The sequence below is a fragment of the Oncorhynchus keta genome, chromosome 2 (genome assembly GCF_023373465.1).
Source record: "Oncorhynchus keta strain PuntledgeMale-10-30-2019 chromosome 2, Oket_V2, whole genome shotgun sequence".
NCBI classification, from domain to species: domain Eukaryota; kingdom Metazoa; phylum Chordata; class Actinopteri; order Salmoniformes; family Salmonidae; genus Oncorhynchus; species Oncorhynchus keta.
This window is the reverse complement of record NC_068422.1, coordinates 77448798-77506107: the sequence shown is the minus strand read 5'-3', so window position 1 is coordinate 77506107 and position 57310 is coordinate 77448798. Positions and strand designations below refer to the sequence as shown.

General features: G+C 42.0%; 4 protein-coding genes across 5 annotated transcripts; 2 read left to right on the top strand and 2 right to left on the bottom strand.

Annotated features, from left to right (window-relative positions):
* The first annotated feature begins 15844 nt into the window (after positions 1-15844).
* LOC118360652 (la-related protein 6) lies at positions 15845-21490 on the top strand. The gene is made up of 3 exons (XM_035739922.2): positions 15845-16620; positions 18435-18633; positions 19254-21490. Exons 1-3 carry the CDS (start codon positions 15890-15892, stop codon positions 20367-20369), a joined length of 2046 nt encoding a protein of 681 aa, XP_035595815.1. The 5' UTR covers positions 15845-15889; the 3' UTR covers positions 20370-21490.
* A 3097-nt stretch (positions 21491-24587) lies between these two features.
* Positions 24588-29812, bottom strand: LOC118360646 (TM2 domain-containing protein 3). Its single transcript, XM_035739907.2, has 6 exons — positions 29652-29812; positions 29250-29345; positions 28964-29124; positions 28647-28821; positions 27066-27141; positions 24588-26083 (listed from the first exon to the last, which is right to left on the bottom strand). Exons 1-6 carry the CDS (start codon positions 29755-29757, stop codon positions 25918-25920), a joined length of 780 nt encoding a protein of 259 aa, XP_035595800.1. The 5' UTR covers positions 29758-29812; the 3' UTR covers positions 24588-25917.
* Positions 29813-29970: 158 nt separating this feature from the next.
* Positions 29971-45800, bottom strand: LOC118360621 (threonine--tRNA ligase 1, cytoplasmic). The gene is made up of 19 exons (XM_035739875.2): positions 45434-45800; positions 45023-45112; positions 44657-44844; positions 44286-44409; positions 44073-44197; positions 40611-40728; positions 40377-40441; positions 38012-38090; positions 37770-37916; positions 36282-36380; positions 35899-36065; positions 35101-35263; positions 34745-34882; positions 34541-34618; positions 34221-34321; positions 33778-33882; positions 33523-33595; positions 30969-31083; positions 29971-30724 (listed from the first exon to the last, which is right to left on the bottom strand). The coding sequence occupies exons 1-19, from the start codon at positions 45770-45772 to the stop codon at positions 30576-30578; spliced, it is 2463 nt and encodes an 820-aa protein (XP_035595768.1). The 5' UTR covers positions 45773-45800; the 3' UTR covers positions 29971-30575.
* A 139-nt stretch (positions 45801-45939) lies between these two features.
* Positions 45940-56924, top strand: LOC118360631 (serine/threonine-protein kinase ULK3-like). 2 transcript variants are annotated; one of them, XM_035739888.2, is made up of 17 exons: positions 45996-46287; positions 46508-46649; positions 46852-46992; positions 47178-47298; positions 47517-47612; positions 47958-48101; positions 48323-48405; positions 48802-48957; positions 49045-49150; positions 49344-49384; positions 49542-49644; positions 49884-49948; positions 50201-50279; positions 51296-51336; positions 54361-54408; positions 54542-54605; positions 55638-56924. In XM_035739888.2, exons 2-17 carry the CDS (start codon positions 46551-46553, stop codon positions 55652-55654), a joined length of 1404 nt encoding a protein of 467 aa, XP_035595781.1. In that variant the 5' UTR covers positions 45996-46287; positions 46508-46550; the 3' UTR covers positions 55655-56924. The 2 variants fall into 2 exon arrangements, with proteins under 2 accessions (XP_035595789.1, XP_035595781.1); XM_035739896.2 differs by lacking the exon at positions 47517-47612 and having other exon boundaries at positions 45940-46287.
* Positions 56925-57310: the final 386 nt, after the last annotated feature.

The window sequence follows — 57310 nt, the reverse complement described above, 5'->3', positions numbered from 1 at the left end:
ATTTCTATTGTATGTAAAGAATCCAAACAATACATCTCTCCACAATAATGTAAAATCTTCATAAATGTGTTCAATTATAAACCTACTGATGTCTTGCCACAGTTTTCTTACAAGTGTAACGGATGTGAAACGACTAGCTTAGTTAGCGGTGTGCGCTAAATAGTGTTTCAATTGGTTACGTCACTTGCTTTGAGACCTTGATGTAGTAGTTCCCCTTGCTCTGCAAGGGCCGCGGCTCTTGTGGAGCGATCGGTAACGATGCTTCGTGGATGACTGTTGTCGTTATCTTATAGTCAGAAGGTCCCCAGTTCGCGCCCGGGTATGGGCGAGGGGACGGTTTGAAATTATACTGTTACATTGATGCTGTTGACCCGGATTACTGGTTGCTGCGGAAAAATTCTGGAGGAAGGTCAACACCTGGGGGTGAGTTATTGTAACGGATGTGAAACGACTCTTCAACTTTGAGTTAGCGGTGTGCGCTAAATAGTGTTTCAATTGGTTACGTCACTTGCTTTGAGACCTTGATGTAGTAGTTCCCCTTGCTCTGCAAGGGCCGCGGCTCATTTTGGAGCGATCGGTAACGATGCTTCGTGGATGACTGTTGTTGATGTGTGCAGAGGGTCCCTGGTTTAAGAGGGGACGGTTTAAAAGTATACTGTTACACATGCATACAATGCCAAAAAGATGCAACACTGTTTCTGGGTGGTCATTACAAAAGGAGCCATTTGAGTTGATGTTTTCCTTAAACTTATTCACATAGTGGTTGGTAGGATAATATTTATGAATCATTTTAAAGGAAACTTCCTTAATTTTGTTAACAAGTAGGTATGTGTGTGGCAACATCCAAACTTTTTCCAACAGATATGATCAATAAATCCATTCCAATAAGGCATGACATAAGGTATAGATAGATACAACATCTATAAGGTTCGTTGTTTTTTTTTGCTCTGTTGTTGAATGGACCAAAATAGAAACAAATCTTTCCTACTGATGAGTCAACAGGGTCAATAGAAGGTAGGCTCTGAGGGTCAGGTCTTGAGATGTTCCTGAATAATAAAGCAACACCTGAAGGAATGGCATCTAAAACAATTGCAAAATCTTTAGGTGTTACAGGGACCTTGTAAAGTGATAAGAAAATTCTTTAAAACTGAGTAAAAGACCCTTTGCATTTACCAGTTGCATTTCAGTTTTCATATGCACTTAAATTTATTTAAATTATTATTTGTTATTTTATTTCTCAGAATAGTTCCTGATTACACTAAAGAGGGTTTTTAGGCTCTCTTACTACAAGAACCCTTGGTTAAGCCGGATAACGTCTAGCTCAAAGGTTATGGAATAAGCTATTTTGACTTTAAATTAACTTAAATGGTGCAGATCTCGGTTCCTTATCGTTTACGTTCACTGCTCCTACGTCTTTGACTCATCCTACTACAGTTTATACTTTTATATAATCTTTGTTTTGTATTTGTCTAGGATAGTGCTTCTACACCTGCATTGCTTGCTGTTTGGGGTTTTAGGCTGGGTTTCTGTACAGCACTTTGAGATATCAGCTGATGTACGAAGGGCTGTATAAATACATTTGATTTGATATAGTTTCTCTTAATGCTAGGGGGTTACGAAACAATGTGAAGTGCAAGGCCTTATTCTTATTTGCTAAACAATTTCGAACAGATTTTAGCTTTTGTCAAGGGTCTCACTCAATTTCAGCTGATGCCAACTTCTGGAGGTCACAGTGGGGCAACGACATTTGGCTTTCCCATGGATCTGAACGCTTGGTTGGTGTCACTACAATGAAAAATACCTTTGGTGGTAATATTCTACACTCGGAATGTGACCCCTTTGGTCACTTTATTTGTCTTGTGATCAGTTACAATGACATTACACTCATTACTGTAAACCTCTACGGGTACAATACCAAACATGAGAATGATGAGTTGGTTGAATCTATAGAGAAACATATACTTCATTGGCTATCTAAATTTCCCAATTCGTTATTATAGATAGGAGGGGACTTTAACATTACTATAGATAATTCAACTGATAGATGGCCCCCAGGTAGGCCAACCAATCAAAATTTGGGTTTAATACTTTTTATGGAAAAGTTTGATCTTACTGATATATGGAGAGAGAGGTTTCCGGCCGACAGATCATTCACTTGGAGTAACAAAACAGGTTCCAGAGAATCCAGAATAGATTTTTTGCTTATATCCAAATGTATTGATAGTGAGTGTGTTACTACAAATATTTGAACTTATCCCCTCACAGACCATAGGGCTATTTACATTGATATCAAAATATTTACCCCTGATACTAACCTTGGTAGAGCATCATACTGGAAGCTAAATAGCTCATTATTAAATAATGATATAGTTAAATTTGAGATTAAAGATCTGCTCTCACACTTTTGGGAAAGGGCTTGTGAAGAAAAATCGTATTTCAAGAACTGGGAGCTCTTTAAATTTGAGGTGTCCAAATACCTTAGAAAATATGGTAGTAATCTTGCTAAGACCGGAAGAGCTGAGAAGGAAAAGGTGATCATTAAGTTAACTTCCCTTTCTCAGAGGTCCCCAGCCAACCTCTCGGGGGAGGGGAAGATGGAACTAATTGAGTTACAAAATCAACTGGATAATATATATATAAATTAAAAGCAGAAGGAGCCTTTATTAGATCTAGGAAAAAATGGATTGAGGAGGGAGAACATAATTCATCCTATTTCTTTAGACTTGAGAAATTTCACTCTAAAAATAACACTATCCATAAGTTAAACATTGATGGTGTTATTACAGATGACCAAAAAATATTTGTATAGCTCTACGTACTGTCAGGAATCCACAGATATGTTTTTTTATCTCACTGAATAATGTTCACTCTATCAGTGATATATAATCTAAACAGTGTGATGAACCCATCAAAGTTGAAGAGATTATAGAGTCTAATCAAACATCTAAAGAACAATAAACCCAAAAGAACCCAAAAGAAGCTAAATCAATTGCTACAGAGGGACTAATCTTTAAAAGGTAGAGTCCTAATAACCAAGGCTGAAGGTATCTCTAGACTAACATATGGCACTCTATCTTTATATCTTGACAGTAAAATAAGCAAGGAGATAGACCAAATGCTTTTCAACTTTCTTTGGAGAAACCGTAGCCATTACATTAGGAAAACTGTTGTAATGAACACTTGGTGGACTGAATTTTAAATAATACCTTTAAGATAAATTGGATAAAACAATTCCTAAGAAGACCCACTTCTATCTGGAATTTTATTCCTCATCATGTCTTCTCTACTTTTGGTGGCCTTAACTTCATGTTGTTTTGCAATTATAATATTGACAAAGTTCCAGTGAAACTTTCTGCTTTTCATCGGCAGGTTTTCTTGTCATGGTTCTTAATTTATAAACACAATTTTTCTCCACACATATATTATATATAGAATAATCGGGATATATTGTTTAAAAATACTTCTTTGTTTTTAGAATATTGGTTCCGAAATAATATCCTATTGGTGAGCCAACTGGTAAATGCAGAGGGTCTTTTACTCAGTTATAAGTCATTCTTATCACTTTACAAGGTCCCTGTAACACCTAAAGATTTTGCAATTGTTTTAGATGCCATTCCTCAGGTGTTGCTATGTTATTCAGGAACGTGTCAAGACCTGACCCTCGGAGCCTACCTTCTATTGACCCTGTTGACTCATCAGTAGGAAAGATTTGTTTCTCTTTTGGTCCATTCAACAACAGAGCGATACGAACCTTGTTTCAGCAGGATGTTGTATCTATCTATACCTTATGTCATGCCTTATTGGAATGGATTTATTGATCATATCTGTTGGAAAAAAGTTTGGATATTGCCACACACATACCTACTTGTTAATAAATTTAAGGAAGTTTCCTTTAAAATTATTCATAAATATTATCCTGCCAACCACTATGTGAAGAAGTTTAAGGAAAACATCAACTCAAATGGCTCCTTTTGTAATGACCACCCAGAAACAGTGTTGCATCTTTTTTGCCATTGTATGCATGTAAGAAAACTGTGGCAAGACATCAGTAGGTTTATAATTGAACACATTTATGAAGATTTTACACTATTGTGCTATTGTGGAGAGATGTATTGTTTGGGATTCTTTACATACAATAGAAATAAGCTGAAACATTTTTATGTAATTAATTTCATTATTCTTTTGGCCAAATTTCATATACACAAATGTACATTTACAAACAGAAAACCACATTTTCGTACCCTACAAAAATAAATTTAACTGTATTTTAAGACTGTTAAACGCTCTACTAACAAAAAAGCTGTTCGAATTGTAATGTCCCTATATGTATGTCCCTCAAGGTCCTTGTGTAATTGTAATGTGATATTGTACCCCCTAGCTCGATTGTTCATTGTTTGTTATCTATGTATGCTTGTGTTCCCTCATGTGCTTTATGTATTGATTTGTTGTTAATAAAATTAAAATTAAAAAATGTAAAAATCTGGGTCACACCACCAATTTGACAAGAATGTGTTAGCCTGCTGAGCTAAACCATAGGTCTCCGGTTTCAGGCAAGGTTAGGCTATCAAACACCTAACAGCCTCCATTATTCATTTGCATGAGCGATACAAGTAAGGAAGTAATCCAAAAACAGATTTCAGACCGAGGTAAAGACAGTTTCAAGTTCGATATTCGAAGGATATTCGCGCTTTCAAACCACTTGAGCCACAGACTCCAAATAAGTGTCATGATGTTGGAAAAATTGCGCACAACATTGCACAGGTCTTGTTTTCATGATTTGGAGACTAATTTGCTTTCCAAAGCTAATAAACATGTAGAAATGTGAGCAGCTTTTGTATTCCTAGTTTAATTAGTTAGAGCGTGAACAAAGTACAAAACTTTTTTACATTCAAATTTCAATAGCTCCTTGGTCATGTGACACACTTACTTCAAACAAGGTTCAGAATGTCCACTGACTACCCTTCTATATTGCACACCCTTTAGTTTGTCAATTGTCATCTCACAAGATTTTACATGAATTTTTCCGAATGTAAAGTTTCAATAGCTCCTTGGTCGTGTGACCTGGTAATTTCAAACAAGGTTCAGAATGCCCACTCAGTAGGTCTACACATTGCACACTATGATGTTTGTACTTTCATCTCATGCTATTAGACTTAAATCTGTAAGCTTTGCAGGCCTTCATTTTACATGGGTGTTTAAAAAAAAAAAAAAACTTTAAGTCAACAAATGTTCCATCCTCACAATAACTATCTTTGCCATGGACACTGAAAAGATCCGCAAATGGCTGTATGTGGAATGGATCAAGGACAGGAGAGGTGTTTGAACAGAGGTGCTTAAAGGAAGGTGTACAGGCAGGCCTCATGAAAAACTATGTTTCATATGCTATTTTTAATCACAGTAATAGGCAGTGATTTGTCAGTGAAAACGTGAAAGATTCCTTTTTATAGCATCACTTTCATATACTGTACATTAAGACAAATCCTTCTACGTTGAGTATTAGAATGCAGTTTACATAACCTGATAATGACTTGATATTTGAGTGCATTCACAGCAAGCCACCTGCAGACAACTTACAAAATGCAATATTTCATTTGAGGGTTCGTTTTATCTGATGAAAATAGTTATTTGATGCATGGCCTACTGTTTCTAACTGGGAAAATAAATTCCTACATCTTTTGTGAGTAAAATCATTTTTCCAAAATTGATTTAGGTACATTTTTGTGAAGAGGTATGAGGGTTGTAATATGGGTCATTTAAAAGTAAAATCATTTAAGGGATCAATACATTTCTATATTGCTTCCCCAGTATAAGTGCTTTTGGTTGACCCTGCTGGACAGAAAGAGAAGGAGGAATCGGAACACGCTGCATTCAAATTCAGGTATTAGTTATTCAATTGTACTGGATCTAATACATATTAGCATTTTACATACATTCATAAGTGTAATACTTTTTTATTCCATACTGTGAAAAACTCTTGGCTGCTGGCTCTGTCACTTTCAGACATGTGCAGGGCAGACTTGAACCACAGGGGTTCTCTGTAAAGAGAGAGTAATCCAAAAGGCACAGACACACCCCTTGACTCTCATTTGGCACCTTTGACCTGTATGTATTCTCTCCTGATTGGCTCTGTGGTGCACAGTCTGGCAGTCTGACTAAAGTGAGGTATGAGGAGAGACATCCTCCTTTGTATTTATGGGAACAAATATTTCCTAACACTTTGGATCTTATTCTTGGACAGTTAGAAGACAAAATTCATCAATGCAAAAAAAATGTATGACTAATTACTGACCTTGTGGGTCTATGGGTGTTTGGGCCAATAAAGTGCCAACTCAATTCTACCACTGATGAGTCTCTCATGCCCATATATGAACAGGGACACAGGACAATAGTTTTTCATCTAAACCTGCCCTTTTTTACTGGAGTACACTAACCCCTAATTGAGGCTCTTTTCTTGACACAAAGTAGCAGTTTACCAGATAACAAGTCAAGAAGAACAAAAAGGTGATTGTTGTAAGGGTGTATTACATCCTGTGCTGGCCCCATTGTCACATCCATTCTGGATTCTGAGTGGTAAAATCATAGCTGAAAAATGCCTTTATGTATGTGTATACATTTTCCGCCAAGACAGAACTGCCAAAGATGGTGCAATCTACTGCAGAGACAGCCTGCAGAGTTCTGTCATGCTATCCAGGTCTGTGCCCAATCTACTGCAGAGACAGCCTGCAGAGTTCTGTCATGCTATCCAGGTCTGTGCCCAATCTACTGCAGAGACAGCCTGCAGAGTTCTGTCATGCTATCCAGGTCTGTGCCCAATCTACTGTAGAGACAGCCTGCAGAGTTCTGTCATGCTATCCAGGTCTGTGCCCAATCTTCTGCAGAGACAGCCTGCAGAGTTCTGTCATGCTATCCAGGTCTGTGCCCAATCTACTGCAGACAGCCTGCAGAGTTCTGTCATGCTATCCAGGTCTGTGCCCAATCTACTGCAGAGACAGCCTGCAGAGTTCTGTCATGCTATCCAGGTCTGTGCTCAAACAGTTTGAGCTTCTACTTTTAAAAATCCACCTTTCCAGAAATAAGTTGCCGCTTGTTACAGACCCCCCTCAGCCCCCAGCTGCACCCTGGACACCATATGTGAATTAATTGCCCCCCATTTATATTCAGAGTTTGTAATGTTAGGTGACCTAAACTGGGACATACATAACACCTCGGCCGTCCTACAATCTAAGCTAGATGCCCTCAATCTCACCCAAATGATCATGGAACCTATCAGGTACAACCCCAAATCCGTAAACTCGGGCACCCTCATAGATTTCATTCTGACCAACCTGCCCTCTAAATACACCTCTGCTGTCTTCCTCCAGGGTCTCAGCGATCACTGCCTCATTGCCTGCGTCAGTAATTGGTCCGTGGTCAAACGACCACCCCTCATCACAGTCAAACGCTCCCTTAAACACTTCAGCGAGCAGGCCTTTCTAATCGACCTGGCCCGGGTATCCTGGAAAGATATTGACCTAATTCCGTCAGTAGAGGATGCCTGGTTATTCTTTAAAAGTGCTTTCCTCACCATATTAAATAAGCATACCCTGTTCAAAAAATGTAGAACCAGGAACAGATATAGCCCTTGGTTCACTCCAGACCTGACTTCCCTTGACCAGCACAAAAACATCCTGTGGTGTACTGAATTAGCATCGAATGGCCCCCGCGATATGCAAATTTTCAGGGAAGTTAGGAACCAATATATACATGCAGTTAAGAAAGCAAGGCTAGCTTTTTCAAACAGAAATTTGCATCCTGTAGCACAAACTCCAAAAAAAAGGTCCATGGAGAATAAGAGCACCGCCTCCCAGCTGCCCACTGCACTGAGGCTAGGAAACACTGTCACCTTCGATAAATCTATGATTATCGAGAATTTCAATAAGCATTTTTCTAAGGCTGGGCTTGGTTTCCACCTGGCTACCCCTACCCCGGTCAACAGCTCTGCACCCCCCACAGCAACTTGCCCAAACCTCCCCCATTTCTCCTTCACCCAAATCCAGACAGCTGATGTTCTGAAAGAGCTACAAAAACTGGACCCCTACAAATCAGCTGGGCTAGGCAATCTGAACCCTCTCTTTCTAAAATTACCCGCCGCAATTGTTGCAACCCCTATTACTAGCCTGCTCAACCTCTCTACTGTATCGTCTGAGATCCCCAAAGATTGGAAAGCTGCCGCAGTCATCCCCTCTTCAAAGGGGGAGACACTCTACACCCAAACTGTTACAGACCTATATCTATCCTACCCTGCCTTTCTAAGGTCTTCGAAAGCCAAGTTAACAATACAGATCACCATTTCGAATTCCACAGTACCTTCTCCGCTATGCAATCTGGTTTCCAAGCTGGTCATGCGTGCACCTCAGCCACGCTCAAGGTCTTAAACGATATCATAATCGCCATCGACAAAAGACAATACTGTGCAGCCGTATCCATCGATCTGGCCAAGGCGTTCGACTCTGTCAATCACAGCATTCTTATCGGCAGACTGAACAGCCTTGGTTTCTCAAATGACTGTCTCGCCTAGTTCACCAACTACATCTCAGATAGAATTTAGTGTGTCAAATGGGAGGACCTGTTGTCCGGACCTCTGGCAGTCTCTATGGGGATGCCACAGGGTTCAATTCTCGGGCCGACTCTCTTCTCTGTATACATCAATGATGTAGCTCTTGCGGCTGGTGATTCTCTGATCCACCTCTACGCAAACGACACCATTCTGTATACTTCTGGCCCTTCTTTGGACACTGTGTTAACTAACCTCCAAATGAGCTTCAATGCCATAAAACTCTCCTTCCGTGGCCTCCAACTGCTCTTAAATGCAAGTAAAACTAAATGCATGCTCTTCAACCGATCGCTGCCCGCATCTGCCCACCCGCATAGCATCACTACTCTGGACGTTTCTGACTTATAATATGTGGGCAACCTCAAATACCTAGGTGTCTGATTAGACTGTAAACTCTCCTTCCAGACTCATATTAAACATCTCCAATCCAAAATTAAATCTAGTATCGTGGCCAAAAAGTTGTGGCCAAACATTTTGAGAATGACACAAATATTAATTTCCACAAAGTTTGCTGCTTCAGTGCCTTTAGATATTTTTGTCAGATGTTACTATGGAATACTGAAGTATAATTACAAGCATTTCATAAGTGTCAAAGGCTTTTATTGACAATTACATGAAGTTGATGCAAAGAGTCAATATTTGCAGTGTTGACCCTTCTTTTTCAAGACCTCTGCAATCTGCCCTGGCATGCTGTCAATTAACTTCTGGGCCACGTCCTGACTGATGGCAGCCCATTCTTGCATGATCAATGCTTGAAGTTTGTCAGAATTTGTGGGTTTTTGTTTGTCCACCAGCCTCTTGAGGATTGACCACAAATTCTCAATGGGATTAAGGTCTGGGGAGTTTCCTGGTCATGGACCCAAAATATCGATGTTTGGTTTCCCGAGCCACTTAGTTATCACTTTTGCCTTATGGCAAGGTGCTCCATTATGCTGGAAAATATATTGTTCATCACCAAACTGTTCATGGATGGTTGGGAGAAGTTGCTCTTGGAGGATGTGTAGGTTACATTCTTTATTCATGGCTGTGTTCTTAGGCAAAATTGTGAGTGAGCCCACTCCCTTGGCTGAGAAGCAACTCCACACATGAATGGTCTCAGGATGCTTTACTGTTGGCATGACACAGGACTGATGGTAGCACTCACCTTGTCTTCTCTGGATAAGCTTTTTTCCGGATGACCCAAACAATCGGAAAGGGGATTCATCAGAGAAAAGGACAGTCCCCCGGTCCTCAGCAGTCCAATCCCCGTACCTTTTGCAGAATGTTTTTCCTGGAGAGGTGGCTTCTATGCTGCCTTTCTTGACACCAGGCCATCCTCCAAAAGTGTTTGCCTCACTGTGCGTGCAGATGCACTCACATCTGCCTGCTGCCATTCCCGAGCAAGCTCTGTTACTGGTGGTGCCCCGATCCCGCAGCTGAATCAACTTTAGGAGACAGTCCTGGTGCTGCTGGACTTTCTTGGGTGCCCTGAAGTCTTCTTCACAACAATTGAACCGCTCTCCTTGAAGTTCTTGATGATCTGATAAATGGTTGATTTAGGTGCAATCTTACTGGCAGCAATATCCTTGCCTGTGAAGCCCTTTTTGTGCAAAGCAATGATGATGGCACGTGTTTCCTTGCAGGTAACCATGATTGACAGAGGAAGAACAATGATTCCAAGCACCACCCTCCTTTTGAAGCTTCCAGTCTGTTATTCGAACTAAATCAGCATGACAGAGTGATCTCCAGCCTTGTCCTCCTCAACACTCACACCTGTGTTAACGAGAGAATCACAGACATGATGTCAGCTGGTCCTTTTGTGGCAGGGCTGAAATGCAGTGGAAATGTTTTTGGGGGATTCAGTTCATTTGCATGGCAAAGAGGGACTTTGCAATTAATTGGAATTCATCTGATCACTCTTCATAACATTCTGGAGTATATGCATATTGCCATCATACAAACTGAGGCAGCAGACTTTGTGAAAATGAATATTTGTGTCATTCTCAAAAGCTTTGGCCACGACTGTATATTTATTCACTCTGTGATAGGATTGGATCCTATATGCTACTTTTATTGTCCTGTAAATGGTTCAGTGCCTATAATTTAGGCTGTGTGTAGGATGGGGCATAAAGGAAATTACATCTACTAATAAATTACTGCTAGATTATAGTGATAAGGAAAACAGCATACACATTTGGCTTGTGTATTCATTTGCCTATAACTAATCATAATTATATTCTTTTTACATTTAAAAAAGAGAATACTTCAAAATGAGAAGATCCTGCCATGGAAAAGACGACTGGGTGATCAGAAAGTGCAAAGGAGGGGAAATAACTCACACCATGCAGCAGGACACCTTCAGCTGTGGGGTCTTTGTAAAGCAGGTTTGATAGTTATATTTTCAATAATGAATGGTTAGCTGTGACAATTAGGTAAAAAACTCTATTTTATTTTTTTGGTGTAGATGGCTAAGGAAGTTGCACAGAACTTCCCCAACATCCCCTCCCAAATTGATATGGAACCTTCAAAAACACATGGAGCAACTGAGAAAAGAAATGACTGAGGATATATTAAAAATGTCTGTTAATTACATTTAATTCAAAGTAAATGTAAACTCTTTATTTTTTGTGTAGTTGTGTGGGACAGCCATATGTTCAGTTCATGCCTATGATTTCAGAGTTCAGCAAAGCCAACAACTGCTTCATGTGTGTCACTGATAAAGAACCTGGATGTGGCCCAAAGACTGACAGGGTTAGTAACTTTATTTAACATGTTTATAATATTTTGACAACAGTGACGGCATGTAAGACAATTTATAATATAACACAATGGATGGCTAATTTGTCATACTGCATTTATCTTTGATATTATTTATAACGTGTTACACTTTGTTTTGTTTTGATTGAATGTTTGGCATGCCAACTGAGGTTCCATGTGCTGTAACTAGGAATGAAGACAAAAGAGCTCAACAGAGTAAAGAACACAAACTGGAAGTGCAGTCTTTGTTGTTGAAAATGTATGCTATACCCCATCCACACTGAAGAGGCTCTGACATGTACATCAACCAGGGATACAGAGAAAGTTAACACGGTGAAATGTTTCATACTTAATTGAAGTTAAGTGTCTGTTGGCATGTTGGAAAAGATTAAAGGTCTACAATTTGTTTAATTTGTCAATATTATATTTGTATTCATTGATTTACTAGCCAACAATACTTTGGTTACATGTTCAGTAAATGTATTGACCAGCAAACCCACTGCAGTCTACCTCACTAGCTCCCTCTCCATCCCTGCTTTGGACAATTAATAACATGACTCTCGTACTTTGCCCGTTTCCTTCTCTCCTATTGTGTACCACTGTTAAATACTGTGGACAAATAAAAAAACAGGGGAAATAAGTACTTAGAACTACCAAGTATTGTAGATAAATATTAAAGAAATGGGTAAACACAACACTGGACTGAACTCCCTAATTGTCAAACTAATAATTATGTACAACAATATAGAAGATACATGACTAGAGGTTATGCAATATGGGTGTATATCCACTGTATGCTTCTTAGGTGTGTAATTGACATGAACAAGAAGCTATTGCAAATGTGAAACTATGAAAAATGTACGTTACGCCAAGTGATTTTACAGTACACAAACAAGAGTGTGCAATATAGAAGGGTAGTCAGCGGACATTAGGTCACATGACCAAGGAGCTATCGAAATTCTAAATGTTGAAAAATACATGTAAAACCACATGAGATGAAAATGGACAAACTAAAGGGTGTGCAATGTGTAGGCCCACTGAGTGGACATTCTGAACCTTGTTTGAAGTCACTAGGTCACATGACCAAGGAGCTATTGAAATTCTATATTTTGAAAAATTAATGTAAAACCATGTGAGAAAAAAGTGGACAAACTAAAGGGTGTGCAATGTGCATCTATGCCACGGGTTAGCTACAACCAGTTTTGAAAGTGTTAGGAGTAATGGCTAAAGAGCTATTGAATTTTGAACAATTTGATTTATCACTATGATGACGGTCCCTAACTGCTGTTGGTGGAGGTAAGGAAAACTACAGGCGAATATCCAACCTGAAACGGTCTTTACCTCGGTAGATTTCAGAGCCATGTCCTCTTACATCATTATTGATGCATTCATAAACACTTTTTTAAAGAAAAACACTCTCCACCGGTTACCCTCTCATTGTTATAAAGCTTTGGTTATACTGTCTCAGCTGGAAAATATAAGTGCTAGGAAAGGACTCTCTCACTCATCAAAGAGACATCCCACACACATGCTCATCACAAGGATCATCTATTCATAAAACTGATACAATTGTGGGAGATGATGTTGTAATCTTATGTGACAAGCAGATAATGGAATGCTCTATATAAATGAAAGTTCTTCCACAATTGACCTAGCTACTTCTGTTGTGACACAATGTCACTTTTGTAATCATTTATTTACCACATACACAAAAAATAATGGTCAGCATACTTCAGAGATAATTGTCCCACATCAAAGCTCATAATTATGAATCCGCAATCAACCACTTCTGCAGCCATTTTATAAGGGCATGATAAAGTGGATTATATGAATGTGATATATATCTCACAATTGCCAATAAAAAAAATACCACTAAGACACAGGGATCAATGTAAATTGTCTGTCGTTATGTATTATGCATGGGGACTTGGCCAGTCAGAGCTCTCTGGGGTACAGAGGTCTATAAATATCTTGTCTGACTCAGAATGAGGGAGTGATGTGGAGCAGAAGTAAAATGCTGCACTCATCTGTAAATCGAAAAACATAAGACCTAGAATCGTTTAGGGAGTAATAGAATCCTGAATAAAACAAAAGAAAGAAACATTGTATTTTTTTGTTGACTATAGCATTAAGCCAACCCTTCAATATCAGTAGTGAGTTATATACTGTAGGTTACAGCACAGGGCATTTACAGACTGTGAACAATAGAGATTTTCTGTCAAAGAAAGGTGCTGGAGTCTGGACCCACAGTGTCAGTTTGTTCCACATACAGTAATAGCTTACGTACATGTATGCATGGATGAGAAACACACACCTTCTTACAGTCACCTTGGACAGACTCACAAAGGATTCTCTATTATCACCAGGGCATGTATATTTGCAAAGACATACATGCATATTTTCCTTCAACTTTACTCCAAACATCTTTCATTCAAGGCAGGATTGCCCAATCATGTATCAGATGATTTTGTGAAAGATTGCATCACATTCACAAGCTCAAAAAGCAAAACGTTTCACAATGTTCCTAAGAATCTCATGATTAATGATTTATATACTTCCTTTCAGATTCTTCACAACTGGGACTCAGGAATAACACATATCAGATATAACTAATGTGTAGATGGTAAATTAAACCTTGTAAAGCTTTCTCGCCCACAACCGTAAGGCTCTCCAGAGGGTAGTGAGGTCTGCACAACGCATCACCGGGGGCAAACTACCTGCCCTCCAGGACACCTACACCACCCGATGTTACAGGAAGGCCATAAAGATCATCAAGGACAACAACCACCCGAGCCACTGCCTGTTCACCCCGCTATCATCCAGAAGGCGAGGTCAGTACAGGTGCATCAAAGCTGGGACAGAGAGACTGAAAAACAGCTTCTATCTCAAGGCCATCAGACTGTTAAACAGTCACCACTAACATTGAGTGGCTGCTGCCAACACACTGACTCAACTCCAGCCACTTTAATAATAGGAATTGATGGGAAATGATATCAAATATATCACTAGCCACTTTAAACAATGCTACCTAATATAATGTTTACATACCCTACATTATTAATCTCATATGTATACGTATATACTGTACTCTATATCATCTACTGCATCTTTATGTAATACATGTATCACTAGCCACTTTAACTATGCCGCTTTGTTTACATACTCATCTCATATGTATATACTGTACTCGATACCATCTACTGTATCTTGCCTATGCCGCTCTGTACCATCACTCATTCATATATCTTTATGTACATATTCTTTATCCCCTTACACTTGTGTGTATAAGGCAGTAGTTTTGGAATTGTTAGTTAGATTACTTGTTGGTTATTACTGCATTGTCGGAACTAGAAGCACAAGCATTTCGCTACACTCGCATTAACATCTGCTAACCATGTGTATGTGACAAATCAAATTTGATTTGATTTTTCTATCCAGATGTCCAGAATGGACAAAATCATACAGACAAAAACATAAATCAACATATGTAAGATATTTGTAGTAGCGAGAAGGATTACAAAAGTACACCCTTGTTGTTGAATGTTAAGTGCAGGCGAATAGTAGTCACAATTGCATTCAGTCTGAACAAAGTGGAAATACCAGCTCTCTGATCAAGAGAGGGGTGCTCATTTTAACTCAGCTCAGTTTACAGCAAATCAGCTTACTCCTGCCAAAGGTGTCCCAAATAGCAGCTTATTCCCTATGGGCCCTGGTCAATTGTAGTGCCCTTTAAAGGAAATATGGTGCCATTTGGGGTGCAACCCATGTCTCTATTGGGGTTGTTTCCTGCTGCAGACACCTGACAGATAAGCTGTTGAAGGGTTGGTTGGAACATCTTCCTGCAGGGCCATTATCTGATTGATGTCTGCTCCTGGCTTGTGGCACTGGGAGGTATGACACTGCCACTGTGGCTGCTGCAGCAGGACATGTGCTTCAGAGTATGAGTCAGTCCACCAGCTGTACAACTCTTGCCAACAGGGTGGAGAAAACATCAAGTAATCTCAGGCTTTGCAACAGGATTAGCAATGGTGTAGCAGTTGTGGTGTGGGTGATGATTTACGAGTCCATGTAGGATATGATACACACCTACAATTAAAAACAGTCAGCGAGTGTCATAAGTGCACCAATGGGGTGTAGGCTTGGAGATAACAGACCATGAATTGGATCATTAGTATTACCAATGCCAAATCCTGACATCTTCAAATCTGTGTTAATAATTTTGTTGCAAAGGGCTACTTTTTTATAGGCCTACACATCATCTCATAGTAAAAGCCACTGCTGACACTAATGCCTCATGACACTGTATACACTGGTGTCATTTATTTGTGTCCTTCCCCACAGCAAATCCCTCAACAACCCTTGCGCTCTAACGCTAAAAGCCTATTATCCAATTTGCAGGTTCAGAGAAATGGGTCAGCCTTCATGATTGGTGCATTGCAATTTCCCCAATTGCAGAACAGCACGTGTAATTTACACTTCTACTTCCCCCTATTTAGGACACGTGTGAAATAGCAGCCATTTCTTAACTAGAAATAGTGACAAAGGGTAAAATACACAAAAATGCAAGCATTGGTAAACGCATTTATCCGTTGTCTTCATTTTCTCCTCCCTCCCTCTTGGCTTCATCTTGGGTTTTGCTGGTGGGTTGGGGATGAGTGCGGAAAGATGACATGGCCCAATCCCAGAGCTCGTTTCAAAAGCAGATCGCTTCTTACATATCAGGAAGTAGCAACACAAGACGGCTCTATCCCCTCCGTCTCCCCAGCTCCTAGCTGCGTCTCGTTAGCTGCTAACTCCACGCCACCCCAGGGTTCTCCGTGGGGTAGAATTTGGGGGCTCTGGCCAGCTGTGGAGCGCATCTTCGGGACTTCCTTGACCATCCACCGGTGTGGGTGTCAAAGGCGTCGAGGTGTATGTGCCCCGTGTTCTGCAGACTTCAATTGTTGTAGTACAAGGAATAAAGGCATTCAGGAAAGCACTACCACTGGTGTAGCGGAGGAGAAAGTGAACAAACCGGGAGAAAACGCATTTATTTCGGGTAAAATGACGAGTGCCACCATGGAGTTTCGGAAACATATCGAATCTGTATCAGGTTCGTCCGCGGGACGGGAAATCGACGAGGTGATAATTGTGGATCAACACCTGCAAGAGATGGGGACTCAAGTGACGATAACAGTGGCTATTCAGGCGGCAGACGACGAGGAACCAGAGGAGGAGGTGTCCTCAAACAATCTCGATTTTCTCGGAGGCAGCTGTAGTGAAGACGAATTTGGAAGACATGATAAATCCAGGTAAATGCTTGGTCTTCTAATGGCATGTCTGACTATATCCTCATGTTTAACGTTATCTGATTGTTTATTGCAATTAACCCCGTAGGCTAAAATACTGCAATACTTTATTTTGCCGTGTTATTTTAGTGTGAACTTCAATTCCACAGTGAAGGGCTATGGTAATTGCCAGACAGCTTCTAACCACCTGTAGACGGGCATTGTAATCCCATTGACGTAAAAGACAGAGGCCGATTTGGATGGCACCTTTACACTCGTTGCTCTAATTCCCCTGCGTCATCCCCTGCTATTTCAACCTGGACTCGGGGGTAGACGTAACATAGTAAATGTAAATCCTGGACACTCCTATTAGTGTAACGTTTCGTATGGTATGTATTCATTTGTGGATGTCATCATCCATTTTGTATGACGTTAGGAATTATAATTCTTACAATATTACGAATTTGCAAAATGTGACATGTTTCAAATTCCACGTTTATTTTTCTGTTTTGTTGTGGTTAATGTTAACTAGGTGGGTAAAACAGTGGTTTCCAACTCCAGTTCTGTAGTACCCCCCAGCACACATTTCTGTTGTAGCCTCTTGAGGGCCTGATTAATGACAAGTAGAATCAGGTCTGCTTGTCCTGGGGCTACAATGCAAATGCATACTGTTGGGGGTACTCGAGGACTGGCGTTGGGAAACACTGGGTGAAAGGGGAAGGGTTAGCTATCATGGAAAGTAGTAATCCATGATTAAATTCTAACACACAACCTTTGGATTGCTAGAGATTAACCACCATACTTTCGATTTTTGCCTTAACTAGCCTTCTGTCTTAACGAAACATATTCTACTAAATTGCGTGTTCGGATTTACATTTACTATGTGACGTCTAGTCTGAGACCAGGCTGGCTATTTTTGCCCTTGTAAATTCCTATGACCCAGTGCTAATGTATAGGATAGGCTACGTGGTTGGTATGTTTAATTTAGGTAGTCTGAAATGAATGAATATTCTTAGCCAGGTCAGCCAATAATCAGTCAGTCTTGCGGTGTTCCTCACTTGCAACAATGTTGCACTTGTTTGGGGGCATGGAACATTCGTTTTCACGTGATACTTTTGTAACCAGTGAACTAACTACTCGTTGATACTATTGACCAGCTTATTGTGGCAGGGGAGAATCGCAGAGGATAACTCTGTCTACGATAATTGGTCCCTTTACAGTGGTGATGTGTGCGAGGGAGGTGTTGCGCAGGGCTTCCCCTGACTTTAAAACAGTGGGTTGGATGCTGTGATCATTACGTTGTCTGTTCTGTCTGGGGTGTTCGACCAGTGGCTTGCCTAGCCTGTGGGATGGGATCGCTGTGTGAGGAGGATGACTCATCCACACAGTAGTGTCATTCAGACCTTCACTCTTATCACAGCCGGAGATGCCAGCCTGGCATACCTGTGCAAATGTTAAAGCCCTCTGTCAATAGAGCTTTGATAAAACCTTTGATTTGGTGTTGTAGGCAGTAAATGACTGCATTGTTTGATTTTAAAGTCTGGCTGATATGGTAAATAGCCCTGTCCCTGTGGGAGAGGCATGTAGTGTGGAGATCAGAAACTCTGCACTCTTCAGATGGAGAGGTCTTAATGATTTCTGTTCATGTTGGCGGGACACCCTGTGGTGTTGCGGTTCTGGCAGAGAGCAGTGTGACGGTCACACTGTCAAGATGGCAGTGCTTTTAAGGATGTCTATGGGTAATGACTGAGGCTGTTTTGATCAGTTCTCCTGCCAAATCGGTTAAGCTCTCCTGCCTTGTCTTTGTGAACTGGCATGTTAACTGTTTTCTTTCTCAGTGGCGCTGGCACGAGTGGTGGGGAGCTGGAGGAGGAGAGCTGGCAGCCCCCAGACCCAGAGCTGACCCAGAAGCTGGTGGCCCAGATCGAGTACTACCTGTCGGATGAGAACCTGGAACACGATGCCTTCCTGCTCAAACATGTCCGACGCAACAAGCTGGGCTTCGTCAGTGTCAAACTGCTCACCTCCTTCAAGAAGGTAATGTTTGATCTCCTGCTGACAGTTTGGTTTCTTGATTTTGAAATTGGAATATCAATTGAATACCCTGGGGTCTCGTATAACTGAATGCAACAGCTGTTCCTAGTGTCAATATGGCAAGCCGTTGGGGCTAGGAAGTGCTTTCTCACATGGGTTGGAGGCGGGACCATCTGGTGTAAATGAGGCTCAAACATACTCAGATTTTAGCGGTTTCCTTTTTCAGTATACACTTCCAAGAATAAGATCTGTTTTCCCCTCTACTGGTTTAATTTCTAATGTTCACAGCTGCATGAATACTGTAAATGTTTATTTAGTTTCTAAGAGGAGCTAACAATAATGGCACTATGTTGCTGTATTTGCATTTTAATTTAATTTTAGGAACTGTTAAACACTTCTGTAGTAGCCAGTAACTTGATTAGCCTTTTGATAGCTGTTGATTACATAGAAATAGAATCTCATTCTAGATCTGTGGCTGCTTATGTTATCATACTGCTATCAGAACAAAGGCTTTTTAGTTTTCAGGCTGTATGATAAAACCAAGGAAGTTCTGTCATACAGGATGCTGCCTGTAAAAGTACTGACTTTTGCTTCCGATCATCTAACAGTTATTTTCTTCCCAGGTGAAACACTTGACACGAGACTGGAGAACAACTGCATATGCTCTGCGCCACTCGACAATACTTGAGCTAAACGATGAGGGGCGCAAAGTGCGTCGCAGATCAACAGTGCCCGTTTTTTCCAGTGAGTCTCTGCCAAGCCGCATGCTGCTACTCAGCGAGCTGCAGAGCTGGCCAGAGCTGGGTGTGGCGATGGAGGGTGTGGATGGCGATGGGCGTGAGGGCGGCACTACCCAACAGGAACAACTGATGAAGCTGCTGCTGAAAGCGTTTGGAACATATGGAGCCATTGCCTCTGTGAGGGTGCTGAAGCCTGGCAAGGACCTGCCAGCCGACCTGAAGAAGCTGAGTGGCCGCTACACACAGCTGGGCACTGAGGAGTGTGCCATTGTGGAGTATGAGGAGGTGGAGGCTGCAGTCAAAGCCAACGAGGCTGTGGTCAGCGATGAGGGGACAGGGTCTCTGGGGTTGAAGGTGGTCCTGATCGGCACCAAGCCTCCCAAGAAGAAGGTGCCCAAAGATCAGCGTCAGTGCGACGAGGGAGGAGGAATGAGGAAGAGCCACTCACTCAACAGTCGGGTACGGGAGCTTCAGTATCTCGACGACTCTGCCTGTAGCTCCTCAGATACTGAGAGCAACCCCACCTCCCCCAGACTGGCCCGCAAATCCTGCTCTGTCAATAAGCTAAGTCCCACTGGAGGGGGTGCCGCCTTCCAGAACAATCACCTGAGCCCAGCTGTGTCCCCACGCACCAGCCCCTGGTCGAGCCCCCGGGCCAGCCCATGCTCCCAACGAAAGTCTCCCCACTCCCATAAGTCTCCTTTGGCCAGTGAGGGCAGACTGAGCCCTGAGGCTGGGCGACGTTGGGCGGACTACTCCTCGGACAGCAGCCTGACGCCGTCCGGTAGCCCCTGGGTCCAGAGGCGCAGACAGGTGGCCTCACAGGAGAGCAGCCCAGTAGGGAGCCCCATGCTGGGTCGAAAGATCCAGGGCGCAGACGGGCTTCCGCCAGGTGTAATGCGTCTACCGCGTGGGCCTGATGGAACACGTGGTTTTCACTGTGGTGTGTCCATCGGTGTTGCTGAGATGGGAGAGAAGACTGCTTCTACCCAAACCTGACACTCAACCCCCCTCAGTTCTAAAGCAGTACACTGAGTACAGCGATGAGATTTGGCCCAGTCCTTTGGCCACTACATTGACATTCTTCATCCCCCGCCCCACATTTGAGTGATCATAGATTTGTTCTGTTATAGTTTAGAGATTTGTCAGTATTTGTTATACTTTTATACAATATTTTGTTTAAAAACATGGTGATGCCTAATTTATGAAATATTTAAGATATATTTTGAGTTTATGAAATTCAAAGTTGAGTACTGTATTTGACACCTCCATTGCCATCTGAGGAGTTGTGCATGGGGTGGGCGGAGATGTACTCCGGTAATCCTATTTTACTTTTGTTTTTATTGGAAATTTTCCAGTGTCCTCAGTCTTAAAGTATGTGTGTAAAATCTCATAACATTTTGTATGGATGGTGTGAACAGTGTTATGGGCACATGGTGTGGATATCGCCATATACCTTTTGCTATATTTGTCTATTGTGATTATCAATGTTATTTGCTCCTTAAACTGTGGCCATACTTTCCCTGCCAGAAGGTTGAACAGTTCACATGGACTACTTTTTTATTTTCCCCATTTTAATTGAGTTATGTTTCCTGGATGCCTAACTTGCTTCCACTCCTAGCTCTGCAAAAATGAAAAATACTGGATGGGGGGGGGCCCTTCCTTGGCTGGAATCTGTTTCTATCAGTGTATAGCCTCTGCCGAGTCCCCAACAACTGGATGTTCTGGTTTCCAGGGGAAATGGAAAGAGCCTGTGACACGACTTCCGCTTTTGGATGTTAACAAGATGCCACTCCATCTTAACTCCTTCACATGTACTGGATTGGTTGAACAGTGTAGAAGAGAAACTCTCCTGACACTTAATTTATTTAATTTTGTATTTAATTTTTTTTCTTGTCAAGACCCAGTATGTAGGGGATCTGGTTTCAGGCATTGCTTTTATGCCTGCTACGTTGGGTTAATCAGTGTGTAGCATGCTGGTAGTGGGGTATATGAGGGATGCAATGTTCAGGTTTGAGTGTGCAAAATGCAGATGCTCTTGAACGCTTGCCTTGACATCTGAGCTGGGGTAATGTGCAGTGAATTTTCTTTATTGTACATAATAAATCACTAAAATTGCATTTGGCTTGTGGCAACATTTTAATTTCCTTTCGATTAGGGACACAGGCCGAATTGGATTGATGCCCCTTCCTAACGCAAGGTCAAGTGTTTATGAGCTTACACGATTGTGTAAGATTTAAATGAATACCCATCACATGCAAAAGACTGACAAAAGTGGCTTATTGGCTACATTCCACAATGATCCACCATTATCCACCATTATCACATGAGATTGACTGCACAGATGAGAAGTGCATGAGCTGGAAGAAAGCTTGGAGTTATCAATACCAGTGTTCTCTGCAAAATTGGGTAATTTACAGATTGCAGTCAGATTTTATAACACAGGCTATTTTTCAGGTCTGTTACATAGCTGGATCTAATTGGTATTGCTTTCAAATGTTCCTTAGCAACCATAAAGATCTGAAGCAAATCCAGTATCTCGTTGAGATGCTATGAAATCAGATGTCATCCAGCTTCATCAGGGTACAGATACTACATGTATAAACTTTTTACTGTATGACTATTGGAAGTCAGAACTAGTGATAAAAAGATTTAACAGTTACAGTTCATAAGAATCAGTCAATTGAAATACATTCATTAGGCCCTAATGTATGAATTTCACGTGATTGGGAATACAGGTATGCATCTGTTGGTCATAGAACTTAACATTTTAAATTAGGGGCGTGCATCAGAAAACCAGTCAGTATCTGGTGGGACCACCATTTTCCTCATGCAGCGAGACTCCTCTTTCACTCCTCTTTCACGTACAGTTGATCAGGCTGTTGATTGTGGAATATTGTCCCAATCCTCTTCAATGGCTGTGCGAAATTGCTATATATTGGCGGGAATTTGAACACGCTGTCGTACACGTCAATCCAGAGCATCCCAAACATGCTCAATGGGTGACATGTCTCAGTATTCATGCCATGGAAGAATTGGGACATTTTCAGCTTCCAGGAATTGTGTACCTCCCAGATAATTTACCTAAACCCTTCAATGGATTCATCTAGGTTAATTCTGAAATCAATCTTTGTCTATATAACACGACACTGCAATAACCTTCACCCTCCCCACTGCCACACCTCACATTGTATATGATAGAGAATTCTCTGAGGTACCATACTCATTCTTTTCTTCACACTGCCAAAACCTCATCTGGTCAGCCTGATGAACCAAACTACCAAATAATACCTCTATGTAGCCTAACTCGCAATAACACTTTCTTGGTTACTGAGTATATTATGTACAATTATAATTCATATACTTGGCTTAACTGATTGAACAAACTTTTTTTTGAATTTATGTGTTGTGGTTAACAAGCTCTTTTTGGCTTCTAACTGTACCTGCACACCATTTTCACCAGTTTTTATTGGTACTGTTTTGTCTTTCGCTTTTCTTTGGTGCGAATAAATAAAACCTAAAACCCTTGTGACATGGGGAGGTACATTATGCTGAAACATGAGTTGATGGCAGCAGATGAATGGTACGACAATGGGCCTCAGTATCTCTTTATAGGATCTCTGTGCATTCAAATTGTCATTGGTAAAATGCAATTGTGTTGTCTGGCCATTCCATAACTCAACCACCATGAGGCACTCTGTTCACAACGTTGACATCAGTAAACCGCTGGCCCACACAACACTATACATGTGGTCTGCGGTTGAGGCCTATTGGACGTACTTCCAAATTCTATAAAATTACATTGGGGACGGCTTATGGTAGAGAAATTAACATTCAATTATCTGGCAACAGCTCTCGTGGACATTCCTGTAGTGAGCATGTCAATTGTACACTCCTTCATAAGTTGATACATCTGTGGCATTGTGCTGTGTGACAAACCTTTTTAGAGTGGCCTTTTGTCCCCAGCACAAGGCACACCGTGTAATGATCATACTGTTTAAGTAGATTTTTGATATGCCACACCTGTCAGGTGGATTAATTATCTTAGCAAAGAAGAAATGCTCACTAACAAGGATGTGCACAAAATTTGAGCGAAATAAGCTTTTTGTGCCTATGGAACATTTCTGGGAACTTTTATTTCAGCTCATGAAACATGGGACCAACACTTTACATGTTGCGTTTATATTTTTGTTCAGTATGCTGTATAACATCCTAGGAACCAGTAGCCTACTGCTGTTACTGGGAGATCCAGTGAAATGATGCCAAACTAATTGTTTATTGCATAAGACGGGAATGAATGAACAATCTTTTGTCTTCATCACTCACGATTAGCAATTCTAAACTAATCATAGGGGATTTCACTACAATGCAAGTTGTGTTCTGAATCATCTAGCATTGTTAACTCTCAATGGATTTGAACATGCAAATGGCTGTCCAATTACTTAAGAGAACTCACATGTAGGAGTAATGATATTCACAATATGTTTCCATAAATGTCAATTAACCCAGTAAGACTTATTTAATTAAAGAATCACCCTGTTCTGTTCAGCACTGATTGTCTAGTATAGCATCCATGATTCTTATCATCGATTGGACAGTATTTTTATGTTTTTATCGGAAATGACTAGGTGATATGGTGGTTCTATTTCCGTTGTATTTTGAGATGCTATTCGTTGAGATAAAGTGTTTGGTTAACAATACATAACCCAATATGAAACTATTTCTTGCAGGTTGTATTCATGCTCAGTGAGTGGCATACTGAGGATGACTGGCATTTATTATTCTAACTGGTTAGCCTTGCCAGCCAAAATGTAGAGGTGGCGGTCAGTCGATTTGGCTCAAACATTAATGGGCCAAACACATCCTGTTGGAGGTGGTACATAACAGTAAGTGATGTGGGAGTGAGGAGCGTATACAGACAATTACTGCAGAACAGCCAATGAGAAGCGCTAACACATGCTAGCAATGCTAGGACCAATGCAGAAGGTATTGTATGTAATATGGTGTATGTATTCACATAACCATTAGTCAGTGAGATGTTGAATTACGGGAGTGAGCTTCTCTTTCTGTATCAAAGATGTGCCACAGTATCATTACAATGAGGCAGGGCATTTTACTGTTTGAAAAAGCACAGAGGTGAAAGTCAATCATCATGGAAATTACAGACCAGATGATTTTGTTTATTCAAGTATGCTTACACAATAAGACACAAAGCCCAACATTTCACAAGTTTAATATTTACAATTTTCTTAAACATCTTTGTCATTACAGTGTTCCAATTGTTTTTTAAAAATCCAGAACATGAACACATTTTCACCAGAAGTATAGGTTACCAGTTTGTGGAGCACACGTACTCAAGCTCTGGATATGGGAGGATACATATCGTAACCATTTGGACTGGGCGATTGAGCGATGAACAATAATATCATGAAAGCTACATGAAGAACAAAAAGTGTTGTACAAGTTCTTTGAAAACTAGTACTAAAACCATTCTGAACCAGTTCGTGACCTAGTTGACGCCTGCACAGCTTTACGAGAACAGATTGTGTGTTTTGGGCATGCAGAGCTGTAGTGCAATGCCATGTAATGCTGAAATCTGACATATGCACATCACAGAAGGTTGGTGGCGCCTTAATTGGGGAGGACGGGCTCATGGTAATGTGTGGGGCGGAATAGTATCAAATACATCAAACACGTGGTTTCCATGTGTTTAATGCCATTCACCCCGTTCCAGTCATTACTATGAGCCATCCTCACCTCAACAGCCTCCTGTGCTGCACATCCACAATGCAATAAATATAAATACACAATATAAGCCCCAGCCATAATAACCACCATGTCATTTCCCAAAATCTGTATCCCAACCACATTTTCAACCAAGCAATCTGACATTCATGTTGCGATGTTACACTCCAAAGAAAATAACCGTTCAAGTATTTTTTTCTAGTTGGTTTGCAGAGAGAACACTGAAAGGTTGATCTGCTATCCACCGATGCACATAACCGTCCATCACACTTAGCAGGTGCCACATGCTTTTACAAAAACTGCAGGGAAGAAAAACTTTGCTTTTCTTCCAAGCACCTTTTGTTTCTGTTATCAGTATTATAATAATAACTCAATTTTGTGTTCAATAGCCATGGTTAATGGTCTCCTATGCATGACCATGCAGTGAGTAAGTACTGCTCAACTGTGCCTACCTTCCATTCTCCAGTCAGTCCATATCAGCCTGACCAACTCTAACCACCATTAATCAAATAACTCCAAAACGATGCTCAGTGCAGCTTGTATTACAGTATATCAGTGAAGGATGCTTGGGCTTGATGATCTAGAGGCGGACCTGACAAGGCTGACCGTGAAGCTGCACTGGTGGCAGATGGGACAAGAAGTCAGTCTTTGCAGACAGTGGGAGTTTAGGCAAGCAGATGGTGTGATAATGGGATGGCATCTCCATGGAGTGGATCTTTACAGTCAGACAGTCTAAACTGAAATGGAGAGGGTATCAACCCTACAACCATCATGCCTGTGGAGTTTGCATCAATCACAGGTCTCAGATGTAGAGGGAGCCATCGGCTGGCCCCACATAGCCCGCTCCAATCAGCAGCACATCAATCAGGGTCCAGATGCCCAGGCCACCGAAGCTGAACAGCTTGCCCAGACCCTCTCTCCACTGGCCTAGATAGAACCGGTCAGCCCCAAATCCACCTAGTGTAATGCTGCAGATAGAAACAACAATAACAACTGGGATTCTACTGGTAACAGTGAAGAGCATAGAAGACAAAGACATCTAAGCGGGAAGGCGCACCATTGAATGTCAGCCGTAAGCCTGCTTGGTGTTGACAAAGGGTGGCAAGTCAATGTGTACAATCGTCTGGAAATTAAAAGAAAATTACGGCTGATGTTCTGTTGTCAGAGGCGGTAGGACGGACACTCGCTGTTTTTAACCTTCATCATCATGACTTTTTTTGTCCTTAAGAGATGAGTGACTGTTGTGCTACCAAGTCACTCATTTACTTTACAAATGAGACAATTTTCATGAATATTTTTCAAGGATGAAGATGTTTTATAAAAGATTCAAAGTATAAGAAACCCAAAGAAACTATTAGAAATCTATAACACAGGTGGGGTGGTCTTAAAGGGGGGCTGAACTCACCGATTTCCCCTGGGTTTCTCTGCTACTCATCATGAAAAAAATATGTGTTTCGGGGATGTGGTTCTGTTAGCTATATCGTACCCTGGCCGCTATTGTTGTTTGTCCCGCTACAGTCACCGTAGCTAAAATATCCCAAACAACCACTATACTTTCAACAAAGGATTGCGTGACGAACGGCTTAACAACAGCGTAACACAGCATTACAACAATAACGTGATTGGTCAAGAATTCCATGCTCAGTGCATTATGCATTTCCTCCTTTCTCGAGTATCTTTGATGACAGACAGTTGTGTTTGTGATGCTAACATTAGTTCACAAACGTATAAACATTTACATTTAAGTCATTTAGCAGACGCTCTTATCCAGAGCGACTTAGTTTATAATGAACAAGCCTTGTTCTTTCAACACAACACTAAATTATTGGTAGTTCTGCTGACTGTAAAGAAATGGGGAGGGCTGTAGGTTGATTCTGCTGCTACGATTGGGTAGCATGCCCGATTTTGTTTCAGCCTGCCCTTAACGGTGTGCTTGTGCAGGAGTCTTACCTGAGTGCCAGTGCTGTCGACCACTTGTACCCACCTGTCCAGTTGCAGTACAAACGTTTCTGAAATACTCTTTTACCTGAGAACAAAATACAGTTTTAATGAATGCACTGCACAGTATACACTCCCCTCCATACACATTTTGACAGTATACACTCCCCTCCATACACATTTGGACAGTATACACTCCCCTCCATACACATTTTGACAGTATACACTCCCCTCCATACACATTTTGACAGTATACACTCCCCTCCATACACATTTTGACAGTATACACTCCCCTCCATACACATTTTGACAGTATACACTCCCCTCCATACACATTTTGACAGTATACACTCCCCTCCATACACATTTGGACAGTATACACTCCCCTCCATACACATTTTGACAGTATATCCCCTCCATACACATTTTGACAGTATACACTCCCCTCCATACACATTTGGACAGTATACACTCCCCTCCATACACATTTGGACAGTATACACTCCCCTCCATACACATTTGGACAGTATACACTCCACTCCATACACATTTGGACAGTATACACTCCCCTCCATACACATTTGGACAGTGAAGCATTTAGCGCATTTTAGATAGAATGTTTTATTTGAGGGTATTTTCATACATATCGGTCTTAAAGCGCTTCCTGTAACTAGTCCCCCCATTTGAAGAAGTCAAAGGATTTTTGACAAATGAACTTATAGTGTAGTCAAAAGTTTAGAATTTGGCTCCATATTCCTTGCACGCCAAAACTACATCAAGCTTGTGACTCTACATCCTTGTTGGATGCATTTGCCGTTTGTTTTGCCCAACAGGAACTGAATGGTGAATAATGTCTTGTGCCATTTTAGAGTCACTTTTATTGTAAGTAAGAATTAGAAGATGTTTCTGAACACTTCTACATTCATGTGGATGCTAACATGATTATAGATTATCTTTACTCAATCATGAATAATGATGAGTGAGAAGGTTAGAGACACAAAGAGCATACCCCCCGAAAAATACTATTCTCCCCTGTTATTGGTAAAGGTTAGCACGTTTTGTTGTCTCTGAATGGCATCTCACTCATTATTCATGATTCATTCATGATTTTTCTTAATGGCATTATCAGGATTAACTGTGTTCAGAAGTATCTCATCTACATGACTTATCTAGAAAGAAAATGATCGTTCACCATTGTTACTTTTCAACAAAATATAACCCAGAACACTACCAAAATAAACTATAAATGCATCCAAGGGGTTTGTAGAGTCACAAGCTTGATGTAGTCATTGCATGCAAAGAATATGGGACCAAATACTTAATTTTTCTCAAAATACTTATGACTTCACATGGGTGGGACTACATACATAATGTGCTTTCATTTATAAATGGTAAAACATACGTATGAAAATACCCTCAAATAACAGGTGACATACTTCTGGACTGTTGCCTCATGAAACACTTGATCTCAAATCCAAAATGCTGGAGTATAGAGCATTTTTTATTCAATTTATCACTGTCCAAATACATATGGAGGGGTGTGTATGTATCTGAATAATAATGAACCAGACACACTGTACAGTAAGTGTATACCTAAGCAGTGTACGTGGTCCAGTACTTGGCAGGTGGCGTTGTAGCGTTTGCGAGGGCAGGCAACGGTCATACAGCTGGTTGAGTTGGAGCACCTGTACTGAGACAGGTCCAGCTGCCAGCAGAACTGGCACGTGATGGACAGGGAGAAGTTGGTCTGCTGCTTCCCCGACTCCACCTGCAAGCAGAGAATAATAAACAGCATACTGAAGCATCAACATTACAATGACAAAGTGCTACAGTTACATACTTTCTTTGTAAATGGAGCTCCTTGTTCTTTGTCAAGAACATTCTGTGTGCAACTGGCAAAATTAACTCACTGTGCAGTGGACTCCTCTCTTGGCCTTGCAAGAGAAAGATGCTGGTTTGCCATAGCTACAGTTGTGATGATAGCTGCAGTTGATGCAGTCAGCAGGCAGTCTGTTGCATTGACCCCCACTGGGGCATTTGGAAGCATAGCTGTCTGAATCAGTTGGAGATGCTGCAAAATAATTCACAAGATTATAGGTTGTCCCATGGACTTCAGTAACTGCATACCAAAGAGGCGCTGTCAGTGTCAACATGATAAAAACATCCCATGGGTCGAGGCCGGGGAGGAGATTTTACCAGATGATGGAGCAGGAACCACCGGGCTGGTGATGACTGGCTGAGCATCTCGGCTGTAAGGGGGCTCCTGGCCCACGTGTGGGGAGCTCAGGTACCCTGGAAGACAGAGGGGGTTGGCGCATCATGTAGCTAGCAGTTATAGCTAACAAGGTAATAAACACAGCTTGCTGGAGCAATTGTACATTAGTTAGCTAGCTTGCCAGATAAATTACAGTAGGATCAGTAAATTGTCTGTCAGGCGTCTGTATAGACCTGCGGTCTACCATTGTGTGGATGTTAGCCATACGTTCTTATTAGCTAGCTAATGTAATGCCTTACGCCAGCTAACCACTGTGCTAGCTAACTAGCATCGAAAAAAATAATCCCAGATGAAGCCTAGCCCTGGGATATACATAGCCTTACCATTTACACAATGCAAACATGGATCCAAAAATAACAATATTATGATTCCATGGGCTTTTAGGCAGCGTCTTCTCTCAAATGACCAAATCTGACTGACTGTAGCCATTGTGCTAACGTAAATCAACTTCAATACCAATGACCCACCCACAAATGTGGGCAATTTAAAGGGGACGCATGAATTTACTTCTTGACATCAAGATTATTCAAGAGCAGAGACCTCAACAGGGTCAAATGTGTTTTTTTTTGTCAGATGAAGAATAATGATAAAAATTACTTTAATCTCCAATGAATAATAAGATAATGAAGGAGAGGCAAAACGTTGAGGCAGTATTTTATTCCAAGATACAATCCAACAAGAGGACAGAGCTACATCATTATTTTATTTAATATTTCTCAAGTGTTATTTGGCTTACATTGCAACCTTCTTTCAACAACCCAATAAATAATATTCTCATGACATCTCCACATTCTATCCTTCAGATTAGTGTTAAAAAAATATATAGATTATTGCATGGTCTTTCATACACTATTGCAGGGTTTCCCAAACTCGGTGCTGGGGCCCCCCTATGAGTGCACGTTTTGGTTTTTGCCACAGCTGATTCAAATAGCTGATTCAAATAAATTGATAAATTGGTTGTGTGGTGCTATGGCAAAAAAAACATGTTTAGGAAACCCTGCACTACTGTACCAAATACATGATCCCCAATATCGTTTCTCACTTCCTGCACTATTCTTTCAAATTGATTAGACAATCAAACATTCATATTAAACTACCCACGATACAGAAAGGGTCTGTCGAGTGAGTAGAAAATATATTATATTTTCAAACATATCAATACATTTAATCTACCCCTTTCCATGTTTATACTTCTAACACAGACCTCTTGAATTTGTTATTCTTTTGTGAAAGAAAATTCTCTCTCCTCAGAACTCCTCCTCAGCATTCCGGCAGCGTGACTCTTTCAACAGGGTCAGGCGAGCCAGCACCTCAGAGACAGACAGCTCTCCATGAACCTTGTTGTCCCTCGTACGTACGTTCACGCTGTTAGTCAGCTTCTCTTTCTCACCGACCACTGCCAAGACACAAAGCACAAAGTAGCTCATAGTCCCCACACAGCCAAATCACAACACACACAGCTGCCCTAACACATTTGCATTTTCAACAACATTTCAGTAGTGATGAATACAAATCATGTTTTTGGCAGCTGAAAGAAATCTGAAAATATCTGAGGGGATTTACTAGGAAACATTGTGATAGTGAAAGTCATGAATATATGAATGCCTAAAAAAAAAATCTACTATAGTAATCCTTCTTACCCAGGATGAAGTTGTACTGGGCTAACTGGGCATTGCGGATCTTCTTGTTTAAGAGGCAACTGGAGTCGAGATCAGCGTCTGCCATGAATCCAGCCTCCACAAACTGTTTACACATCTGAAGGACAGAATTACCACTCAGTAAAAAAATGACAAAGATGAACTGATAAAATGGAACTGGCAACAGACATGCAGGTTCATAGACAATGATGAATGTGCAGCATCATGAACAGGGCCAGCTAAATTCAGGGGCTTCCCGGCACTGAAGCCCCTGGGCCCAGGCCCATGGGGGGCCCCAAGGGCGGCAGGGTAGCCTAGTGGTTAGAGCGTTGGACTAGTAACCGGAAGGTTGCAAGTTCAAACCCCGAGTTGACAAGGTACAAATCTGTCGTTCCGACCCTGAACAGGCAGTTAACCCGCTGTTCCTAGGCCGTCATTGAAAATAAGAATTTGTTCTTAACTGACTTGCCTGGTTAAATAAAGGTAAAAAAGAAGAGGCAAATATTTTTTTAAACAAAAACAAAGAAAATATACTGAGTATATTATACATGCATCATTTAAAAAATATATTTACTACAACTGCCAACCACAATAGGACTCATCAGCCCGCTCTCAATAAGTGTTGACAGCCTGCTGCTGCCGCTCTGACAGACGGGGAAGGAGAGGAGGTAAGGGGCCCATGTGGGTAACTGGGGGCCCCTGCCTTTATTGGGTAACTGCATAAATAAATGTGACTGGTCAATTGGGTGAGACAGGGCTGGGCCCAAGCCTGTAAGAGGCATTTAAAAATAATAATATTACACTGAAGAAAAATATCAAACGCAACATATAAAGTGTTGGTCCCATGTTCACGAGCTGAAATAAAAGATCAAGACATTTTCCATACGCACAAAAAGTTTCTCAAATTCTGTAAATCCCTGTTAGTATTTATCCTTTGCCAAGATAATTGATCCACCTGACAGAAGCTGATTAAACAGCATGATCATTACACAGGTCCACCTCGTGCTGGGGACTAAAGGCTTTCCATGGCCTGCATACTCACCCACTGAGCATGTTTGAGATGCTCTGGATCTACATGTACGACAGTGTTCCAGTTCCGGCCAACATCCAGCAACTTCGCACAGCCATTGAAGAAGACTGGGACAACATTCCACAGGCCACAATCAACTGACTGATTAATTCTACGCAAAGGAGATGTCGCACTGGATGAGGCAAATGGTGGTCATACCAGATACTGACTGGTCCACGCCCCTATTTTTTTTCTTTAAATTATACTTTATCCAAACACAGGAGCTGCTCTCAATGTTTTAAAATACAGCACAGAGCATAATTCAGCCATAGAGGATCAATAGTTTTAAAAAATAACAGGATTTATTTTTATCACATGCACATTCAGGTATCTGCGAAAATAAAGGAAACACCAACATAAAGTGTCTTAATAAGTGTGTTGCGCCACCATAAGCTGCCAGAACAGCTTCAATGCGCCTTGGCATAGATTTTACAAGTGGACATAAACCATGAAAAAGAAACTGCACCCCAAACCAAACCAAACCAAACCGAATCTCTTGTTTACTGAAGTGTTTCCTTTATTTTGGTATTTACCGGTATGCCTACAGTCAGGAAGGCTGCAGTTTGGTCAGCATGCGCACCAAATATACAGCTTTTTGCATTGTGGCCATAGACATATAATCCATAGAAGGGGTTTATAACCTCTTACCCTGGCAATTTGACTGTTAAACTCATGGGTACACTAGCAATGGATGCCAGTCCTGACTAATGGGAACTGCCATCTATGGATTATATTTTTATGGTTGGTTGCAGCTGTCAGTTTGCCTTTTGCAGATTTCAAAATACAATTGCTGGAAAAACATAGTTTGCCTACTGCTGAAAAGAGAAGACTAATCTGTAGAACCAATACAAATAAATTATTCTCAACTCCTAATTGTATGCGAACAGCAGCACTGTTTTTCAAAGTAGCTCATCTTGAGATAGCCGATGTGCTCGTCATGGCAATAGCCAATCACTGTGAGTAGCTTATGGTTTAATCTTCATTAGTTGAGTCACTGGATATGTTATTTAGAAGCCTACTTTATTTATTTATTTCCTCCTAATATTATACAATCTGTGTGTCGCTTCATTGGCCTGGGTTATTGTTTGAATTCAAGACCGGCATGATCTCAGTTTGTCAGAGTAGCCACTCATTTTGGTCATTTGTGCGGTATTAAAAAAGATTCAGTTGTCTTCTGTCATGTAAAAGGCAGATTTTTTTCAGACCCTGATAAAAAATAATGTTGTCACTGTGTGGAAATCCTAAAAATGCCTCTGCTCAACTGTAGCCTATGCCACATGACAAACGTTATTATGACTATTATAAAGAGGCTTTTTCTTCAACACTAAATTTACCACGCATTCAACTTGCATTTTGGTACACAGATTTGTTTACAGAAAGTTGTGTGCCGGGAAGGGGGAGGGCCTATGATTTCTTAATCCGGCCCTGATCATAAACTGTAGAAATATGAAAGGAAGACAAGTTTGAGAAATAGAAGGCTAGGGTTACCCTCTTGGCATATTCTTCACAGGTAGGGTTGACAGGTACAAACATCACCTGACGTGGGGACAGCCAGAGGGGCCTGGAGAAGAAACACAATATGGCTGGATAAGTAGCAAATCAAAACACTATATACACACACATAGTGAAGACATTTAAGAGCAGAAAAAACATCTACATCTATCTATCTATGACTTATTTTCCAGTCTATGATTGCATCTTATGTAACACTCAACAAATTCATTGGTCCTCTTTGCTACTCACCATTTCCCAGCGTAGTTCTCAGTGAGGATGGCTATCATCCTCTCCACAGAGCCCAGAATGGCCCGGTGGATGATGACCGGTCTCGCTTTGTCATCCCCATCCTTTCTGCATGTCACAGGATTCAACATCAATATCAGTCACAGCACCACTTCATGCTCAATTATAACTACGTATTTAACCTTATTTGTAGAAGTTAGTCTTATCAAGATGTCTTACCAGTCAAACATCTTTTTGAATATAATTTATAGTTATTTACAGCTTCATAATGTTCTCTACCTAATTAAAAATCCAACTTTAAAGGACTTTTAAATCAACTGTCTAGTACAAAAGTTCTCAGGTAAGAACTCGTACTGAAGGAGGGATTAATGACTAAACTTGATTCCTATAACAGGATACAGACTCAGCATTGTGTCACGACTAGTTTGATTAGGTGACTCACTCACCCCACAAAGGTCAGGTTAAAGCGGATAGGAAGCTGGAAGTCCAGCTGAATGGTTGCACATTGATGATACCGGCCAATAGCATCTTTGATCTTAATGTCAATCTGAAATGGCACAACAAAAGTATTACATGGTTTTCCTCCCTGAGAGTTTTAGACCTTATTTCATTGAAGGGGGAATGCAATATCTATCAGGGAAATATCCATGGCTATAATAGCTACAAACCTTTAATTACATTGATTTCCTGAGAATTCTATACCTTATTTAATTGCAGGGGTGAAGAAAATGTATAGCAAGGAAATATCAGGTGCTGTAATACAAACCTTGGGCCCATAGAAAGCACCGTCTCCGGGGTTTAGTTTCCATGGCTCCCCAAACTCATTCAGGCTGTTCTCCAGTTGCTTTCAAACAGAGGGAATCAATTAACATACAATTCAAATATATCCTGGGTCATTTCTTTCTTTAAAATTGTGTTTCCTTATGCAACATTTCAGGAATATTTTATGGACACGCATGTTTAATTGTACCTTCTCAGCCTGGTTCCAGACAGTGATATCTCCTAGGTACTTCTCTGGACGGGTTGAAAGGTGCAGCTGGAAAGAGAAGCCAAAGACGTCATAGACACAGCGGAGGAAGTCCAGACAGCCCTTCATCTCAGACTCAATCTGCAGGAGAGAGAAAGGGAATACAGAGGGGTCATCTGAATGGCAAGGAGGTTAAGTACCCAGAAGGGATGTGGTCAATTCCATTTTTAAAAACAATTATGAAAATTGGAACAGAAATGTCCATTTACTTCCTGATTTGAAATTGACCCCAACCCTGGTACGAAGCTACTTTAATAAGATGTTCCTCTTCAATAGCTATAGCTGGTCTGGTCACCTACCTGTTCCATGGTGCAGAAGATGTGAGCATCATCCTGTTGGAAGCGGCGCACCCTCGTAAGGCCGGTCAGTGTCCCTGATAGCTCGTTCCTATGGAGCACCCCGAAATCAGCCAGTCTCAGAGGCAGCTCCCTCCACGACCGAGGTCTGTGGCTGAACATCAGACTGAGAAAGAAGAGGATGGGAGGATCCAGGAGAAGGTGGACAGAAAAAGAGGGTGATGGATGAGAAGATATGCAGTTGAAGCAATGGGAGAAGTTAAGGTTACATAAATGCTTGGATAGTCCCTTCCTTATAAACCATCATACCTTCATATTAACCAATAACATAACACCTTTCCCAGACAAAGGTTAAGCCTAGTCTTGGAGTAAAGTCATTTCAGTGGATATTCTCCATTGAGCATGGTTTTTAGTTTAGTAAGTAATCAAGTAGCCTTGCATCTCCTGTTTCTGCAGGAGAAATCAATGTAACTAAAAGTTTGTAGCTATTATAGCCATGGATATTTCCCTGATAGATATTGCGATATTGAGGCAGCTTGATGTAGAAGTACACGCAATGGAGACGACGCTAGTCTATGGTGGGGCCTTACCCCCAATTTATCTCCTAATGCTGAGTTCCAAGCAGACACATTGGGTCCCATGTTTACCGTTTTTGGTATAACTTGGCCGGAGATTAAACTGAACCTTCCAATCTCAGGGAGGACACTAACCACAAGGCCACAGAGTTTTTTTTGTTGTTGTCCAGGACCAGGCTTGACACATGTCCGGGAAATTGTCCCAATAACCAATGAATGTACCTACCAGTGTCCAGGACAGTTCATGGGCTTCAGTGCAAAGACGTCCTGCTCCACTGGGAAGGAGAACATGTTGTCGCTGTAGTGCTGCCAGTGGCCAGAAGTCTCCCACAGCTTACTGTTATAGATATTAGGAGAGGCCACCTCCTGGAAACCTCTTCTACAGTATTCCTCCTGCAAAGTACATTCACCAGATCACAGCAAGACTGAGTGGTACTTAACTTCAGCATTCTTTCAGTTACAAAGCATCAAAGTAGTCCATGAACATGCTGTAATTGGAAATTCTACAGGTGGGTATTGTTGTATCTTGGCAGAAGATGGACAGATTGCTTCTCTGTCTTTTGGCTGTGACCAGGTGTAGGTGGTTGAGGCTGGTTGGTCTCGTCTTACCCTGATGAAGTCAGTGAGTGTGTTGTATAGGTAGGCTCCACGCGGGAGGAAGAAGCAGCTGCCAGGGCTCAGGTCATGGAAAAAAAACAGTTCCTGCTCCTGTTGTACAGTAGAGACAAACAGAGAGGAAGCTTAAAGACTTCACAGATTGACAGTTAAAGATAGTGAGGCAGCTTCTCCTCTCTGTTGGGAACATGTTAAATCAAATGACAGCAAATCTGTCCATGAACGACACCCACAGACATGTCCTTTACTTCTAAACCGTCAACTTCTAAATGAAAAGGATCACACCATCATAGGAGTAACATGTTTAAAATTTACTTTACACTTTGTCCCCCTGGATAACAACAATGAAAATAAAAGCAGCAATGACTCCATGGTTTAATATAGAGATCAGTGTTGTAATCAGTTGTGGCCAGGCTGTGGGGCTGCTGCCATCTGTGTCTCCCGCAGGGAGGATAGATCCAGCCTGCCTGAGGACCAGCTGGAGCTGGTCATAGTATGACTCACTGATACATCATGCAGTTAGACACACAGCACCGCCCACAGGAACAACCAAGCAACAACAGTAAGCACACAGAGCTTAAAGCATCCACACAGATATTATGTTTGTGTTAGTTTTGGAGTTCGGTACGGGTTTTTTCGGCTGTTCAGGCACACAACATTTTTTCGAGGGCAGCCGAACTTCGAAAGCCAAAGTATACGCCCCTTCGTCCATGAGTGGTCAACTTTAAGGATTCTTCAATAAAGTCTGTCGTCATTCAACTAGAGATGACTCGTTTTTATGTATTTTTTTTTATTGAGAAACACTGCACCAAAACATCTTAGTTAGATGTAAAATTGCGCAACCAAGATCTCCTCTGCAAAAACGTCAAAATTAATAACAGATTTCTTTAGTTTTCCTAGATCCATTCTGAAAATTTGGAGGTGTATACTGGCTACGGAGTCTCAAAATGGCCAAACAGTACTATTTCCACTATTTTCTATTATTCTCCAAGCGAAGGTCTAGCCACCAGCCGAACTGACCGCTAAAATACACTGAACAAAAATATAAAAACGCAACATGTAAAGTGCTGGTCCCATGTTTCATGAGTTTAAATAAAATATCCCCAAAAAGTATTTGTCTGTAATGAAGCCCTTTTGTGGGGGAAAAAATTATTTGATTGGATGGGCCAGTTCGTGGACCTCTGCCCTCCCAGTCACATCCATGGCTGCGCCCCTGCCCAGTCATGTGAAATCCATAGATTAGAGAATCATTCATTTATTTCAATTGACCGATTTCCTTATATGAAATGTAATTCAACAATAACTTTGAAATTGTTGCATGTTACATTTATATTTTTGATCAGTATATATGAACATAATATATCATTATATTAATTGAGGGTCTATTTCAATGGCTGTGTTCAGAAAACCAAAACACCTAAAACCAACTTGTTGTCTTCCACAGTCAAACCCCAAAGTGACCCCCCCACAGTGAGGACTAACCTTTCCAATCTTCCGATGGTCTCTGTTCCTAGCCTCCTCCTGAAAGCGTTCCCACTCTTTCAGCATCTTGGAGTCTGGGAAGGAGATGCCGTAGATACGCTGAAGGGTCTCCATGTCTGAACGGCCCTCCCAGTACGTAGAAGAGTTCTGTCAATATTACAGGAATGGAGTGGAGATACTACGACACTGTTTTTCACCTTAAGAAGTGATTGGATATTGTAGTCTGTGTGTGCATCACATACCTTGTAGATCTTCAAGGCTTTAATCTTTCCTGTGTGTCTTACATGGGGCCCACGACACAGGTCAATCAGAGGCCCACATCTAAAACAGTAGAAAACTAATTTTAGCAGGGCATGGACCAGTGAGGGTCTTCAAATTCCATAATATATTATAGACAAATCCCTCGCATTAGGCACATTTGTGACCGATTTAGAATTTGATGTACATTACAAAGATTTATGTGAAGGATTCACAAATTTTGTGTTGACCTTCAGTCCCATTTCAAGATCGATCAAGGAAGTGGTTAATAGACATTTGCATATATTACGCAGCGACCCTAGCTTTGGTAAAGCCGTTTGAATTAGAGGTCGACCGATTATGATTTTTCAACGCCGATACCGATTATTGGATGACCAAAAAAGCCGATACCGATTAATCGGACAATTTTTTATTTTATTTATAATAATGACAATTACAACAATACTGAATGAACACTTATTTTAACTTAATATAATACATCAATAAATTACATTTAGCCTCAAATAAATAATGAAACATGTTCAATTTGGTTTAAATAATGCAAAAACAAAGTGTTGGAGAAGAAAGTAAAAGTGCAATATGTGCTATGTAAGAAAGCTAACGTTTCAGTTCCTTGCTCAGAACATGAGAACATATGATAGCTGGTCTTCAATATTCACAGGTAAGAAGTTTTAGGTTGTAGTTATTATAGGAATTATAGGACTATTTCCCTCTATACCATTTGTATTTCATTAACCTTTTACTATTGGATGTTCTTACAGGCACTTTAGTATTTCCAGTGTAACAGTATAGCTTCCGTCCCTCTAGTTAGCGCGCGCTAACTAGCTAGCCATTTCACTTCCGTTACACCAGCCTCATCTCGGGAGTTGATAGGCTTGAAGTCATAAACAGCGCAATGCTTGACGCACAACGAAGAGCTGCTGGCAAAACGCACGAAAGTGCTGTTTGAATGAATGTTTATGCTTCTGCCTACCACCGCTCAGTCAGATACTTATATGCAACGCAGGACACGCTAGATAATATCTAGCAATATCAACCATGTGTAGTTAACTAGTGATTATGATTGATTGTTTTTTTTTACAAGATAAGTTTAATGCTAGCAACTTACCTTGGTTTACTGCATTCGCGTACCAGGCAGTCTCCTTGTGGAGTGCAACGAGAGAGAGGCAGGTCGTTATTGCGTTGGACTTGTTAACTGTAAGTTTGCAAGATTGGATCCCCCGAGCTGACAAGGTGAAAATCTGTCGTTCTGCCCCTGAACAAGGCAGTTAGCCTAGAAACGGTGGGTTATCATTGAAAATAAGAATGTGTTCTTAACTGACTTGCCTAGTTAGGTAAAATGTATTAAAAAAATTTAAAAAATTGGCAAATCGGTGCCCAAAAATACAGATTTCCGATTGTTATGAAAACTTGAAATCGGCCATTCCGATTAAATCGGTCGACCTCTAGTTTGAATCCCGCCCGAGGTTTGGCTATAAGAGACTCAAATTTGACTCAAATTGCATTTCATCTCTATCATTCCTGATGGCAGTTTCCTTGTCACAACTGTCCACTGTTATGCCATGATCAGAGGGAACTCTTATCCATCCCCATTCGAGTGGGAGGATAAAGGTTTGAGGTAGAATAGCATGTAACACAAAATATGTTGTACATCTACTTAAGTGTGTTCCTGTGACTTTAATGTTGTGGGTAAGACCAAACATGAACTTAAGACAATGATATGTGAGCATAAGAGCTCCATTCGAAACCACGATGGAAAAATAATTACCTGTTGCCAGAAATTTCAACAGCAATAATCATGAACTTAAGTGCCTTACTTTATATGGGCATTGAATTGATGAAAGCGCCACATAGGATAGGAGATAGAAATCAATTACCTCTCCACTGAGAGACATATTGGATAGACAGCTTGGCCACTCTTTCCCCAGCAGGCCTTTAATGAGGAATGGTCTTTTTCTTTTTTTTTTGTAGTAGGTTATAAATATGCTAAAAATGTAGGTAATGACATCATGTATTTGTATTGCATGTCTATAGATCTCTATTTGATTGTCATGTTTTCCCCACAGCTCCCTCTGCTGGGATCTCTTGATTGGGCCAATACTGGCTGAATTTATAATTATGCCCACCTGTGTGGTCTTCTTGGTGTGACATTGATTGCTAATTGCCTTGCACGCTGAAGGGCTCATACCCGAAACATTCGTGCAGCAATAAACATTTAAATTTAAGTTAATTTACCGGAGTGCAGTCCTATTTTTGTTCTTCACCAACATGTTAAACCAGTCTTCTGAATAGTTTCTGTACACCAAATAATATTCAGTGATTTACAACTAAACATCAAGAGCTGCTTACCTGTAGACTGTTGTAGTGGGTGTGGTGACTTTCTCATTCAGAATGCGACACTTGAATTTGTTGTACTGAAAATATGGACGCAAAACAGATAGGAAAAAAATAAATACCAATTGCTGCCGATCTACTCACAACCCCAATGAAAAAGAAACCTCTATAACACATTATATAATCGAGCTACAATCTTTCACCAGAGGGTGGAGAGATGCCAATGTAGTGCAGAGGTCCTCATCTCACCTTGAACATCTTCAGTAGGGTCTCCTTGCTGACCTCCAGCCTCTCGAAGGGCTGTTTCTCCTTCACCACAGACTTGCACAGCGCCTCCAGGTACTCAAACTCTGTACTCGACACACCCCTGGCCAGGACAGGACACAGGTCAAACAGAACCCTCAGTAACAAGACACCTGTCATAGGCTACTCACTACACCAGCTCTGTATCATTTCTGCTCATTACTTTATAAAGGAGACAAGACGCCTGTCATAGGCTACTCACTACACCAGCTCTGTATCATTTCTGCTCATTACTTTATAAAGGAGACAAGACACCTGTCATAGGCTACTCACTACACCAGCTCTGTATCATTTCTGCTCATTACTTTATAAAGGAGACAAGACGCCTGTCATAGGCTACTCACTACACCAGCTCTGTATCATTTCTGCTCATTACTTTATAAAGGAGACAAGACGCCTGTCATAGGCTACTCACTACACCAGCTCTGTATCATTTCTGCTCATTACTTTATAAAGGAGACAAGACGCCTGTCATAGGCTACTCACTACACCAGCTCTGTATAATTTCTGCTCATTACTTTATAAAGGAGACAAGACGCCTGTCATAGGCTACTCACTACACCAGCTCTGTATCATTTCTGCTCATTACTTTATAAAGGAGACAAGACGCCTGTCATAGGCTACTCACTACACCAGCTCTGTATCATTTCTGCTCATTACTTTATAAAGGAGACAAGACGCCTGTCATAGGCTACTCACTACACCAGCTCTGTATCATTTCTGCTCATTACTTTATAAAGGAGACAAGACGCCTGTCATGGGCTACTCACTACACCAGCTCTGTATCATTTCTGCTCATTACTTTATAAAGGAGACAAGACGCCTGTCATAGGCTACTCACTACACCAGCTCTGTATCATTTCTGCTCATTACTTTATAAAGGAGACAAGACGCCTGTCATAGGCTACTCACTACACCAGCTCTGTATCATTTCTGCTCATTACTTTATAAAGGAGACAAGACGCCTGTCATAGGCTACTCACTACACCAGCTCTGTATCATTTCTGCTCATTACTTTATAAAGGAGACAAGACGCCTGTCATAGGCTACTCACTACACCAGCTCTGTATCATTTCTGCTCATTACTTTATAAAGGAGACAAGACGCCTGTCATAGGCTACTCACTACACCAGCTCTGTATCATTTCTGCTCATTACTTTATAAAGGAGACAAGACGCCTGTCATAGGCTACTCACTACACCAGCTCTGTATCATTTCTGCTCATTACTTTATAAAGGAGACAAGACGCCTGTCATAGGCTACTCACTACACCAGCTCTGTATCATTTCTGCTCATTACTTTATAAAGGAGACAAGACGCCTGTCATAGGCTACTCACTACACCAGCTCTGTATCATTTCTGCTCATTACTTTATAAAGGAGACAAGACGCCTGTCATAGGCTACTCACTACACCAGCTCTGTATCATTTCTGCTCATTACTTTATAAAGGAGACATGTCACTTTATAATTTCTGCTCATTACTTTATAAAGGAGACAAGACGCCTGTCATAGGCTACTCACTACACCAGCTCTGTATCATTTCTGCTCATTACTTTATAAAGGAGACAAGACGCCTGTCATAGGCTACTCACTACACCAGCTCTGTATCATTTCTGCTCATTACTTTATAAAGGAGACAAGACGCCTGTCATAGGCTACTCACTACACCAGCTCTGTATCATTTCTGCTCATTACTTTATAAAGGAGACAAGACGCCTGTCATAGGCTACTCACTACACCAGCTCTGTATCATTTCTGCTCATTACTTTATAAAGGAGACAAGACACCTGTCATAGGCTACTCACTACACCAGCTCTGTATCATTTCTGCTCATTACTTTATAAACCAGCTCTGTAGACAAGACAAGACGCCTGTCATAGGCTACTCACTACACCAGCTCTGTATCATTTCTGCTCATTACTTTATAAAGGAGACAAGACGCCTGTCATAGGCTACTCACTACACCAGCTCTGTATCATTTCTGCTCATTACTTTATAAAGGAGACAAGACGCCTGTCATAGGCTACTCACTACACCAGCTCTGTATCATTTCTGCTCATTACTTTATAAAGGAGACAAGACGCCTGTCATAGGCTACTCACTACACCAGCTCTGTATCATTTCTGCTCATTACTTTATAAAGGAGACAAGACGCCTGTCATAGGCTACTCACTACACCAGCTCTGTATCATTTCTGCTCATTACTTTATAAAGGAGACAAGACGCCTGTCATAGGCTACTCACTACACCAGCTCTGTATCATTTCTGCTCATTACTTTATAAAGGAGACAAGACGCCTGTCATAGGCTACTCACTACACCAGCTCTGTATCATTTCTGCTCATCATTTCTGCTCATTCTGTATCATTTCTGCTCATAATAAAGGAGACAAGACGCCTGTCATAGGCTACTCACTACACCAGCTCTGTATCATTTCTGCTCATTACTTTATAAAGGAGACAAGACGCCTGTCATAGGCTACTCACTACACCAGCTCTGTATCATTTCTGCTCATTACTTTATAAAGGAGACAAGACGCCTGTCATAGGCTACTCACTACACCAGCTCTGTATCATTTCTGCTCTGTATCATTTCTGCTCATTACTTTATAAAGGAGACAAGACGCCTGTCATAGGCTACTCACTACACCAGCTCTGTATCATTTCTGCTCATTACTTTATAAAGGAGACAAGACGCCTGTCATAGGCTACTCACTACACCAGCTCTGTATCATTTCTGCTCATTACTTTATAAAGGAGACAAGACGCCTGTCATAGGCTACTCACTACACCAGCTCTGTATCATTTCTGCTCATTACTTTATAAAGGAGACAAGACGCCTGTCATAGGCTACTCACTACACCAGCTCTGTATCATTTCTGCTCATTACTTTATAAAGGAGACAAGACGCCTGTCACTAGCTCTGTATCATTTCTGCTCATTACTTTATAAAGGAGACAAGACTGTCATAGGCACCAGCTCTGTATCATTTCTGCTCATTACTTTATAAAGGAGACAAGACGCCTGTCATAGGCTACTCACTACACCAGCTCTGTATCATTTCTGCTCATTACTTTATAAAGGAGACAAGACGCCTGTCATAGGCTACTCACTACACCAGCTCTGTATCATTTCTGCTCATTACTTTATAAAGGAGACAAGACGCCTGTCATAGGCTACTCACTACACCAGCTCTGTATCATTTCTGCTCATTACTTTATAAAGGAGACAAGACGCCTGTCATAGGCTACTCACTACACCAGCTCTGTATCATTTCTGCTCATTACTTTATAAAGGAGACAAGACGCCTGTCATAGGCTACTCACTACACCAGCTCTGTATCATTTCTGCTCATTACTTTATAAAGGAGACAAGACGCCTGTTTTTCTTAACAATGATAGATGCTTACTGGGGTCCATCGAGGAACATGTCATAGTAGAAGCCATTCTCAATGGGTGGTCCATAACACAGACAACCTCCATAGAAACGCTCCATGGCCTCACCAAGGATGTGAGCACTGGAGTGCCAATACACCTGAAACAAGGAGCGGAAACATCTGTTACTACCTCCAAGAACAAAGACTATAGAGAGTATGATAGCCCAGAGGGCACATTATACTCACAGCCTGGGCATCGTCATTGTCAAAGCGCAGGATCTCCAGTGAGCAGCTCTTCTCCAGAGGTCTATCCAGGTCCCACAGGTCCCCGTTCACCTGGGAAATCACTGCATTGTCAGCCAGGCCCTGACTGAGAGAAATACGATATACCACTATCACCACATAGTTCTCATGTGTTGCTACAAAGAATGGCAAAGAGAGGGGTGCAACTGATGTCTCCCAGTAACATCATGATCCTCCTTGTCCCAGATTTGTCTATGCTGCCAACTTCTATGGACGTTTTTTCCATGACAATGGCCATATGAGTTGACTGCACAGCACAAAAAAAGATACGGAACAGGGATATCATGGTCCAAGATAAGCTCCAGATCCCTCACCTGATGCCACAGGCCAGCTGGTAGGGGGTAGTGACCCAGGCCTGACCCTCTACCCTGCATCCATCTGGCAGCTCCACAGTGATGGGCTGGCTGTCTGCTGCTCTCCTGGCCAGCAGGGCATCGCTCTCCTTTTTCAGCTCCTCATACAGCTGCATGCGCTCCGAGATGTAGCCAGGCCACGGTTTCAGCTGGAAAGAGTAACATGGTGATTTATAGGAACTTAGGGAAAGAAACTGGGGGGAATTATTTGGGTATTGGTAAGGATATTGCACAACTTTGAATGAACACTTGATTGCATGCCTGGGACTTCTAGAATAGATGTAAAGGATATTGAACCTTTGGGGAGGTAATGTTCCTAATCATTACCTCTCTGCTACTGCACCCTCCCTGTGCCTTCTCTGGCTTCTCCTTCTTGTTGTTCTTATCAACAACAGGTTTGGTCTCATGGATTGCTGCCTGCACAGAGGAGCAAAATCAAAAGTTTGGTTTATTGGTGAGCAAAAACATGCAAATATTGTTATTGACATTCTCCTTAGTGTAAACCACAATAAGTATCTGTTGTCTTATATTCATATGATGTTCCATAAGCATGTTCAGGGGACTACACACAGAGCTGTCAACCTATTTCTGAGACCAGGGGCTAGGCAAAAGGTTGGCAACGTGGTTAGGTATAAATTGTATAAATGGGCGGGGTTTAGGCATAATTATGACTGTGGCCATGGAAGCTACATACAACAGCCACACAATGTACATGCACTAAGGTGGTTAGCTAGCTACCTTATTATTATCATAATTGCGGTTCTTTGGCTGTTGTTGTTCTTTCCCCGTCTTCTTCTCCTGGCCTTTGTTTGTGCCCCCCTTGCCCTGTCCCTCCAGGGCGAGCTCTTCCTGGAAACCCCGGCGGAGGTGCACGAGACGAAATTTGAGCTTCTCATTCTCGCTCCGTAAGCTCTCCAACTCCGGAGAACTGGCGATAATGCTGGCGACCTCTGGACCACCATTTAGCCCGTCTCGTAGGAGGCTAAATTCCCGAGTGAGGAGCTCTATCTGCTCCTCTTGCGCGGTCAAACGTGCTGCCATGCACTCCGCCATCTTTAAATTACTATTCTCTTTCATCAGCAACTGGGAATAGGGAATGGAGTCATAGCGCCCTCTTGAGCTTTAGTTTTGTGTTGTAACTTTCACATTTAGAACAGTCAGTTAATGTCGGCTTGTTGCTGCTATTGTAAAAGCCACATACATAGTAAGAGTTTTACTGTAGCAATTACTGATTACTATTTCAATAAATGTGAGATTGTCTTCTCTGGACTGCCTTTACAGATAAGGCCGAGTATTAAATATCAAACCGGTAGAGGGCAGTAGAACAATGTGCCATGGTTTGGAGCATCGACGTGTTTTGATCAGCTGACGATGACAGCACGTTCACAGTGGAGCTTGCTAGCAATGTAAACTATCATTCTGCAACACACAGGCACCGGAGTGTGTGTATGGATGTGATTTGAATGTAACTGAAGGATTTCCGAAATTTAAATATTTTTGGTGCCAATACCCTGTACACCAATAGGTGTAGTCTGTCAATACAACTGTGAAGAAGAATCATTCTGCAAATTCGGTAGTATTTATGAATGACGGTAAATATTTGTCTAAATATACACATTTCTGAGAAGTATAGAAGACGGGCTGAGTTCAAAAACAATTGCTATGTAGTACTGTACAAGCTAGCACCTAGCTGCAACAGCCATTATTGTTGTCGTTCCTGTTTCACTTCAGTCTGGTCAGATGTAACGTTAAGCATTTATTTTGTAGGTATATTTTAATGAAAGAGACTAACTTCCTCTATATATGTTATAGTGCACTTTGCAGCAACTTTGATGCAACTGTGAACATCATCATCATGGCTTCGAGCTTCGCCCCACCAAAACTGGCTGATTTCATTCTCACTGAGAGGCTTGGCAGTGGCACCTATGCGACAGTTTACAAAGCTTACAGAAAGGTACGCCATTCGTTGTAGACCGAGTTAGCTAGCTACTAGCTAGCCTATAAGCACAACTACTTGCATAAACAACACAAGTAAATAGTAGCAACTTCCTTAATAGAAATTAAGAGTTTTGAGACTGGCCCTGTAGCCTGGCTTCCAAACTGATGTCATGTCCCAGACTAGACCATTGTTCAGTCTACTGGATCTGTGTGTGCAGGGGGACAACCGGGAGGTGGTGGCAGTGAAGGTGGTTGGGAAGAAGACTCTGAACAAGGTGTCTATGGAGAACCTGCTGACTGAGATAGAGATCCTGAAAACTGTTCGCCACCCTCACATTGTTCAGCTGAAGGACTTCCAGGTTTACAATCAGTTTAATATTTAATCAGCCCATCCCCACTCATATAAGTACATTTCATAGGCTATCCTGACTCCCACATTGCTTGTCAGACAAGACAGCACAAACGGATCTGGGACTCAGCAGGCTACATTTCATATCCTTGTCTGAGTGAATTGAGTCTAACCGTGTTCTCTGCCATTGGTCAGTGGGACAGTGAAAACATCTATCTTATCCTGGAGTGGTGTTCTGGTGGGGACCTGTCCCGTTTCATCCACAGTAGGCGCTTGCTACCTGAGAGAGTGGCTCGGCTCTTCCTGCAGCAGATAGGTGAGTCACACCAGAGTCAGTAGATTCAGTTGGGTATAAGTAACCTACATTCTTTAGAGCACTATTTAATGATGTTGAGCAGTTCTCTCTCTCTCCCTTTCTCTCTCTGTCCCACTATCTCTCTCTATTTTTCTCTCTCCCACTGAAATCAATTAAATTCAGAAGACTTTATTGACTCTCTCTTACTCCCTCTTCTCTTGCTACATGTCTGAAAACAGCCTGCGCTCTTCAGTTTCTCCATAATCATAACATCTCCCATCTGGACCTGAAACCCCAGAACATTCTGCTCAGTGGTTCTGTCCTTAAACTAGCAGGTACCGCACACTGCCAAGTGCCACAATCACACTTACATACAGTATTCCTTATGGTCACATTTCTATCTTTATTAATCTCTTGCATTTCATCACCATGGAACTGTGGAATGAATCATAGTTGCGAAATCATAGCAGTGCCAATATGCCAGAGGTTATTGGTGGCACCGTCTCTGCACTTTTCAGTTGGGACGTTTAAAATGATGGAATGCAACAGTTGCACCACTGAATCATGCATTAGAGGATTTTGTATTGCTACTACAAGTATTACCAGGTGTATCACAGTCTTGACTGAGGCTAGTCTAGTGCACTTTGCACTGAAACATTTTTGCCCTATGCTGTTGTCAGATTTTGGCTTTGCGAGTTACATGTCTCCGTGGGATGAGCAGAGTGCTCTGAGGGGCTCTCCTCTCTACATGGCCCCTGAGATGGTGTGTCGAAGGCAGTATGACTCCAGGGTCGACCTCTGGTCTGTGGGAGTCATCCTGTATGGTAAGAGCACAGATTTAAATGGATAACTATCTCCTCTCTCCATGCAATTAAATAGAACACTATCCCCTCAAGAACACTCTATGCTCTCTTAAGCACAAACCAGACATCTCAGTGACATCAAACTTAAATGTTACTGCTTTGAATGCCAAAGATGGTTTAAGTTTATATTGCTTTCTCACTTACTCTTATCATTTATTTGTTGGTCTTACTTCTGTATGTAGAGACACTATTTGGCCGGGCACCATTTGCCTCCAGATCCTATGCTGAACTGGAGGAGAAGATCCGCAGTGACAAGCCCATCGAGGTAAGCTCTGTTACATCTATCTAAAGAAATGTGTGGTAGCAATGATTGTTCATTCTGTGACTGCTGTTAGAAGAATCATTCTTTCCCCTGTGAGTATATTTGCCACCACATGGTGGCACACTTGCTCAATAAATCTTCTCACAGTGCTTTCTTGTTGGAAGGGATACTCCTGTGCCAGAATGGGTTCTACAGTCTCCTCCTCAATCCAGTGGTCAGGACAGAGTGTAATTAGTTGGAAGATAGAAATAATTTATTAGACCATTTAAAAAAATATATATATATAACTCCAGCCACAAGTGGATACGCTGCATTTAAAATCATCAAGTATAACACAATATATGTTTTGCAACTTCTTATAAAATCATTGTGGTCCTCTGGTTATGTTGTGTGTCCCAGCTGCCTGCAGGGGCCAGAGTGTCCAGGAACTGCAGGGACTTACTGCTGCGGCTGCTGGACAGGGACCCTGACACCCGCCTCACCTTCACTCAGTTCTTCTCCCACCCCTGGGTGGACCTCGAGCACATGCCCAACGCAGGGAGCCTGGGGAAAGCGGTGTGTGTATGTGTGTGCGGGTGCATGCAGGTGTGTAAGAGAGAGTTAGGAGTATTGGTGTGACTCGCTGTCTGTCTCCTTTTGCAGAAGGATCTGGTCCTGAAAGCTGTTCAGAAGGACCAGGAGGGGGATAGATCAGCTGCTCTGTCTCTGTACTGCAGCGCACTGGAGCACTTTGTCCCCGCCATTCACTGTAAGAGCAAAACGCACAGCCCCTACCTGCCACAATAACAACTTCTCTCAGGTCTCTCATCTATATAATGTCTAATTCCGTACCACAGTCCAACATCAACTGAAAAGTGATACAAGCTCACAGAACTGGAGATGACATAATCAGAACACTATTGGTAACTGTCTAAGAAATGTATCTTCTCTCCCCTTTCCAGATGAGACAGACAGACTGCGTAAAGATGCCCTTAGGCAAAAGGTACAGAGTACACAAAGTATATTTGGTCTATTGTATTTTCATACCCCAAAGGCTGGACTGAAATTATTTGAATAACATATGGCATGGATGAAAAACACATGCTATGGATGACATCATAGAATGAAGTGAATGACAGCAATATAAACCCCTACTGCAGGTTAGTCAGTACGTGTCCAGGGCAGAGGAGCTGAAAGCTCTGGTGTCTGCAGACAACAGCCTCTGCTTTGAGCAGTTCAAGTCCACCAGAGACATCCTGAGAGGTAATACAGCTAACTTTACCCGTTGTACATCATGAATACCATATTTCATGACCCTTGTATAGAGGACCTAATTTAAACCCTACTTTATTTGAAGGGAACCTTCGTAGGGACTTGATAACACATTCATAAGACCCAGAAGGAGCACGTTATCAAGTGTAACTGGGTATTGAAGTACCTAGAGGAGATGTTCTGAGAAGGCCTTCGGTCCAACCCTTACTCTCTGTCTGTCCCCCTCTCAGAGATGTCCCGAGACCAACCACGGGTGCTGGCTGCTCTGGAGCTGGCATCTACAGCCATCGTCATGGTAAGCTGAGGGGACTGGGTACCATGAGCAGGGCAGGGCATGATGATGGAGCTCTGGGGAGACAACCAGAGAGGAGTGAGAGAGCTGGGAGGGTGGTAGTGGCTTGTAGATGCTGTCTGCAGCAGGATGGATTGAAGGCTGCTGCTATAGTGAAGGCTGTAGCTATGGGATCTGGGGGCTTTCTTGAGAGTGGACTGCTATGCCATAGTGGGACGTCTTCCCTTTTCATAACACACTTGTATTCCATTCCAGGAGGAGAATGGGATAGAGGACCATGATACACTGGCTCTGTACCAGCAGAGTCTGGGAGAACTACTGCTAGCCCTGGCAGGTAAGGTCAGCTCACTGAAAATCCCACATAGACTATATTAGTCCTTTAGATGTGGAAAACAATGAGTCAGTCATCTATGCCACATACAGCATCTGCTGCATGGACTCTAACAAACACAGGTGTGATTTTACAAGCCTGCAAGGAGTCCGGGAGTAACATAGTAATTCAATCTCCAGAATTAAGAGGCTATTACATCAGAGACTGCAGCAGAGCCTGCCCTGCGTGTCTGCTGTGTCTCCAGCCCTCAGCTTTGGCTGGCTGTTATTGTTATTAAAGAGAGATGGTGGCAGTGGTGGCCCATAATGGTCTCCTCTCCTCGGCGCTCTGGCTCAGTGTCTGTATGTGAACTAGACTCCTCTAGGCTGGTCTCTATTAGCCATGACTCTACATAACCTCATCTGGGAGATGGTTCTAATGGTGGAGGGAGGCGAGGCAGGCAGGCGGGATGGGGATGATTCTGGAGCCAGATGTAGCTTTGAGCTGTGGATGAGACCTGGTGCCAGTGCCCTGTGTGTGGTATAGAGCCGCTCGCTGCCATCTGGTTTCCATTGAGAGCCTAACAGTTCATTTCTCAATGTTATTACACACTGGAAACAAATAAAAACTATTGTCTGTCTTAATAGAGAAGAAACGGCTTGAGTCATTAAATCATCTGATGGATCAGGGGGATCGGGACCGTGGCACGTCAGTGAGACCAAGGGGATTGTGGGAGAAAACATTGTCCCTTTTGTGTCACTATAGCCTATGGTTGATTACGTTCCCTTCCCAAAATGCCTTGCTGCTGGAGAATTTGTCCCCTCCTCCTCAGGCAGGCTAATTGAAGAAAGGCTGCTTCAGTTTTAAGGGTTCCCCCTGAGCCTCAGTGGGCTATCACAACCAAACTGGCTCTGTAAATTACCCACTCTTGTGCAAACATGGTGATTGGGAGAGCAGTGATCCATCTCTTTCTATTCCCTCCCTCCACCCACCCTTCCTTCTCTTTCTCCCTCTCCTCCCCCTCTATGTCTGTCTTCCAGCTGAAGCCCAGGGGCGCCGGAGAGAGCTGCTCCATGGTGAGGTGAGTTACTGGGGGTGAGGTGGATGAGAGGGTTTAGGTGAGAATGTTAGGTGAGTTACTGGAGGTGAGGTGGATGAGAGGGTTTAGGTGAGTTACTAGAGGTGAGGTTGGATGAGAGGGTTTAGGTGAGAATGTGAGGTTCGTTACTGGAGGTAAGGTGGATGAGAAGGATTAGGTGAGTTACTGGGGGTGAGGTGGATGAGAGGGTTTAGGTGAGTTACTGGAGGTGAGGTTGGATGAGAGGGTTTAGGTGAGAATGTGAGGTTAGTTACTGGAGGTGAGGTGGATGAGAGGGTTTAGGTGAGAATGTGAGGTTCGTTACTGGAGGTGACGTGGATGAGAGGGTTTAGGTGAGTTACTGGGGGTGAGGTGGATGAGAGGGTTTAGGTGAGTTACTGGAGGTGAGGTGGATGAGAGGGTTTAGGTGAGAATGTGAGGTGAGTTACTGGAGGTAAGGTGGATGAGAGGGTTTAGGTGAGTTACTGGGGGTGAGGTGGATGAGAGGGTTTAGGTGAGAATGTGAGGTGAGGGGGTGAGGAGGCACCTGGTTCAGTGCTCGCCGTAACAGCACAGAGCACCTGAAGACATACACACACACAGGTCTCTTGAGACCAAACAAGCACAGCTATATATGGGACACAACACCCAGGAGCATTCTCTGGTAGTCACGTGAATGTTTCTCTGAATAAAAGCTACGAACGTAATAGATCAGTGACACTGCAGTTTGGTGTACATGTATATCAGTCATATGACACTATAATGGTATCCACTGCACTAGCAATGGTCAGGTGAAATAGCCAAGCCTTTCCCTTGACATTTAGTTGGAGAGGTATACTCTTACAACAGTTACTTCAGTTAGTTTGACTGTATTAATATTCAGTGGTGAAGGAAAGTTATTCTTTCATGTTTTGAGCATTTGTTTCGCAAGCAACCAGGTCAACAACACACAACAATGTTTCAACAACAAACCCCAGAGGGAGAGATATTTAAAGCTGGGCTCATAGAACTCCCTATTTGAAGTTTTATGGGCGCTTGGCTTAAGTAAATTCAGATGCGGCTGTAATAATCGAACGCTGGGGAGGACTGCAGATCAAAAGCATGTGTGTGAGAACACAAAGAGCCCTGACTGCAGCTAGGAATGGTCTACATGTGTGTTGGTTCATCTCTTGAGCACAGTTCAGCCCTTCTTAACTCAGGGCTGTAATTCCCAGTTCAAAATGACTGGGCTTATCATATACAGTTGAAGTCGGAAGTTTACATACAATTAGGTTGGAGTCATTAAAACTCATTTTTCAACCACTCCACAAATTTCTTGTTAACAAACTATAGTTTTGGCAAGTCGGTTAGGACATCTACTTTGTGCATGACGCCAGTAATTTTTCCAACAATAGTTTACAGACAGATTATTTCACTTATAATTCACTGTATCACAATTCCAGTGGGTCAGAAGTTTACATACATTAATTTGACTGTGCCTTTAAACAGCTTGGAAAATTTAGAAGCTTCTGATAGGCTAATTGACATCATTTGAGTCAATTGGAGGTGTACCCGTGGATGTATTTCAAGGCCTACCTTCAAACTCAGTGCCTCTTTGCTTGACATCATGGGAAAATCAATTGTAGACCTCCACAAGTCAGGTTCATCCTTGGGAGCAATTTCCAAATGCCTGAATGTACCATGTTCATCTCTACAAGCAATAGTACGCCAGTATAAACACCATGCAGCCGTCATACCGCTCAGGAAGGAGACGCGTTCTGTCTCCTAGAGATGAACGTACTTTGGTGCGAAAAGTGCAAATCAATCCCAGAACAACAGCTAAGGACCTTGTGAAGATGCTGGAGGAAACAGGTACAAAGTATCTATATCCACAGTAAAACGAGTCCTTTATCGACATAACCTGAAAGGCCGCTCAGCAAGGAAGAAGCCATTGCTCCAAAACCGCCATAAAAAAGCCAGACTATGGTTTGCAATTGCACATGGAGACAAAGATTGTACTTTTTGGGGAAAATGTCCTCTGGTCTGATGGGAAAGAAATAGAACTGTATCGCCATAATGACCATCGTCATGTTTGGAGGGGAGGCTTGCAAGCCGAAGAACACGTTGTGGGGGTGCTTTGCTGCAGGAGGGACTGGTGCACTTCACAAAATAGATGGCTCATGAGGAAGGAAAATTATGTGGATATATTGAAGCAACATCTCAAGACATCAGTCAGGAAGTTAAAACTTGGTCGCAAATGGGTCTTCCAAATGGACAGTGACCCCAAGCATACTTCCAAAGTTGTGGAAAAATGGCGTAAGGACCACAAAGTCAAGGTGTTGGAGTGGCCATCACAAAGCCCTGACCTCAATCCTATAGAAAATTTGTGGGCAGAACTGAAAGTGTGTGCGAGCAAGGAGGCCTACAAACCTGACTCAGTTACACCAGCTCTGTCGGGAGGAATGGGCCAAAATTCACCCAACTTATTGTGGGAAGCTTGTGGAAGGCTACCCGAAACATTTGACCCAAGTTAAACAATTTAAAGGCAATGTAAACTTGATGAAAGAAATAAAAGCTCAAATAAATCATTCTCTCTGCTATTATTCTGACATTTCACATTCTTAAAATAAAGTGGTGATCCTAACTGACCTAATACAGGGAATATATACTAGGATTGAATGTCAGGAATTGTGAAAAACTTAGTTTAAATGTATTTGGCTAAGCTGTATGTAAACGTCCGACTACAACTGTAAGAACACCAGCCTTGAAATAGTTGGAAGGTTAATACATTAATATTACAGCTGTAATCTTACTTTGGGTGTGATTTGATAGTATTACAGCCTTGGTGCTGAGGTTAATATGATATAAAATGTTGGGAGTCTGTCTCGGTCAGGATGATTATTCTACCACAACAGATCTGTCTTTTAAAGGGTCATTATAGGAGGCCATCCACCTTGGTCTACCATCATCATCACCAGATGTTATAGAAAGGAGAATGTGGATGACTGTAGATGGATTACATACTTAACACCACCTCTCACTTTGCAGATCAAGAGCCTAATGACCAGAGCTGAATACCTCAAAGAACAGATCAAGGTAGGAATGGCAATGACTTGACTTTAGTAGATATAAACTCTGTAGGTTTGTATTTGTATCTCAGTGTGTTTAATCCCAAGCAAACATTTTGGTCCATGATTTTGAGTCGTATCATCTTTTGTGTGTCTTTCAGATGCTGGAGACCCAAAAAGATGTCTCAATGGACAGAGAGCCTCTATCAGAATCTGTGAGAAGTTGTGAGTATCCCTGTGAGGGTAGCATAGTATTCACATTTCCCCTTAGATATTGTGTACGTGCTGGTGTAGGGGTGTGCGTTTCAGAACGTCCCAGCAGAGGGGCTTGCAGCTATGTAGACTGGTCAATGGGATATACCAGGGGTTAAGTGAAAAATGGCCACCTGTAATGAAATTTCCCTTCAGTGGAGGTTTTTCCACTAGTTAAACACAAGCCGCTCTCTTACCATGCTGGCCTCCCCGTGGGAGCGTCTGGATCTTTGATTTCAGCTCAGTCTTGCATAGAGCTGGGCTGCTCTGCTCTCTGACCTCTTATAAAACCCACCTTGTGAAAGCGAGACTTGGATCGAACCAAGAAGAAGAACTCCCCCCAGTCACTACACACACACACATGCATAACACACACAAATGCACAACGCACACACATGGACAACACGCACACTAGCTGCGAGGGAGGGAGTTAGTTGAAATATAGTAGAGCCAGACAATATCCTGTTTCGAGTTAGAAATTCCAGAGGAATTATGTGCAAAGGGGGTTCAATGAATTTGGAACAGATTCAGGTTTCATAAACATGGCTTGTTACGTTGCTGTTATTTTAACACACCGGCGGCCACAGTCAGCCATGTCATGTTGGCAGCTCTCCAGCTGGGGGGGTCACAGCAATGCCCAAGACTGTCTGGCTGGTGACCTTAAACTACTACTACTACGCTAACTACAAACAAAGCAGTAAAGTCTAGGCCTAATGCTCTCAACTGTATCCTAAATTCCACCCTATTCCATACATTCAGCCCAGTCAAAAGTAGTGAGCTATGTAGGGTGCCATTTGGTACACAGCCTCAGTCTCTGTGCTTGACCCATAATACAGGACAGTAATACAGCCATTATACCTTTTTATTGCCATGTGTATTGAATACATTCAAAATCTTAATTACTCAACAGAAATCTACTCACAGATCAGTACTGAGGTAAGCCATGTCTATATGATGATAATGCAGTCTCTAACACATCTGTCTGTCGATGCTCGCCCTCCTCAGCATGCTGTGTGCAGTGAGCCAGCCTGGCAGTAGGAACCAGAGAGAGGGGCCATCGTGCCTGCAGAGCACCAGACCTCCTGCACCTCTACGGGTCAGGCTAAGGAATCCCTCAGGCCTCTGTGGCCATGGCCTCAGTAGTCTCGCGTCACCCTACTCGTAAGTCTCAATCATCGCACGGCTGTTGTTTCCCAACAAACATGAGAAAGCCTGGAAATGGAGGCAATGGCGTCAATCTACCCTGTTATTACTCTGCCTGGACTTCAACTAGCAGCTTGTCAGCCTTGCATCCCCTCACCAACACAACACAGAAGACTGTCAGAGTCTCCAGTCACTGCTCAGCCTCAAAGCCTTGCCTAACCATTCATATGGAAAGGCTTGACAGCTTGTATGCTAATACTGTACTGTCATGATAAACTAGTGCTGTATCATGTTGTTGTGTTATGTTGCAGGATGAATAAGAGTAATAATGAGTCTCAAATGCTTGTAGTTGCACAATAGATGGCGACTTGAACTCAGAATGGCTACCCAGCATAGCAAGTTTGTAGTCTGTAACTGATGGGAGTTATCAAAATGTATCATTCATATTTGGGAAAGCTCTTCTGGCATCTGTCGCCCCACATACACATGTGCGTGCGCAGACACACACACACACACACACACACACACACACACACATACACACAAACAAACTAAATCCATTTTCTGTGGCCTGACCACAGTCTCACCACGCTCTCTCTGCTGATGGAGCAGCCTCTACCACTATGAGAGGAAAACTGGAGAGGTGCGGCTGCAGCCTTATTTACTCTGTAGACTTTCATTTACTTTTGGGTTGGCACCGGTCAGGATGAAGGCATACAGTAGCAACTGTGAAGTCAAGGCGTGCTTCACAACTCAGCCTGCTTTAGTAGCCTGCCAAGGACATTTGATGACAGGTTAACAGTTACTGCTGTTGTGGGTCTTTTCCTTTCTGTTTGATTTCAGTGAGCCAGGTTGTGTGCATGAATCTACTTTCAAGGGAACTTTCAGTATTTGTGAATATACTGTACCATAGGAGGCGATCTGCTGTTTAATCAGGAAATGGAATGGTGTAACTGAAAAGGAAGGGATTGGAAAGAAATGTCTGTCGAATTGAGAACTGACAATTGTGTATTGTTTTTGTTGAAACATTTTGTATGGGTATGATTTTATAAATAATTTATTACCGTAAAAGGCTGATTCAATTGAAGTAAAATTGGTATGTAATGTGTTATGGCCTGTATTCATAAATTAAAGTGCCTTTGGAAAGTATTCAGACCCCTTTATTTTTTCCACATTTTGTTACGTTACAGCCTTATTCTAAAATGGATTAAATAAAAATCCTCAGCAATCTACACACAATACCCCATAATGACAGTGAAAACAGGTTTTTAGACATTTTGGACACACAAAAAAAGACATAGCTTATTTACATATGCATTCAGACCCTTTGCTATGAGACTCAATTGAGCTCAGGTGCATCCTGTTTCCATTGATCATCCTTGAGATGTTTCTACAACTTGATTGGAGTCAGCCTGTGGTAAATTTAATTGATTGGACATTATTTGGAAAGGCACACACCTGTCTACATAAGGTCCCACAGTTGACAGTGCATGTCAGAGCAAAGTCCAAGCTATGAGGTCGAAGGAATTCATAGA

Excerpts from the sequence above, each read along its gene's own strand:
- LOC118360646 (XM_035739907.2), bottom strand. The coding sequence starts at position 29,757 with ATGGCTACAGTCAGTCAGATTTGGTCATTTGAGAGAAGACGCTGCCTA. Across the intron at positions 28,822-28,963 it reads AGAGAGGAGTCCACTGCACA|GTGGAGTCGGGGAAGCAGCA; the intron begins GTGAGTTAATTT and ends CTCTGCTTGCAG. Across the intron at positions 27,142-28,646 it reads GGACCACGTACACTGCTTAG|GTAAAAGAGTATTTCAGAAA; the intron begins GTATACACTTAC and ends TTTTGTTCTCAG.
- LOC118360652 (XM_035739922.2), top strand. The coding sequence starts at position 15,890 with ATGCAAGCATTGGTAAACGCATTTATCCGTTGTCTTCATTTTCTCCTC. Across the intron at positions 16,621-18,434 it reads GGAAGACATGATAAATCCAG|TGGCGCTGGCACGAGTGGTG; the intron begins GTAAATGCTTGG and ends TTTCTTTCTCAG. Across the intron at positions 18,634-19,253 it reads TGCTCACCTCCTTCAAGAAG|GTGAAACACTTGACACGAGA; the intron begins GTAATGTTTGAT and ends TTTTCTTCCCAG.
- LOC118360631 (XM_035739888.2), top strand. The coding sequence starts at position 46,551 with ATGGCTTCGAGCTTCGCCCCACCAAAACTGGCTGATTTCATTCTCACT. Across the intron at positions 49,151-49,343 it reads CTTTGTCCCCGCCATTCACT|ATGAGACAGACAGACTGCGT; the intron begins GTAAGAGCAAAA and ends TCCCCTTTCCAG. Across the intron at positions 49,645-49,883 it reads CACCAGAGACATCCTGAGAG|AGATGTCCCGAGACCAACCA; the intron begins GTAATACAGCTA and ends TCCCCCTCTCAG.
- LOC118360621 (XM_035739875.2), bottom strand. The coding sequence starts at position 45,772 with ATGAAAGAGAATAGTAATTTAAAGATGGCGGAGTGCATGGCAGCACGT. Across the intron at positions 38,091-40,376 it reads CCCACTACAACAGTCTACAG|ATGTGGGCCTCTGATTGACC; the intron begins GTAAGCAGCTCT and ends CTACTGTTTTAG. Across the intron at positions 35,264-35,898 it reads ATGAACTGTCCTGGACACTG|TCTGATGTTCAGCCACAGAC; the intron begins GTAGGTACATTC and ends CTTCTTTCTCAG.